The 72,089-nt window shown below is 36.3% G+C and overlaps 1 protein-coding gene across 1 annotated transcript; it reads right to left on the bottom strand.

Moving 5' to 3' along the window:
- Positions 1-16,488: 16,488 nt before the first annotated feature.
- Pum3 (pumilio RNA binding family member 3) lies at positions 16,489-53,301 on the bottom strand. Its single transcript, XM_076843441.2, has 18 exons — positions 53,266-53,301; positions 48,008-48,099; positions 46,766-46,981; positions 43,740-43,875; positions 43,068-43,143; positions 41,098-41,191; positions 40,788-40,854; positions 39,597-39,771; positions 38,131-38,234; positions 36,893-36,971; positions 34,859-34,957; positions 33,981-34,034; positions 30,667-30,747; positions 23,985-24,127; positions 23,143-23,365; positions 20,910-20,997; positions 19,983-20,073; positions 16,489-17,135 (listed from the first exon to the last, which is right to left on the bottom strand). The coding sequence occupies exons 2-18, from the start codon at positions 48,090-48,092 to the stop codon at positions 17,003-17,005; spliced, it is 1,944 nt and encodes a 647-aa protein (XP_076699556.2). The 5' UTR covers positions 48,093-48,099; positions 53,266-53,301; the 3' UTR covers positions 16,489-17,002.
- Positions 53,302-72,089: the final 18,788 nt, after the last annotated feature.

Genomic DNA, 72,089 nt, shown 5'->3' with positions numbered 1-72,089 from the left:
AGGAACAGTTGGAAATTAGGCTTGAATGATGTCAAAAAAACCCAGTTCCTCTCCCTGCCTTTACTATGTTCCTATTTTCTTCATGTTGGCTTCATTCTGTAGTAACTTTCATCACAGAAGCATTATAACTCTTCTGGAAAAAGGACCCCTCTTTCCCAATAGTTTAAGCAAAAGATCCAGTCACTTTGGTGAGGGGAAAAGAATGCTCTAACTATTCAATCCTGGATCACATTCCCACATCTGGATATAGAGACTCAGAGTAAGGAAGTGGTTGGCCAAGAAAAAAAATTATGATGCCATTATCAGAATGGGGGATGGATGCTAGGGGTCCAAAGACAACATGTGTCCACCAAGTGCATTTCCGTGATCTATGAAAACAATTGAGGAATTAGAATTCAGCTTGACAAGTATAATCTTAGGATAATTACATTAATGGACACAGAATACAAAATTAAGAAATGCAGCAGCTATGCTATAATCATTTTACCACTTCTGGAATACTGTATTCAGTTCTTGCCATTGTATTTTACAAGGGATATTAAATATCCAAGAGAAGGCTGATGAGGGTTTCCTAAAATCGTATTAGAAGATTTTGTGAAGAACAGTTGAAGAACTAAGAGAAAGTTTGTTTTGGAGAAACGAAGACCTAGAGGATATAGGATTTGTGTTTTCAATTACTGAAAGTGATCACTTCTAACAGAGATCCTCTGTGTGACTTTAGATGGGAGAGTCACAGGACCAACGGGCAGATTTAGGCTCAAGATAAGAAACTACCCTTTAATCATGAGGGCTACCCAACAATGGGATAGGTTGACTCTTTTTTAAAATTTTTTTATTTGGTACCAGGGATTGAACCCAGGGGCACTTAGACCTTTTTATTTTTTGAGATAGTGTCTTACTAGGTTGCTTAAGGCCTCACTATGTTGCTGAAACTGGCTTTGAACTTGCAATCCAACTGCCTTAGCTTCCCCAGCTACTGGCATTAGGAGCATGTGCCACCATGCCCAGTAGATGGGTTGACTCTTAAATCAGGGAACTCTCTGTCACCAAAAATGTTCAAATAAGGTTCGGATGTCAAAACTTCTGGAATGTTGGAAGAGTCTGCTTGGGATATTATATAGTGGAAGAGGATATTACATGAAAGTTACACTTCAAAGTCAAAGAATAAGGCAAAAATCACTTATGGCCAAAATTGCCTTGAAACTTACCTATTAAGTATGGTGTATGAATTGTGATTTGGGTCATGTGATATATATGTAAAAATATATAATTAACAATATAAAAATGAATGCAATCTTTTAAATATGAAAGGTTGCATGGGGTATGTACTGGTCCAAGTCTCCTATTTCACATTCACTTAAGAGCACACATTGACAGAGTGTAACAGGAGATACATTGTTGACAGCACCTCACTCTTTCCAAAGCACATTTAATTGAAAGATCTCATTAATAAAGAATTTAGCTAGCTTTTGTATGCGGTTCCTGGTAAACACTTGGATTTCCCAATCAATAGAAGTGTCTTTGTTAGTCATGAGCCACTTGGAGCACACGAATTTATGGGAAAAGATAAGGTGACTCTAGATGGGAGCTGGCTACCAGAAAGATCTCTGACATAAAAGGGATGGGATATTGGGCCTAACCTCCAGGAAAGTAGAGGCTGGGGACTGAATTCTGTCACATGGCCAATGATCCCATCAGTCCACCTACATATAAAAACCCCAGTAAGAAGCCTGCACCTTGAACTGAGTGGAACTTGCTAGTTGGTTAACCTATCAATGTGCTACATGATGAGGCACCTTGGCTCCACAGCAGGGTGGTATGAAGTCTATGTTTGGGACCCTCTCACTCGCTCCAGGTTTATTCCTTTGAGACAGTCAGGGACCACAGGGACAAAGGGTAGATACATCCCCAAGGCTTTAACTCATGACCTATTACCCATTAAAATACCACAAAAACCAATTATAGCAGGGATGTAGAGAGACTTCCTTTGATGAAAATCTCTGACTTCAATTGGATCTGCTGGTGCCTGATAGGTAACTAATAGGATAAAGGCTTGACATCTCTTGTCTTCATCTGCAACTGTCTCTTTTGCCTTAAACTTTGGGTCAGATTTCCATTCAACTCAGCATACAGGGATGCTAATCACTTACAGAATGTCTGTTAAAAACTGCTAGTATGAGGTTTATTAGCTTTTTTTTTTTTTTCCTGGTGCTGAGGCTTGATTTTTTATGTTACTGGGTAAAGGGGTGCTTTACCACTGAGCTATAACCCTAGTCCACTTTTTTTTTTTTTTTTTTGAGATAAGTTCTTGCTAAGTTGTTAAGGCTGATCTTCCTCCTGCCTCAGCCTCCTGAGTCCCTGGGATGCTTCTGTTTTACTAGTTCTAAATTTATCTAACAACACCCCCTCTCTTCAGACCCAGAAAAACCCCCAAACCCAGGTAAGAGTAACTATGGTATTTTCAAGATTTGCAGGAACTTTCAGCTTTTACAACATCCCTGTTCCAGATCTGCTGGAGCAACTCCTAAAAGTCAGTTTTACCTTTCACCTTTCAGGAACAGTAGAGCCTCACAAGCAGTTCACCCTATGATACTACAATTCTAAGCAGGAGCAGTCACCTCAGGAAACCAAACTGCAAACCATCCAGAATCAAGGGTCTGATAAAAACCCTGCAACTAAAAATGGGAGACTGTCCCCTCAAGCCATAGGACTTCTCAAGAGCCACCTGACAATATTAAAATTGAGATAATAATTACTCAGACCACAGGCCACACCAGCAACCTAATAAAAAAGCCTTGTCCCTTCCTTTATCTGGGGAACAACTTCATATCTCTTTCCCTAGTCTGTCTTCCTTCTCCTTGAGGTAACTCCTCCCCACCCCATCCCATTAAAGCTTTACCTGTGTTTTGTACTTTTTTTGGCTTGGTTTCATTTCTATTGCCACTAGTCAGAAGTCTCCAACTCTGGTATATGGTATCACTTTTTGTGGAAATCTCTGAAACTGTAGCCAGATTCAGATGTTGCTGTCATCTGAAGTCAGAGCAGTCTTGCTGTTAGTCATGACCTTGAGCCTGTGGGGTCTGACAATAACTTTGAGTGATTAGCATCAAATTTGTTTGATAATATACCAGTTGGTGTCAGAGCCACTCAAACTTGAAGAAATATGGGATACAACTGTATAGCATTTCCAAACTTCAGAATTTTTATTTTTTAAAGCAAAGAACTAGATAAAATTAATACTTATATCTTGGCATGTACAGAATTTATTACAGGAACTTAGGCTGCTTTTGCTAAATGCAATGATTTTTCACTTAGGCCTGCAGATATAAATGGGTAACTGAAACGGTACCCTGAAAGGGTGACTTCATCTCGAATTGTCTCCTTTATTACTTTAAACTTTGGGTCTGATCCTGCTCAGCTTTCCAGTAGACATGTTAACATCTACATTTAAGGAGTATTCATTTAAAAACTAGTAATACAAGGTTTATTAGCCCTGAATTTACATAACTTATGTCGTCCCCCTTCAATACTGAGAGATTTGCAGAGACATTTGACTCAGCTTTTATAGCATCCGGTTTTAGACTCCTGGAGTGGTACCTGGAGTCTTCAGGAGTTGTGCTACACCTTCCTATAAATCACCCCATGATGAAACTGTGCCCCAAAGCAGAAGTGGTCATTTCATGGGAACTGAATTTCCCCCTTCCAGGATCATGGTCTGACAAATATCCTGAGCAACAAGTGGAAATCACCCCCTCAAGCAATAAACACTTCTCTGGAGCTACCTTGTAGAATCAGAACTGAAATAATGATCAACTGAAAAAGCAGTCTGAGCAAGACTGCTTATTATGCCTACCTCTCACTCCTTGCCCCAGTTTTTTCTCTATTTAAACCTTAAAAACTCCTGTCAACACCTTGAAGTTTGGGCTGAGATGCTGGCTGCCAACTTTGTCTTCCCAGCATGGTCATATAGATTAAAGTTCTCTTCCTGTTTTGCAACATTACCTTTTCTGTTTGGTTTTTGGAGTGGCCACACGTGGTTTGTTGGGACAAGAGTCGGGCCTCTGACTTAAGACTCTGGTAACAAGGCTATCCATTGATTGTCTCCTTCGTTGTCTCACTTTATGAAATTTATGTTCAAAAGAAACAAAATGGAAATCCAGAATTTTTGAGCTCATGCAATTTCATATTACTAACTTATGTTACCATGGAATCCATCACTAACCAAGGCCTAGTGATGAAACAGCTTGTCCACAGGGAGGTTTGGCAGACTAGGGCAAGAAGGCAGAGCCCCTGACTAAATCAGAACATGGCCTAGGAGACACTGATAATCACAATAAGATGAGCATGCTTATGGCCTAGTGGCTTAAAAGTGGTCAAGATTTTTCCTTTCCTTTCTTTTTTTTCAGAGAAACATGAATCAAAAATATCCATTACCAATTCCATAGAAATGTCAGGAGAAGGGAATCTATTTGCAAGATATTTCAGGGCCACAGGGACAATGCATTATTTTCCTAGTTCCTTCAGAAACAGCCCGAACAGCAGCAGTATTCATCCCAAACACAACATCTATTCAAATCCTTCCTGGTACCCCCAGAGATGTTTCCCTGTTCCCTTGACACAGAAGGGCAGAGAATGAATTCTCAAAACAGAATTGGGAACAAAGGTGGAAGGTACAGGGACATTGTCAGCTGAGCATAAGAAAAGACCTTCAGAATGGATGGAGTGCCTTAGGAGACAGATCACTTCCTGTACCAGCAGGGACAAGTCAATCAGAGGATGTGCACATAGGCAAGGAGCAGAGATGCCAGATAACATCAAAGCCTCTGCAGTTGCGACAGTGTACATTCAAAGAAACTCACTGTACATTCAAAGAAAAGTCAGGGAAAATAATCCCACAAAAGGCTTTTCAGTTGTGTTCTTACTACTGATATTTTTTAACAATAAATCCCACAAGAGTACCTCCTGCATGATGTTATTTAGGACAGTTAAGGGAGAATCTGGAATTACTGCAATGCAGTTTAAATTCATTATCTAATGCTAATTAAAATGATCTGTTTCGCTGTCACCAAGGAGAATCTTGTTAGGGAAACTGATGAGCTGCATCGAGCTGAGCTATCCCTGGGCTGAGCACAGACACAGGCTCACAGCACCTCACATCCCGTGTCACTGATAATTACAGGTGAGGGAGAATTAACCTGGCAAAATACCCAGCCTCAGGCAGGTTGATAATCAGCTGGGCACCTGAAGAGCATTCCACTGGGCAGCAGACCTGCCTCTGACCCTCTGTCAGTCACTTTGGGGCAGCCACCTAACCTCTCTGGGTTGGGCTAAATCGGTCAACCTTAGATGCATCTTAGATTCATCAAGGGAACTTTTAACAATCCTGTGCCAGATCTGCAAAACATAACTGAGATAAAAATCTCTGGAGGCAATGTCCAGGTAGAAGTATTTCAGAGTTCTTCAGGTCATTCTAATATGCAGGGAGGGTTGTTCACTACTGCATTTAATGATCTCTAAGGACCTCCATTCTGTGTTCTTGTGCCCCTCCCCATTTCCAAACTGAAGGAAATCATTGGCTTACTTCTCTCTTACAGTCATTGGTTATGAGTATATTTGTATAGTAAGGGTGAGCCTACTATACATTCATTTGTTAAATGAATGGTGCAGAGGACTACAATTCAATATGCAATTCACCTTGGCTTTCTGCTTGACTTTGAGTACCATTTAACCACTTTGCTTTTTACCACTTACCAGAACAGGGAGAGTGAGTTATAAAACTTAAATAATGTATTAAATTCATCTTTTAATAACAGATTATCCCCAAATGGTAGTGACTTAAAGAAGACAGTTTATTTCTCTAAGGCATAAAACATCAACTTTCAAAATGTGGTCTTGGACCAGGACCATCCACATCTCCAGGAACCTTATAAAAAATGTAAAATCTTGGGCTGCAAAGCAGACCTACTGAATCAGAAACTTTGGGGGTACAGAAATCTGTTTTAACAAGTCCTTCAGATGATTTAAGAACCACTACCCTAAAAGAATTTGAAAACTAGATAGTCTAAGGTTGGTATAACAATTCCATGAAGTTAGGGACCCAGCTGTTGCTCACCACTTTCACCCCTAGAATACAAACCTATCCACAGGATCCAACAGCTGTTGGAGTTCCAACCATTACATTCAGGTTGAAAAGATGACGGAGAAAGAAAGGCATTCAGACTCCTTTAGCAGGACTTTCTGCAAAGCACAATACTTTCTCTTATATCTCACTAGCAAAAAGTATTATCTGTGAAGAAAGCTGAAAAAAATCAAGGTTCTGTTTCTGAGGTTTTGAGGTAGTAGTTTCTGCCTTAACATGACCCAACAATGATAATACAGAAAACTAACTTGTGAGTGCTTTTTATGTGTCTAGTACTGTGTTAAGTGCATGATGCAACACTATTTTGTTTCACCTTTCCAACTTTATGGGGGATTGATTCTCATTTTATAGATGAAAAATCTGGTACTTGAAGAAGTTGGTTAATGTGCCTAATGTCACCTAAATAGAAAGTGATGGAGCAGAATTTCAACACAGGCAGTTTATCTCCAGAGCATGCATTTCTTGGACTCTCTGATGAAAGTGTTGGTAGAGATGAACATTTTGCTAATGACTGATAGTTTATATCTGTCCTCATTAGCAAGAACAAAATTGGTTTCACCATCACTTGGTAAAGTTGAGCTTGCAAAACCACCTCCATTTCACTTCAAATGGCTAGATTATTCTGTATGTTTTTAAAGCTTTTTTTTTTCCTCCTTGTACTGAACACTGAACCAAGGGATGCTTTACACTAAGCTACACTTCTAGTCCTTTTTAAATTTGAGCCAGGGTTGCTAAGGCTGACCTCAAACTTATGACCCTCTGTCTCAGCTTCCTGAGTTGCTGCCAAGATGTGTTTTCAAATCACTAAACAGGTCTGCAGGGAGCCTACATATCAAGAAGCACAGGGTTAATGCAAGGAAAATCCAGGGTTTCTGGGGACTGAATTTTTAGAAAAATTTTCTTTAAAAAATATTAAATTATAAACACAAAATTAGAAAGTGGGCTTTGGAATGCCCAGTAAGGGAGGGGCTATGATGTTTAGGACTTGTTGGCATCATGGGAAATCTGCCTCCAGCCTAACATTTCCTTTCCAGTACTGTTTGCAGAAAGGAAAAGGACCAAGGACAGGATGCAGGTCACTGCAATCAGGCAATGGAGAACTGTTTCATCTAGGGACAACACTGGAGGTAATAGCGGTCAGTGGTTTCCTTACTTTCTTTCTTTCTTTCTTTTTTTTTTTTGAGAGAGAATTGTTTAATATTTATTTTTTAGTTTTCAGTGGACACAACATCTTTTTATTTTTATATGGGGTGCTGAAGATCGAACCCAGCGCCCCGCGCATGCCAGGTGAGCACACTACCGCTTGAGCCACATCCCCAGCCCCGTTTGTTGTTTTTAACAGCAGAACCCTGTTACAAAAGGAAGTCTCACTCTAAATCTGAACACAGTAAACAGATGTAACTGGGGACACTTCAGTTGGAGCCCAGGCGATGAATCAATACCTCCATCTGCTCTGCCCTAAGCAGCTCTTGTTGCACCTAGGGGAAAGCTGGGACTTCAAGTCTCTTACGTGAAGAACCACTTGAGATTTTCCAAGCTTTCCTTCTTATGGAGGATAGAGTAAAGACCGAGAAAGATTAAATATCTCGTCTTGGGTCACCATTGGCTTATTGGCTAGGTGATGACTAGAATAGATCTGTTCACTATATCAAAATTCCCAAGTAAGATTCATAAGCTTTTTATCAGGCTATCTCTCATTTTATCCCAAATGTAGTATCTATAGTATGACAGATTCAAATCATGGTATTACCTGCTGCTATGGGAAAAGTCAGAAAATCTCTCTCACCCTTGCAGTCCAGGTTGGAGAGGGGTATATACTCTTTCAGCTCTCATTAGCAGAGGCTACTGGCCTGAACTGCCCATCCTTTGTCTCCTTAGTTTATCCTGCACCACTGGCCAAATTCTTGGCATACCCAGAGGAAGGCAAGAGACAGAATGAAGATAGTGGGTGCATCTGTACCACTGAAGGGGTCATGAAGGTGAAATACATCCATCCCCCAATTCCCAGGACCCACTGGGGAAATCATGACAAAATCCACAGATGCCCAAATTCCTTACATAAAATGGAATAGTATATGCATATAACAAAGTGCATCCCCTGTTACACTTTAAATCACCTCTAGATTACTCATCTGATGCAAAGTAAATGTTATATAAATTCTTATATTGTACTATTCAGAGGAAAATGACAAGAAAAAAAATCTGTGTAATATTCAGTACAAACACTTGATTTTGAATCCCTGCGTAGTTGCATCTACAGAGTTGACTTTATATTTATAAATTATGCATACAGAAGTATGATATCTAATAAATTAAAAAAAGAAAACAGATTTAAAGAGATAGCACATGAAGGGCAGTTATTTTCTGCATTTGATTTTTATTGATGACTTAAACATGGGCTGCAAACTTATTCCTCTTCACTTGCTGAAATTTCATGTCTTTTACTATATTTCTGATCTTGGCAGAAATTTGCTTTAGGAAGCTTCTTGAGAAGCTTTTTAACTTGCTGCTCATTTTCACAGAAGTAGCACTACTTTTTGCCCACTTACAACTTGCAAAAAACTTTCCTATTGTGTTGTCTGCCTTTTCTTTCACAGCTTTTCTTGATTCAAGCAATTCCCAACAAAACTGTTTATGGGCAAAATTACTTGATGCTGTCTTCTAGTTAGAGGGGAAGTTCTTCCATCAGTCTCTCACTTTGCTTAATTATAAAATTTCACTAAAAATTCTCAATCTGGTAAGAGGCCTTAATGTTATGCAGTAACTAAAATTGTACATCTCAAAAGCTTTTTTGTTTTTAAGACAAATTAAACTTGAAAATGCAATCTGAACATAACAAAATAGCTTTCCACAGAATAGTAACATCATGATTGCAGGTGACAACAAAATAGCAACTGGAGTCTGCCTTTCCTACTAACGAAAGAGGCATCACCTAATGTTATCTGTTGAAGTGAACAAATCTCCTGGGTTTTATTGTACTAAAACTTTACAAAACATAATTATATCTAAAGTGCAATATAAAAACAAAAAACAAGTTTCCAATGTCAAAAGCACAAATATAAACTGAAAGATTTATGTAACTCATTAATGAGAACACAAAGAAGGTAAAGCTAGTTCAAAGGAAGATACAGCAGAGTGAAATTATACACACAAACACACACACACACACACATACATACACACATTCAATGAAAGATAGACTACAGGAGTAAGAGGTCAAACTTAGATCAACTCCAGGTAATATTCCACAGGACGATAAAACTTATGGACCCTCCCTGCAAAGAAAATTGTCCTGTGGCTCTGCAGATAGTGCTTTAGGATGTCTTTATATAGGGCAAATCTTTTTGTTTGGATTTTACATAATTTTACCTAGTAGTAGAGGTTTTTGCTTGTTGTTCTTTTTGTTGTTTACTCTATAAACCACAACCCTGAAATGTGAAAGCAAAACAAGTCAGGGAAGGGCTGGGGATGTGGCTAAAGCAGTAGCACGCTAGCCTGGCATGTGTGCAGTGCTGGGTTCGATCCTCAGCACCCCATACAAATAAAGATGTTATGTCCGCCAAAAACTAAAAAATAAATATTAAAAAATTCTCTCTTAAAAAAAAACAACAACAACAAAAAAAAAACAAGTCAGGGAACATCTGATCCATCTAGAGTCAAAAACCTATGAAGTTCTACAAGTTGCCTCACATGTACAATCTTATTTGATTCTAACCTCAGCCCTGAGACTTTCAGGTATTATCCCTACCTCCACAATTAGGAAACTGGAGTTTCTGAAGACTAGGACCTGCCCACATTCCTGGTCAGAACCTGGGCCAAGCTGCAAAGTCAGAACTTCTGAAAGCAAACCCTAGGGGTTTTTCACCTTGCTCTTAACCACTCGCACCGCAGGGAAACCCTGTGCAAATTAGGGAACATAGATGCTTTGCTTTGTAGATGAAGAAACTGAAAACCAAGATGACCTGCCTAGCAAGTTGGCAGAGCGCAAGTAATTTTCACATTCTCCAAGAGTCCAAGGCTATTTCACCTAAAAATAACCACCCAATTAGCCCATTCTCCTGGCACAGACTTAAATTAAATCTTTGGAGGCCACTTCAGTATACAACTGGAAGCCCCCCACTTCTTTGCTGTACATAACTTGTTGGACTAGGTAAGTGACCTCAATTTATCCCTTTCTCCTTCCTAAGGAAAAAACCTCCCTCTTTCAAGTCTAGCTCTCTGTTGTCTTCTCAAGCAAGCTGAGACTTCACAGGAAGGTTTTATGGCAGGGAGCAGCTAAAGGTGCTATTCCTGCCACAGTCACTTGCATTTTAGGAAACTATTTGGGCTCAAATATATTCACCCTCTGCTTCCTAACCTGTGGGCAGAAGTGATTACAAGGGGCCTGCAAACCTAGCTAAAAATGACAGCTTAGCTCATGTTTGACTGTGGTATGTGTAGGGGTGGGAGCCTTGAAAATATTCAATAGTAAAAACTTGAAGGATCGGAATTTTGATTTACAAGTTGTCATAGGGGCCTTGGGGGTAACCCCCAAATCTCCCATGGTTCTACTTATCCATAGGGAAGTCTGGCCCTGACTGTGCCAGGCCTAGCTTAGGTACTTACATACAAACTTGTTTAATCTACAAAGATGTGAAATATTATCTTCATCTTATAAATGAGGAAACTGAAGCAGAGAGGTTATGTAACTTGCCCACTGAAGCTGGCTATAGAGTGAGGCCTCAAACCATACTGTGTTCCATATTACCTCTCATTTTACCTGATATTCATCTTCCAAAGAAGTGTTATTCATGTGCAAATGTGTTGCAGAAGACAGTTCATCCTAACCTTGCTCACCTCTAAGGAGGGTTCAATAATAAAAACTCTAGAGGGGTGAAAAACAAAGCAGGCTTACACAGACCATGGAAAACACTTAAAGGAAGGAGAAAGCAGAATATTGTATTTTATCAACTGTAAATACACTTTTAACTCTAAGGTCCACAATTATTTTATGTATTACTAATGAAAAAAGTTGCCAATCAATGGTCATGTTAATATGCCACTGATGTCACATTAATATACCACTTGATTTATTAAAATGTGAAAAAAAATATGCAGAAACAAATTTGATGAAATGCAGAAACATGTAGGCAGGCTGCTCCAGACCAGGGTCTGAGGAGCTTAGGATTCTGGGAGAAGAAACATTTTTCACTATTTTTATCAAAGAAGTTCCAGAATTCTCAATGTTCTGGTTGGAGTTCCCCACAATATCCTGATTTGATGCTATTTATTTATCAGAGTACCATAAATTAACTATCACTGTAGCTATAGGAATGGTGTTGAGATTAGGAAGACCTGAGTCATGATTCATGGGCTAAGATAGGTCTCCCCCAAATAAAATGAATGTTGAAACGTGGGAGAACCACCCCCAGAGAGGTGCCAGCCAGAAAAAAAACATGTCTATTGGATTATTATTATCAGCAGAGTCAATTTGAACAGATCTATATTTAGAACTAGACTTAGATATTGAGGAATAGATAGGGCAGAAAAGTTGTTTTGGTAAGAAAAACCTACATCTCGTCTATTTCCTCAAAAATGCTTTCCTGCTGTTATACTGGTCTCTAAGATTCCCATTACTGCCTCCAGCTGAATGCAGCAACAAGGCAGTTACGTCTTCACTGCTAGATGTATCAATCTGAACATGAGTTTTAAATGCAAAAGAATTTCTATCTAACAGGAAAGTCTGTTTTCAAGCATCTGGAAGTCATTTAAATTTTTAAATACTCATTATGCCTAATTATAGTCATCAAGAGCACAAAGTCAGATGATTCTCATGACCTCACCAGACTCCTATCACCTTCCATTCAAATAGTTGTCACGTATCAGGCATTTATAAGAGCTAATCATTTCCTACCAAGTTATGATTAACTCCCTAAAAACAGGGAAGCTTGGGCCAAAATTCCTCCTTCCCACATTCTGCAGCTCTATCTGTCCACTTCCATTCAGCAAAGGCACGGTCCAAGCTTACAACTGGATTAAACATTTTTATAAATGAATGAAACATTTTCATTTTTATGAAAGACTCCAAACACCATTCTTTTATAGGGACAGAAGGAGAGGCATTAGCATTGTATTCCAAGGCACCATTTTGAGAACATGTACACAGCAGTGTCTGCACATTTTGGAATGCAGAGCAGCCATCTAGTTACTATTCACAAAAGACAGGTAAGTCAAAGAGCACACTGCACTTCCTGTTTGACCCTGTTCATCTGAAAATCTTAAAAATCAGAGAATAAAGTTTGGAGTTTTGGGGGTACCTCGGTGGTATTTCAAATTTAGAAAAAAATGAAGATAATTTTAAGCTTGTTTCCTTAAGTTAAGCAATATGAGAGGCGACAAACGACCTTAAGTGGTAGTATTTTATGTTTGTTTAGTTCATTAGTTTTGGTCTAGAAATAGCTTTTGTTAACTGGCTCCCTTCTAAGCGCAGCAGCTCTAAGAGCTTGTGTTCTCTTAACCATTATTCCAAATACACACACCTCCTAATCCTTACAAGATTTACTCATCTGCTAAATTAAGATGTAACTTTTCAAAACTGCCCTGAGAACAAAAACAGAAGTGCCATCTCCTATTTTAAAGCACCAATCCTTTGAGTTTGGATCATATCCTCCAAAGGGTCCTTATTCCAGTATGTGAATGTTTATTATGTTAGACCTACAGGGAAAATGGATATCCCTTCCTTCCTTCCTTCTAGACATCTGACCCTTGGAGTTGATGCAAAGTGAAGACTCTAATAAACTGTTTTCAAATTAAGAATATTCTCAAATCCAATAAGCTCTTCCTTGGAAAACAAGCCCCCCAAAAAAACCAGTTCTGTTGTTTCTAGTTTGTTAAAAGTCATTTTAAGACGGTTGCTTAAAAATGGAATATTGTTAAATTTATTTGTTCCTTCCAAAAGAATCAGACATAACTAAAAAAATTAAAATGATATAAACTCACAGGAACAAAGTAAATAGGAAAGAAGCTATCAGTAGGTGGGCAATGGCAACAGTTATCTGGAAGAACGGGAAACATTGGGAAAAGTGGCAGAATGGAAAGCTGAATAACCAGTGCATGCAGAGAAGCAACTCAATTCTCAGCATGATGCACCCGGAATCCCAGGTACAAGACGTGCCATGTCCTGGTGGAGGAATCTGGGGGGCTGGTCCAAACTTTGACCCTCCACACTGGCAGAATCTGGTGGCATATTTTGGGGAATTATGCTGATCCAACTGCACAAGACGAGAGGACTCCACGTATGAGACAATGTAAGAGAAACTATGAACTATAATGGAAGCAACTTGATTCATTAAAACTTGCACACTGAGTGCCAAGCAACTAGAACATGGGCTGCAGGTGGTTTGCTCTCAGGAGGGTACAAATACTGACATCTAGAGGACTACAGCAAAACAGCAGGATCCACAGCTAGAAACCCACACAGTACAGCCTACAGCAGAGAACAAGAAAAGCCTGCCTCCTTCCCATCAGTTTCAAGTGTCTACAACATATAAGAGCCAGAAACCTCTCCCGCAAAGCCTCAAATACCAAGACCAAAAAAAAAAAAAAAAAAAAAAAGAAAAGAGCAGACAACAGAAAAGGGGAAAAGCAAAGTAAAACAAAACAATCAGAAAATATGATATTCCTAGAGACATAAAGATACTGACTACATCCAAGAAACAAGACATTTTACTGGAAGGGCTGGCAGACAAAGGGGAAGAAATAAACACCTCACCCAGAAAGCAAAACAAAAAACCAAAGAAATAAAAAAATAGGAGTAAAGGAGGAAAATTGAAGCTTCAGACCACCATTCAAGATCCAAATACAGGAACTCCTAAAACAAAGACAAATGAAAACTAGGGAGAAAAGGTATGAAAAATCCAAGAAACAATACAAAATCATTTCCCAGGATAGAAGTGCTTGGCTTTTCTAATTAAAAATAGTTTACCAAGGGCCCAGCATGAAGAATGAAAAGCAGACATACATGATATACCACACAATCTTGAAATATAAGAAGGCTGATGATTTTAAAAATAATAGTGTAAATTTCAAGATTAGCCTATGCCTCCCCAAAAGGCCACATATGAAACTGATAACATGGTACTGCATTTCTGCACATTCTGTGTGCAGATTTGCACACACACAAAACCCAATGCTTCAAATTATTAAAAAAAAAATTAATTTAAAGCTAGAATTCTATACCCAGCTAAACTAGGTATCTGGGTATGAAAGAGTAGAACAGACCTTTAGACTTGGAAGGGCTTTACAATGTTACCTCACATGTATTTTTGCATTTGGAATGTATAAGAACCTGTGACCATTCAATTAAATGCGTTGAGCAAGAAAGAAAAATGCATGGCATCAAACAAACCAGAGAAAATGAAGGCAAGGAGCGGGAAGATGATGCTAGACATAGAGCCCATTCTTTAGGACATCCAGAAAGCTGGGGGCAGGGGCGGGGGACAGGTCTCCAACAGGAAGTGGAAATGTCAATTGACTGACATGCAGTATTCAGTTAGATCGCATGCTTTTAGACTTAAGTTTCTAAAGATCCAATTCACAATTACCTAGGTGAAAAATGGGGGTCTATTTTCTTATATAACCAGATCTTTGTCCAGCACAGCTTCAGTTGATTTATGTAGCAGTTAAATATCAAAGTTCTAGATTATTTCTAGCTCTTGCTCTGTTAGCTATCTTTTCTCTCAGTTGCAAGATGTTGCAATAGCTCAGGCACTGGTTGCACTGAAGGGACTCTTCCTGTGGGGCTAGGGTCTTAGAAACCTTTCCCAGGAACACCATCTCTTTCACAGTTAACTGGCTGAGCTCCTTCCTAAATCAATCACTGACTTAAGGAATGCAGCCCCAGGATTAGTTTACACCAGTGCTTTTCTGCACAAAACAAGGGAACAGGTGTATAGTTGGGCAAATTCTCACATTTATAACCCACTTGAGACACTAGTTGGGAAACATGGAACAAGATAGCTAATCCACATGGAAAGAAATAGAAACAAGGGCATCTCACTAGGCTAAAGAAGAGAGGAAAATGGCCATCCTGTAGTTGCTAATGGAGCCTATTAGGGAAGTTCAAGCAATTCTGGTTATTAAAAAAAAATTAAAAATTATGTAAATGAAAACAAATGAGACAATGATTTATTCTAGGAAAAATAAAATGGCAGAAGAAATGAAAGCTCACTGCTTGATTCAATATTTAACAATTTTTGTAGATGTAATATCATAAATCTTCTGACTGATGCAGTTCAATTGGGAAATGAGAGGGAAGGGGAGGATTAGTGGTGGTAAAGTTCTTAATCTGTATTTTTTTTATCATAGGAAGCCAGAAGACAACATCTAAAACTGAAAGATTTAAAATATACACTATAAAAATACAATATTTAGAAATGGCACAGCTAATAACAACTAGAAATCATTCTGGAGAGGATAAGACAGGGATATTGAGGAGGGGGCGGAATAGGTGGCTACTTTTTATGTTTTACAAAAGTACTTTTTAAATTATTTATGTTATTTTATATTTTTACTTTCAAAGATGAAAAAAAAATAGCCCTGCCCTCAGCCTCTGAATGGGCCCTTTATATGAACATAAATCACAATGTATTAGTAAAAGGCAAGCTATAATGTAGCCTTCTCCCTATTCACCTCCTCACACAATGCCCAATTCCCCCAGCTGCCCCACCCCATACCCTGAGACTCAGAAGGTGGTAGTCAGGAAGAAATTCTTGTGAAAAGTTATAGGTATCCGCTCTTCTGTTTTTTGAGAAGGGTTCACACACCCTGGCAGGAGAGAGGGTAATGAAGTCTAGGCAGCTTTATGTTAGGAGTACTAGTGGGACCCCATAGTCTGGACAGGAAAGCTGCACTCATTTCTCCAGCAGTGTAAATTGCAGTTGACAGGCATGACTGGGTGTCCTGTTTTATCAGACTACTTGAGACAGGATCAAGGCATGTACTGAAAGCAGCATGGCTACATGAGCCCCACTGACCTACCCGCCCTTCTAAGTTTTGCTGTTTAGAGCCAACTATAGTATTAACATTCAGACATGCTATTTGCACTCAGACTTCTACACTAGAACAAATTTGTATCTTTTTGCCTTTTACTGTATAGACTATTGACTATTTTAGTGCCAATCCAAAGATAGAATGTCTTATCACAAGGAGCTTATTTACTTATAAGACCCAAATCCAGAGACAGGGAAATATTCCCAGTGACCCTTACCTTAGTGATCCTCTAATTCATCTAGCACATTTCCTGTAATGAGCTTAATTTACCCAAGTAGCTTTCAAAGAAAGCTTAACATGGAACTCAATCCACAGAATAATTAGAATGCCCTCATTAAAGGGTCCCCCACAGCTTCCTACACTTCAGTTCAAAACCATTAATTTCCATCTAACTGATCCCACCAAAGACACTCTTGGCTCTTCTTTTCCATATTCTGGTTTGCTTTGGCACCAATGGTCCTCTCAAGTCTCAAATGCTCCAGGAAGCCTAAGTACATGCCCATTGAAGGTGTCTTCTCCCCTGAACCAACTCATTCAACCACACTTTATACATATTTGGTCCCACCATATAACCACATAGGATTTCTAAACTTTCTAAGTACTGCCACACATTGTGATCTGCTTACTACTCATGAGAGAGCTGCAATTTAAAAAATAAAGACCATTTTTAGAAATAATTTTATATAAACAGATTCTTATACAAAGAAGAAACAAATGTACAGAGCTCCCAAATTACAAAAAGGTGGACCCTTGCCATTCTTTTCTGTGCTGGGAAGAGAAGAGAGAATGGGAAAAAAATGATTCCATTGTTTTTTTTAAAACTCTTTCCACCTACTACGTAGTCAGTTTCTCAAGTAGAGTTTCTATTCCTTTGCTTTTACTTTTGTTTTTTTCCAACGTGGGAATCAGGCTTTTCAGCCAGGCTTTGACTTTGTTTGCAACTTCTTGGTCAGAACTCTGCAGAAGACTAAAGACAGAAGAAAAAATTAACAATAGTTACATTTCAAAAAAAACCCTAGATAATTTACAATACTACCAGTACCCATAGTATAAAATATTTCACTAATGTTGAGTTGAATCTTCTAACTATATACACTCTAAATTTTTTTTGTTCACCAGATGAATAGGGCCAGTAGTCTATATATTCTAAAACCATATAAGAATGTTTGATAATCTTATAGGTAGAGTCATTCAAGCAAATACTTAAATGACTCTGATTATCACAGGATTTAATTATAGCCTGCCTTAAATTATTCTACATGCTTTTTATCTTTTCTTTCCTATCTATATTATAAACTCAAGAGCAGAGTCCCTGTGTTTTCTTTCCTTTTTTTAATTTTATGGACAAGAAAAGATGAGTAGATTAAGTAACCCAATTGAATGGGTATACAGGAAGCTTAAGTGGGGTCATGAAAGGTAAGAGACAGTGAGCCTTCTCACGAGCTCTACAACATGCAGTTAAGGAGGAAGAGTTTCACTGCCTGAGTGTGAAATGCTATAACTACACAACCCAAAGCATGATATTTAAATTCTCTAGGATTCAGTTTCCTGATCTATAGAATGGGATTAACAACAGAACCCACCCTTTTCAGTTGGTTGGTTGTTTATGGTGTGGAAATAGAACCCAGGGTCTTGCACATGCTCAGCACACACTCTACCACTGTGTTACACTCCAAACCCCTATAGGGTTCTATTTTGAGTCTCAAATTATTTTGGCACTTAGCAAACAATAAATGTTATCCACTCAATAAAATAATCTGAAACCTTGTTTAAGTGCTCTGCCACCAAAGTGAATAGAGCTTGGAGACTAGTAGCAGTAGGCCCATTCTTTTTACTGGGGCCAAGTTATAGGCACCTCACCACAGAACACATGCCCGAGTTTTCTGTTCTTCCCCTGCTTCTTCAGGACCACATGTAAATGCTAGCCTCTGAAACATAGTCTAGAAGGAAATTACTTGGTATTTTCAAAAGTCCCAGAACCCAATAACTTTCATCATGTCAGCAAAGAGGAGGGTCAGTTATTAGCATTAAGCAGCATTCCACTGCTGCTGGGAGACAAGCAATAGCACTACTTGCCATCTGAAAAATTGAAAATGATGAAAAGTGAAGTACCCTTTTAATGGATTTGTGACTCATCTGGTGCTTTAATTTTATACATACTGGCTAAATAGTTACATAATGTACACCACTAATACAAGATAACATTTAACACAGTAAACATAATGATAGACATTTTATATGCATGGCTTTCATAACAGCTTTAGAATTATTAGTAATCTCATTTTCAATCAAGAAAAACCAAAAAAGCTCAATATTTTCCCCAAGGCTACCTATAATCTGGGTCTGGAGGCCAGGCAGCCTATCTAGAGCCAAAGCTCTTACATGATGGGAAGCTCAGCTTCTCTGAGTTATTGTTCTGCTAATATACAAGGCTGAGTCTCTCTTTCCACTCAAAATAAATCTTTTTCATTTGCTATAAAAAGGTACAGCACCAAAAAGACAAACATCAATAAACAACTATAACAACGAAACACATCAAGATTTCCAAATCACAAGTTTTAAGTAAAATATAAATAAGCAGGAGATTTTATCAAATAAATAAAACACTGCAATATTCAAAAAATAATAATTGTATTAATTAAGTTAACATAGTTCAACTTCAGTTTAGAACCTCAAGTCTTTCATGTCTTCCTGTACTAGTTCCAAATAGTACTCCACGATAAACCTGTAGTATTCTTATGTTTGAAATCTACTCAAGAGGAGTTCTAATAAGTACCTTTATAAATTAATTTCATAGTACCAATGAAATTTCTATTTAATTGAGAGTAATGAAAGAATGTGTCAGTAGGTGTTAACTTTCCAAATGTCTGGTAAAGAAATTAATAACAAAAAGTTCGTGTTTCAGCTAGTGAATTTTGACCGTTCAACATCAACTAGAAAATTAACTAACATTAATGAGAAATGAACAAAATGATCTACATGAAACACTCATGTACTTGGGGGTACTAATCAACCAGAGAGTATATGTACACAAGATCAAATTATATACTGAAGAAACATTTAACCTAACATCTATAAAAATATTGTTAAACTGCAAAGCGTGTACAAATGAATTATGGTAGGAGATTCAATCTAGGATTAGTATCTGTTTTCCAAAACCATGGCAGCACAGCAGGGGAAAAAATCAACAGTGACTGCCTCAAAGCAACACACAAATCTTATAAAACAAATGCTTTAAACAGAAGGTTTCATATGGGCACAAAAAGCCTGGAAATTCAATGACCTGTAAATTATAAACTAAGCAAAATCCAGGGAATAATACACAAGATTCATGCATCATCATTTTTCTCTCATTTTAAATTAGAAAAAAATTAGCATACAGATTTTAGAAACAAATGCTTTCCTAATCCATTTAGAATCACTAAAAACAAAGAAAATTACATGTAAAGTTAGGCATGACTTAAAAAAACAACAGGTTTGTCACTGCTTCCTAAGGGACACAAATTACTTACAAATTTTATATATATATATATAAAAATAATGTTTTGGTCAAAACCATCATATGATGCCTTGTGAGTGTCATCATTTTGTGATCTCTGATATCCAAAAGATGGCAGTAAAAGAAATCCTAAGGACAACTGAAAAAGCAACATTTGCTTTCTAATATTTGATCTACTTGTCTAGACTATGGACTAATTAGTAAAGACTAATGCCAGATTACTAGGAACAAGTATTAGAGCTGTGAGGTAAAGGGGAAGGAAGTGTACCTTTGTATGACTGGGTCCTGAGCACAGAAGAAACACGATATACCTACCTGGAAAGAATAATGGCACCTCGATTTATACTAGCCCAGGACTTCAGGTTCTTCATACCAACATGTTCTACCAGTGTTTTTGCAAAACATCCTATAAAGATATACTGAAACTTAGTGAACTTCACTTTTTTTAAGATTATAAGTTTTCATATTGGAAAAAAAAAGCAGTGAAAGATAGCTTCAAATTCTTATTCTTATAGGGGGAGTGAGAAGTGGCAGCCCTACTGCTATACTAGTTGCCTCACTAGCTAGAGACATGTAATTTTGTCTTAATTCATGACACCACCTTTTTCAGACAGTTCATAGGCGAAACTATTCATCTGGTAGGGAAAAAGTGGCTTAAATACCACATGGAATGTGAATACAGTAAAAAAGGTCAGGTTAAAGACAGGACTAAGAGGGGAATAGTATACAACATTTTAAATACAAGATGCTGTTCTCTTTATAGATGAGTTTCTACAGAGCAGCTATAAGGCTTATTTAAAAAGTGCCAAGGACTGGCTTGCCCTTTGGTCACACACATTCAATGCCAAATAAACAGGCTGCTGTCCAAAATTCTCTGATGAGGATAATATTCTTCAGCTTATTCTTTTCTCAAAACTAGAGATTAAAAACCAGGCCTTTTCATTGGGGGTAATGCTACACTATCTGCCAGGAACAGAATGGCATTCAGGGCAATGACCAAGTCTGGTTAAAAATCTAAAGTAGCAGAGGAGGGAAAAGAGAAAGCATGAGGGAGGGTGGGAATGAGGAGAAAAAAAAAAAAAACTGCAGGATTCTCGGACACAAGTTTTTATTCACAGACATCATTTCTAAACACTTGACAAACTTCACATGAACTTACTGGGTCAGTGTAAAGTTCAAGAATGTGAGGAATTATAGAAATTCCACGTAAGTCGCAAGAAAAGGACAAGTTGCATGGCTTACCTTCTTTTCCGTTTTCTTTCATCTTTTTATCTTGTTCTATTAACCATTTCAGAACTAGATGTCCTGCAGGATGTTCTGCAACATGAAGCTACAGGGGATCAAGAAGAGGCTAATTCAAACATCTGTTTTCACCCACACCTTGGCCCAAGATTCAACCTATATAACCACATGTAGGTAAGGATAAAGTCAAGTTTCAAGTTCCACAAGGCTTAAGAAGTCTTTATCTAGAATATTCTTATGGCTAGAGGCACCAGAGATAGGCTGAAATGAACTTGGTTATGCAAGAATGCAGCCCCTGCAGGGCAGGGCACATTTGGCTTCCTGAATTCAAGTCCAAACCACACCACCCACTACTACACTCATCTAAATTCATGTTCATCACCTTTCAGTGGCAATTCATAGTTCTGAGGTGAGAATAAACCTCTGAAACAGAATACCACAGCAGAAACACTGAAACCTAATTTTGAATGATGAATGGTGTTTAAATACAAGTGACTACAATGATCTGAGCAGGTCAAGAAAAACTGTTTTAGCTCAACTTGACTCCTTTTTAAGGGCCACACCAATCATTTCCATCTGGGGACTCTGTGTATGAAGTATGGGAAACAATGGCACAATCTCCTTACAGAGAAACTTTCGCTACACACTGCTCATTCCCACTTGGTAATATGAACTGCTTCAGGAGGGCAGAGGCCAAGGCTGCACTTCTCCTTCCCAATTCTATGCGTCAGAAGTATGCCATACACTAAATACATGGCATCGTTTTCATTCAGAACCAAATACATATTGGTACAAAACATTTCCAAATGCCAGGCTTTGGTCTAGATGATTAGAGGGAATTAAAGCTGAATACAATATAACTGCTGCTATGGAAAAGGATCTCAACTGTTCACTCAACAGCACCTCCCTTGTCAGCTTTCTTTCCTACTAACACGTCACCCAGCCACCCACCTTCTCTAAAGCTCCCTTTTTACTTTCAGGGGATACCTCCTGAATGGTCTGACGCAGTTCTGTTCATCCGAACTGTTTCTGCCAGAGATTGGCCCACAAGTGAATGTGATCTAGTTCTAGCTAATAAAATGTCAAGAAAGATTGGGAATTTGCCAGACCCAAGAGGAAGACTCATTGCTCTTGCTCTTTCCTTCCTGCTTGGGACCCTGATGTGTGGACTTGGGCTAAGGTTGTGAATGCTAGCAAATGCAATGCAAGAATAGCTGCAAAGATGTTAGAGTGAGCCAGGAGGGTGGACTCTGGCACTGTGAGACACTACTTTTATTAGGGTAATTAACTATCTAACTGCTAACAAGAGGCAACTTATCATTTAAGCCAAAACACTCCTTTCTAGAGCAACTACCCATAGTACTAGTTAAAAGTTCTTGGACATAGACTAAAATTCAGATGTTACATTTAGTTCCCATCACATCCTGAACATAATTCAATATGAGAATTGACTTTTACTACTTTAACACCTTGCTTATATGTCTCACCAATGGACACCAGGCTCTAAGGACAAAGACCTTGTCATTTCATCTTTGAATACCTTTTTAAGCATTTAGGACAGATTTATTCAAAGCAAAGAACTTAAGTAATCTATTTTTTTTTTTTTAATCTTAAAACTGTAATACTAGGGATAATAATGGAAGGCGACTGTGAGGATTGAGATCAAGGATTTGTAACTCTAGGCAACAGCAGAGGCCATTGCCTCAGAAAACAGGTTTACCATAAATATGTTAGAAGCTTTGGGAGCTTATAAATCAGCCCAACACATAGGCCCAGTATGTCCTGGCCTCTGCCTTCATCTTCCTCTGCTTGACAATTTCCATTCCCCACCTTACCTTCCTGTTTTTAAACTGCTGCACTTGTGCTCCCTCAGCCTGGAATCTTCTTTCTACTACTTCTTGATGAGCTTCAGTTCTCAGCTTAGCTTTTCCTACCTTCAGAAAACCTTCTTGGAGTAGGTGGCTCTTACAAAATTTCCTAAAACCTGTAGTTGTCCTTCACAGTTTTCACTTAGAATACTAAGATTTTGTTTTTATTCTGTAGCTATCATGAATCATTATACATTTCTAAGAAATACAAGTACTATAAAGGCAGGTCGTTTTGAATTCCCAATTTTCAAATGTACTGTCAGTGTGAGGAGGATTAATTGTTGTTAAAACTCTTTGTAGTGATGAACTGACTTGAGGTTTTATAGCCCCACAACTTTCATGCCTCTCTTACAATAGCACATTACCTCTCCGTCCTTGCCACCAGGATGTAGTTCTGCTGCCGCCAAGCTGGCGATGGCATTCAAGGCAGGCTGAACATCTCCAGTGGCAGATCCCAGAATATCGGACACCAACACACACGTAGACTTATCTAGCACCACCTCTTGGGCGTGTCCTTGAAGGTAGCTTAACAAAGCTGGAGAAATGGATTCTAAGAGCTCACGGCGGCGGATCTCTGTGTCTTTCTTACTATAGGAATATGTTGAGTGAAGTATTATGGTAAGAAAATTAGCAAAGGAAATAGTAATCTTATTATCACAAAATCCTTAGGCAATTATCATAGTCTGTGTCACAATCTATTGTAACTGTTGACAGTTCTACTGAGCATATAGACAACAGGTGATTTGAGGCTGGAAGCTTAGTTTATGCAATACAACAACAACAACAAAACACTCAAACAAAAGCCCAAACTCCCAGTCAACAATGGATTATTCCATAAGCTAACACATGCTTAAGACTACTGTATGGACTCTACTCCTTTCCTTGGGTACTCAAAACCAGAGTAACAGTAGTTCTGAAAATAAAGAAAACAAGAAACAAACCATGCACCTGAATACCCACTATGTGCCAGGGCTCAGAGGTGTTCTTTTGGCATGACACTTTTATTTCCTTGTCAAGTTAAGAACTTTAAGAATCTGTCAAAATTACAGGATTAAAACAAAATTCACCTTTTGGGTTTTTTTAAGAGAGAGAGTAAGAGATACGGTATGGATGTGTGACTATATATTTCTGGAAGCATAGACTACTCTGATTTCATGAACAGTCAAAGAAAGGAAAGAAGGACTCAAAGCATTCTACTAATTTTTACCTGTGTGCATTACCATCTCCTTTTTGCAGAACTTCAATGATTTCTGGTACTGTATGTGCAGGATCTCTTGGACTCAGTAAATACAAAAGGACCTTCCTTCCATATTTGTCATTTACTATGTTTGGCAAGGAACTGATAATTTCCTATAAAATTGTAAATTAAAAAAACCTTTATGTATATCTATAAATTATGATTGAGATTTGAATGGTGATGAAGAATAGACATATGACTATTTTCCTGTGTATTTAATCGAAAATGAGGAGTGAGTTCTGAACTGTCACATTAAAACACAAAGAGATTCACATTTGGAGCACAGAGTCAATTCTCTACTGTGACTAGTATCACTAAACAATCCATTTATATTAACTGACCAAGACCAAGGACTTAAAAACATATTTAAAGTAGTTATCTTCATTCATTATGACCAGTATTTCTTAGGCCTATTTCTAGGGACAGTTCTTGCTTGAGTCACTGAGTAGATGGTTAATTTGTAGCTACACTTAACCATAGCCTCAATGAAGAACATCCTTCTCAGAACTTCTCTGCTGAGACTATGTGAGGGAGATACAAAAACTGTAAAACAGAAAAAAAATGGATAAAAGCCTTTAAAGTTAGGTTGCTCATTCATGGTGAATGAAGGCTATTTAATTATTATAGTGAAAAACAAGAACAGAGTGGGAAGGGAAAGTAAATCCAGAAAGACTTCACTGAGTAGTTACAAATTACCCTGTATGGCATTTTCAGTCAATATACACAGGCACAGGAATTTCCTTTTCTAGTGGCTGCAATCGAAGTGACAAAAGCAATGTTGCCCCATCTCAACTGAGGGCCTACGCAAATCTGCTGATGTTTTCAAAGACAGAAAGTCACTGTTTAAAAATTCCTTTATTCTTGATAGAGAAAACACAAAGAGAGAACATCTGCTTTCCCCCACCCTTAACATTCTTGTTTCTTGTAATAAACTTTATATGCAAACACACGTTTCTCAGTACCAAAGATTCTTAGAAGTGGCTGAGGCCAAAGGAAGAATTCAGTTCCATTGACCATGTTTACAGATGAGGCACTCAGAAGGGAGAAATATGACTTGCCAGAGGCCACGTAGAATCATTATTAGGGCCCTAACCAGTCCTAATACCCTGACTCTAAATCTAGTCTCCTTCAAAGAAATCGTACAATCTTTTTTGAAGATGACTTATTTATAAAATCATATTCAGGTCTGCTCTTTTCCAATTTGTCTATTTATTATGATAAAACTACTAATTTTAGTGCAAGAAGGAAACTAAATTAAGTGAGTTATGAACCATGAGGCCAAAATACAGAAAAAGTCAAGATTCCATGGTTGATGATGAAACTCCAGATTTCCATGTACTACGTTCCTTTTTTAAAAAACCCCAAGCTTCCCTCATATTTTTGCATAAAAGTATGTTTCTGATAATTAGTAATAGTAGCTAACACTTGTTAAGTGCCACTAGGAGCCAGACACCGTTGAAAGCTGTACATCTATCACGTTAAATGACATTCACACCACAGTGCCTGTTTAACATGACTCCAATCCTAGCTCTCCTAACTACTTCTCAAGAAGTTTAAGGTCACATCATAATAATTCCTACATAAAACATACAAGTTTTCAGAATAGATTCAATAAATCTAACCACCTCAAAATGGATATATAATTTCAATCACCCTGAGAAAATGAACTTAAAATTTCCATAATGCAAGGGAAGATGAACCAAAAAAATTTCCAAACTTATTGTAGAATAGGGAGCTTTTTTATATGTGTTTTTGATGATGGCATTCAATGCCCCATACGGATGGGTAGGGGGGGACCTCTAGTATATCCTCAGGTATCTGTTTTAAACTTCCATCAACTCGGACAAGGAGACTCGTCTTTTAAAAATCTGCTCTTTAATCTGTCAATTCATTTCAAGATAGGAGTTGAGAATGATACAATGGTTGGGTCAATTTCCACAGTCTTAATAAAAACAACAACCCTTTGCTGTCCTTTAAAAATAACAGAAACCTCTAGAGTTAATACCTTTAAAACTTGGGTGACATAAGTGTCAAAAAAGCATGGGGATATACAGTAAACAACTATAATGGTTACTATTGGACTGACCTAATATATGTGCCTTGGGCAGAAATAGTTTTAGAACACAGAAGCTAGAACTTCAAGAAATGTATAAAATCCACGCAAAAATATATTCGAGGACTAGACTCTGAATTCACTGATCTTTACTGCCTTTTGGTTCGTAATTAAGAAATTTAGAATTTAAACTCATGTTTAATTAAAATCTTGAAAATATGTAATATTTATAACAAAATTTTGTGAAACTCAAAACATTTACTTAAATATGTAGTATTTAATTCTCCATTTTGCCTTCATGATACTTTTTCCTACCTCTGAAATTATACATATTTGAAAAATACAAAGAAAACAGTATGTGAGTGTTGCAAATCAGAGATTTCTAGATCATTGCCTGGAGAATACCCTTAACACAGATAAACAGGTAAGAGATGGCTATGGTACATAGCTGATTGTGTGCTTAATTTGATCTCTGGAGTCTTCAAGTCAAGTTGGAAGCCTTTGGCAAATCCTTTTACCTCCCTGCCCATTAATTCCCTTATCTGTAAAGGAAATGATCCACCTACCTGACCCATGGGCTATCACCATGAGCAAAACAGAAAACCCACCATTCAAGCTGCTGTAAAAAAATTATTTTCATATTTAAAACACACCACTGAATTTACAGCATCCCCAACTATGGAGATTAAATAAAGCTAGTGGAGTCAAAGGTTTTCACTCTCAAAGAGAAATGACAACAATGACAGTTTGATTTTCACTTTGGCTTAGCTTGTGCTTTATAAGAGTTAACTTCAGAGAAAATACAACAAGGACCATTTTTTGTAACTTATTTTTCTTATGCTTCAAAAACCAAAGAGCACAGGAAAGAACAAAAGACCTCCTTCCTGTTTCTTGAAGTTCTAGTTTCTCGTGTTCCAAAACTATTTCTACCCAAAGACACCTTTGGCCAAGTGTTAGGCCCCTGCCAGACTTCTTGGCACTCTTGTTTTGCCTATTCTCTTTTAAAGAGAAAGGGTAAAGGTCAAAATCAAAGATGCACACAGGAAGGAGAGTTAGAGCATACACATATTTTCTGTTAAGGACAAAAATGCAAAAAGACATAAATTACTGAGAAGCTGGTATATGTTTCTGTGTGGAGACAAATAGAAATGCAAGCTACATTATCCATAAGAAGCTAAAATCTAGCAGAAGCAAAAAAAGTTAATAGAATTCAAAATAAACTTAAATAATAAATACCAGTTGAAGTGTTGAGAAGGTTGTATTACCAGGGAGTCTAAGTGTTTTGTTACCAAAAAAATCGTGTTTTTATATCAAAGTTCATGGTTTGGCTACCCTCAAAACAATAACAACAACAACAAAAAAAACAACCAAAAAAACAGCAGGTCCTGTGTGATTGGGCATAGGGTTTCAGTCAGTTCTGAAACACAAAAAAGTCCCAGAGACTGGTTGTACGACCATTGGAGTATATTCTATACTACTTGACTGTATCCTTAAAATGCTTAGATGGCACATTTGTGTTATGTGTATTTTATCTTAATTACAAAGAAAACAAAAACAAAATTGGGATCACCTTAGAGCTCTCATTATCAGAGTGGTTGCCATCACTTTGGACAGGGCAGGTGATCTCCTCATTGCTCAGTCCCCTACCTTCTTTCTCATACTTGGTCTGCCTTATTCATTTATCAGTTTAGTCAATGGACATTTTTTTCTGTTGTGATCCCTGTATCAGATCACAATTAACTACTAAGTGAATAGGTAGAAAAACCAAAGAAAATAGTAGTTGACAGGATGGGCAGACCAGATCTGGCTGGGAGATCAAAGACTGATATCTAGTCTTAACAGAAAACAAGGATTGATTATCAGACTATGATTTTGATGTGACATTTCAGTAAATCCAGATACTCTAACTAGAATGCTTAGCAACACTAAGCTTTCTTGGCTATTTTTAAAAACACTGTACAATACAATATATAATGATTTTTTTTAGTGACTGGGTGGAAAATACTAAAACACTATCTGTAGTAAATTTGTCAACTCAGCAATTCTGGTAAGTAAATGCCTTCACAGACTTTTAATGTATGCAAGAAAATAGACGTGATTATTAATGGAATTATCTGCACTAGCAAAAATAAATAAGAATTTAAAAATAGTTTATTAAAAAGAAAAAACTAAACATCTATCACCAGAAAAAGAAAATTACCCATATATCCATGATTAATAGAATACTACCTGGCATTGAAAAATAAATTACCAAGGACAAAGGTGGGCAAATTCAGGTCTTGTTCAAATCCACCTTGCAGCCTATTCTGTATATCCTGCAAAGACTAGATTTTGCACCTTAAAGGGTTGTTAAAAAGGAAAACCAAATCAAACAAGAAAATGAGACAGATACCATATAAGACCCATAAAGCCTAAAATAATCGCTATCTGGCCATTTACAAAAAAGGCTTGATGAAACTCACAATAGTTAAGTTACAGCCATTAAACAGCAACTGGCTAGTGTACTTATTTCCTTTTCACAGAATATTGTTGTCACACCAGGTGTGACTTCAGGGTAAGTGGATCAAGTTTTAATAAATATGTATGTTTCAGAAGGCAAAGCAGGTAAGAATCAGTTTGTATTCATTTTGAAAAGTGGAAGGCTATCTGACCAGGCCGTGATTTCAACCTGACATTTCTGAAGTCTGAGTACTTTGAATAGAGTGCCTAACAACACTTGGCTTTCTTGGTTATTTTTAAAAAGCACTGCTTTCTGCAACAGGTTTTGTGATGATTGGTGGGGTGGGGAAATGCAAGAGCAATCAGCATTCCAGTTTTATCACCAGCTACACAGTTTAATGATACACAGAACCTGTTGAGCTTTTGTCAGTTAGAAGCAAGAGATCAGCAGTCAAGCCATGCAGGGAAAGCTGCCCTAAGAGGGACACTCATCAAGAATGTGGATTAAATAGTTGTGGGAATTGGACTGATAAGCACAAGGAATTAAAACTGTTTTAATAGCAACTTTGAGATTAATCTTTGGAAAAAAAAATTAAAGAGGTGATTCTGGGAAATTCTGAAGGAAGTCTGATTTCTCCTGAAATCCATTTGGAACAGATATGCAAATTTTAGTTGTGGTGAAAATATTAAACAAAAGCAAACTTTCAATAGCCCAGCCTGTTTCCATTTTTGTGAAACAACTTTATTCATTAGCCAATTCTATGGCCTCACATTTCTGTCACAGGAATGAAAAACAATCATTATTGATTGGAGTCAAAAGGGTAATAAAGCCACAAGGAACATGTCAAAATACTCAGTCTGTGACATGAAAGTCTTGCCAATTTGTTTCTTCCCACATCCTATCTCAAAGAAAGTCATCACCATCTTAAAATAGTCAAGAACAAAGTTGGAAAATGACAGCAAGGGCATGAGAAATTCACACTGGGACCTAGAGCTGGCATTTAAGAAAAAAAAAAAAAAAATCTCTTTCCTTTCCAGTGGCTGATACACTTTTTCTATTGCACCCAGTTCTACTGGTGCAAATGGGCTACTAAGAGAGGACACAGCACCACCACCTGACAACAGGTAAACTCTCTAGATAATCCATGTGCTTCTTCTCTTCTGCCAAGAGTACCATGTGTCCCCAGATTTCTCCAAGATCCCCATTTATGTGTACCAAACACAAAAGTATGTATAATTTTCAGATGAATAACCTGTGTCAATACAGACTATTTTATTTTTAAAACATTTCCAAGTCTGGTCAGTGCTACCAATGTTGTAATTTCTTATCGCTATCCTTGCAATCTCAATCATACCATACACTCAATATCAACTGCATTCCAAAAATAAAGGAAAAGATACAAGAGGATCATAGAAGCAGAAGTCAGAAAAAGAAGAGAGAAATAAAAATAGTTTAGAATTCAACTTTTACTTTTGGAAAAGAACAGTTTGGTTTTTCTTATGTGCATGTTAAAGTTTAGAGCTAACAAACTGTACTTGAGCATAATCACTTTATGGCCATTAAGCCAGATTAGAGGAATTGCTGAAATGTAAAAATGAAGTTAATATTTTAATTTTAGTCCTAAATTTTAATCTAATTATACAAAAGCTTTCATGAAAGTTTTAACAAGCACTAAGACTAAGTGAGCTTTATGAATTTTTCTTCTCTATCAATCCAGAACAGATGTATTAGTAAACTGGATAACTGCAGAGAGACAGTCCGTCCATAGGAAGAGAGTGTTAAATTGACAAATTACCTCCAAAACTAATTTCTGATCAAATCTAAGCACTGCTTTGCTGATTTTTCATTTTTTAATATCTAATATAGTCTTAAAATACAACAACGACAAAAAATCCTATGTTACCCTAATCCAAAACAAGTCAAGTCTTAACCACAGTCTTTTAAATATTTTAAACAATATTAATATCAAGTTACAAGATTATGACTCATATAGGAAAAGAGCAAATTTCCAAAATAAGACTTAGTTGAGACAACTAAAAAAATACTGGCAGAAGTACAGGTGAAAACTCTTTTTAACACTGCACGTGTGAAATCAAAGTTAAATACCCACAACTGGTATATCAATGCAACTTAAATCTCAGACCATCAGAATTACTTACCGAGATGATTATCTGCTTCACAAGCTTAGTATCATCAATACAATCAAATGCAGCCAGTAAAACCAAATGAGAGTATTGTCCCTGTAAAAATTGAAAGGTAGTAAAACTTAAAAAAAATGCAAGTTTTTTCCTCTTACTCCATCTATGGAGTCATTATATAAAGGCTACCAACAGGGACAATTTACCTAACACAACATGAATAAAAGCCATTCAAATGCACTTTCTTTCTTATCAGGACCTAGTTAATTACATTCTTAAGAAATGATTGATTAAAAAGAAAAAGAAAAAACAAACAGAAAAGCATATCCTTCATTTCCAAAGAGCCCCAGACTAACCAGGATATAATACCTGTCTAAATAGGTATCCTGTTAATGAATAGCTATCTGAAAATCAAGTAGTAAGATTAATACTATGTGTGTGTTGGGGGGGGGGGAGTTATCACACAGAGAATATTAAAATCACACACAAAAATACATAAGCTTACATGTAATTGCACACACACACACAATTCATAATACATGACAGAAAATTCTAGAAGGCAAAATACTCTAATGTAATAATCATCTCTGGGATAAAGGATTATAATCTTTTTAATCATGTATTCTCCAATTGTATTTAGATCACAAATTTTCTTAAAATAATCCTCCACAATTAGAATATAAGTAAAATACAAAACAAACTATAAAGGTACACTTACTTAATGATATGAGAATAAGACAAAACTTTTTGCTTTAAAAGAAGTATGGAAGCAAGACCCATGTAAATTCACAATTGTGGCTTTCACAACAATCTCCTCTTGAAATAATACAATTATTTCTGCAATGCTGATAGTCCTCCAAACATTTAAAGAACTCCTACTTTATGTATAAAACCAAAACAAAACACTGTTTTAAAAGCTTGTTGCATATTCTTGTTAGTAACACGGATGATGATATCAATGTTGTATGTCTGTTTTAATTAGGGAGAATCAATTTTTTATAATAGCCAGCACAGATTCATAGCAAGGTCTGAGGAACATGACATTGTTTTAATTAGAAACAATGAGGAATTTGCTAAATACACAGATGTAAAAACAAACTGGAGAAAAACACCAAAGATCTAACATATTTACGATCTAAAGGTCAACAATCAACTAAAACAGCAAAAAATGAAAGTCCTTTTACAGAATGGCTTAAAAAGTACAATAATGCCTTAATGGAATAATTAAGGTCAATAATTAAAACAACGAAACACCATTGTCCACTTATCCTATAGACAATGTTGAAAACCTCTGATAACAGACAAGTTGAGGTAAATCAGGCACACTTTTATGTTGGTAAGAATGCAAAGTGGCTCAACTTTGGAAAACAAAGGTAACAACTACAGATACACTATACTGAAATAAGATGGTCCCTAAGACAAATTAAGTGAAGGAAACAAGACATGGTACAAAATCATTAGTTTCAGTTTTCTGAAGTCATACACCCATAAGCTTGACCAAGAGTCCAATATTTCTGGGTAAATACAGAAGAAGTCTGTAGAGAATTGAATTTAAAAGGCAGACATACTATCTTTTGAAGGCAGAATTACATTGATCAATGATGATTTCTGTTCAAATTATATGATTAATACACATAGATGTTATATATATTAACAGTATAAGTGAGCAATAAGCAATTCCATAATCATATTTGGAGGTTTTAACATGTTTTGCTCAGTAGCTAAGAAAACTAAAAAACAAAATAGCAACCAGTAAAAAACACTGATTATTCTGAACAACACTATCACCCACCATGATCTAACAGTTATAGAATACGACAAACAACCTCAAAATAAATTCTTTTTAAGACACAATTAAACAAGTCTCAATGTATTTAAAGGATTAAAATAATAAAGAATATCAAGAAATCCTCAATATTTAGAAATTAAATTACATTTCTAAATAATGGATGGTTCAAATCCATGAGTTATATTATTAGCTCATATCATCATTTCAGAGGTTATTCTAAGAGATTAAAAGACATTGGATTATTAATTTCTATTATATCCCAATGTCATAGTAGGATTAGGTTCTCAAAAAACTTAATTGTTGCATTACCTAAAATAACCAAACTATAAAATTAAAACATTCTAATTAACTTGATTACTTAAAAATCTCTTACTACTACTAATACAGTTTAGAACTTTCTATTCATTCTATTTTTACTCAATTCTAATTTAAGTATTCAAATTAAAATGTCATACATGAAGATTAAATTACTTAATAATGACTGAGGAATCAGAAAATATTCTCATATTGCAGAAATAGCTCAAGAGAGCGAATACCATATAGAATGCCTTCTGAATGGTTTCAAACTTAACTTTTCTAATCTCCAACCCTATAGAAGACAATAGATAAGTACACAATCACCAAGCATTACCTTTATGTTTGAATTAGGATTTGTTATATTATAAAGTCAGCACACATTATAGTTCCCACTGGATTTTCATTGAAAAAAGTAGTTGGTCATGAAATATTTTTGATTCACCACTTAATTAGAATTTTACTGATGAATTAAGTCATTAAATATATAACTCAAAAATTAAAATTATATTTACTACCACATAATTCTAGTTATAGTGTCATTCTATAATAACAATGCAGAAAATATCTAAATATATGCAAACACTAGTTTTGAGGCAATTATTTTGTGTCCACTAATTTCATTAGAAGGTTGTCACTACATCTCCAGGGGATTCTAAGGAGCAAAACCACCATGGCTACACTGCAAATTTATTCTAAGAAAAAAGGAGATGATTTTAATTTTGGGGGTGGTAACAAATACTGATACTAAGTTTCTGAATGGCAACTGACATTATTTACCTTGAGAAAGATATAAACATAGATACCTTAATCAAGGCAGTAATTTTCACATTTTATTAACATGATTCAACAAATTCATTAATGAGACCTAGTAAATATCAAGTCTTAAAAAAATATCTAGTAAAAATGGGGACCTGACACAATACAATGTTAAATTTAAAAGAGGGCTGGGGGTTTAGGGACCTGGGAATGCAGTTCAGTGAAGAGCCCCTGCCTAAGCATGTTCAAGGTTCTAGGTTCAATCTCCTGTATTTCAACAACAAAACAAACAAAAAAAGAGGAGAGAGAGAAAAGAAACATGTGGTCCGAATTCTAATTTTTACAAATAATCATTTGAAAATATGCATACAAAAAGACTATAATAAAACAATTTTCTTGATAATTTTTTTAATTTTTCAATTTTTCTTTAAGACATAAATTCATTTTATTACTAAAAATAATTAAAAGAAACATGTACTTTTACTGTACTTACATTAGCCACCTTTTCAACATAAGTCTTCATTGTTTTCACAATCACTTTCCTGTCCTTAAAAAGGAAACATTGCCTCAATGAACCTTTAGTAATAGATTAAACCTATTTCATAGTTAAAATTTTTTATATATTAAGATTTCATTTGAGAGGAATACTTTTCTTTAGTGAAAATAATTATGCAAACAGAATGAAAAATTGCAACAATAATAATTCCTTTCAGAGTAAATCTTAGTCTTACAGTTGACAGTCCATTTAGACATAAAGAGGGAACCCAAAACATGTTAAGTTGCAAGCAACACAACCCTAATGAACCAGTTTTTACAGTAAGATCTGAGAGATCTCTTATCCAATGTCTGAAATATCTCTGCAAGAGTTGAGTATACAGATAGTACTCAATATGCATTTGTTGATAAAAATTAAATGTGCACTAATGAAGATAGAATAATATAATTATCTTCTGAAGGCATAAATAAGTCATTTCCATTAAAATTCTGTGATTAATATGGATCTTTATCTTTTTTCTCAAAGTACTTAACACTCCCAGTAAAAGTGTTTTAACACTCCCAAGTGGGACTGTTCACTATCTTATCTCCATCACATATAATCATTAAATGAGAAATAGAGTCTAACAGATACCCAAACCTCTTGTGTTTACTTGCTTGACAGACTCTTTCTTATCTTCAACAAAGCTCAAGGTTTCTACTAAAGCAGAGAAGAAATACTAGGCCTAAAGATGATAAATACCTGTGAAGCCTTGAGACACAACTTGATAATAAAATGCTTATGCATAACTAGGGAAAGACTAGAGGGGATTGACAATCAATGAATAAGCAAGTCCAGCCTGCAGGTAAGACATGGCCCCGACTGACAACACTTACCTTGGGTGTGCCGTGCCATAGACAGTGCATGGCGACTCGGGCACCATCATGTGTGTGTGCCAAGTATACCACTGCTTCGCGGATGGCTTCAATCAGTTCCTAGGGAACAAATGCTGTCAGGGCATTGGTTTATTTTTCCTTCTTTTTGCTGTTTTATCTGTCTACAGAACAGTCAGGCACAAAAAATAAAAGGAAGAGAGCACAGGTAGCAAACAATTTAATTTTTAATTCTGTAGACAATCAGACAAAAATACAACCTCATTCTAGAAACATCCTTTTCTATCAAAGCAGCAAATATTGCTGGCAAGCAATTTTTATTAAACAACATAACTGACTTTTACCAATGTCTATTTAAAAAAAATGTTACAGGTTATATGGGTAACATAATATATTGTAAATGATTTTCCAAGAAAAAAATGTCTAGAAGGTGGCAGTGATAAGGGAGTTTCAAACAGAACAATGAAAATAAATAAAATGCTCTTTCCTAAGAGACATGTATGTAATAAATAGAATCAAAATTCATTCTAACAAAGACATTTCCCTTTTTTTAGTTTATCACTAGATTATCTCCAGAAATCATACTGATTCTTTATCATAAACAAATAGCATTTCCCAAAGAAAAATTAATCTCTATATTATAAAAATTTAGGCTAGGTCTTCACCTATAAACAACACTTTTGTAGAAAAATCATTTAGTTTTTTTATGAGGTAGCTTAGCTTAATTTAATCTTTGGCATTCATTTTCAATGTATACAGTTTCTTATTCATATCTTCAAAGTCTAAGCACAAGTTGTAAATGAGATCTGGCAGCTAACAGCTGTAGGGCCTCATTTTAGCCTATTCCAACTTTAAACAAAATACAAAGCCTCAAGCCAGGAAATGGAAAGGTAGTTGCCTAATTTCATCAATAAGGAACAAGCAATTTCATCCTGTACTATCTTACAATCCTTTCCCGGGATAAACCTCTAGAACACAGATTTCATCCATCATACCTATCCAGTTGGAAAGTCATATATGTATTCCAGTTATGCTTCCAATATCCCCAATGATATATTTTTAAGTCTCTCATTTGAAAACTGCCCCCAGTGCCAGAAAAGATCCTTTATTCATTACTTTATATCCCGTTCCAATTTTTTTTGTTCCTAAAACACACTCAACACTAAAAAGATAAATACTTTCCAGCACTGAATATATTCACATGATCATTTTGCCAGATAGAACATTCAGTCCTATCTCAGGAAACACACAAGTGTGAGATACTGTGTTCTGTGGGAAACAGAAATCCCCCAAAGAGAAGATGCTGCTATGGTCACTTCACAATGAGCTTAGGAGAGTACCTATTGTTGAGAAATTATTTTGCATGCTAATTGAGAGGGTCAAAATTCCTATGACTATGTAATCTGGCATATTTGTTAAAATAAGCCAGATTCATTATTTTAGTTATCCCGTGTGACTGAAAATGAGGACAAAATGGACAATGAGCTCACTGAATGATGAGGCAAGCAAAGTTCAGGAAACTAAATGATGAATTCTCATTTGTATTCCCTTCACTAACTTGAAGGGCAGTGCAATTTACCTTCACTCTCTGTTCTTTCTCCTTCTATCATTTAAGGTCCAGGTTTTCATGGGCCATTTAGTTTTACATTAAGTATCTTCCACTAACCTTTTAATGTCAGCAAGTTTTTTTTTTTTTTTTTGGTACCGGCACAGTTGAGTTTAAAAACTACCTAAATGCAAAATATTCCTCCCAAGTTGCTTTATTTTTAGAAAAGCTGGAGGATATCCTCTGGTTTATAATTAAAATATAAAAATTCAATTGTATTAATAAAACTAGGGTCAATTCTATCATTTTTCTAGACAAAAAGTAAAACAAATTAGCAGGCTTATTCAAGGGAAGTTTAGTGAATCATCTATTCTAAATAAGAAAGCAACTCTAAAATTTCCAAAGGAGTGTGTATATCAAAGAAATGTGTTAAAATATCTACATGACTTTTTTTCTATACTTTGGTTTAAAAACAAAACCCAAGAACTTACTGATCTGAGTTTTGGGGGTGCGTAGGTAAAAAAATCCAAGAATACTTTATGAACCAATGAGTGCTTAATCACAGCTTCTCTGAAAACAGAAAACAAAAACAAAAACAAAAACAAAAAAAGCATCAGATCTGGCAAAAAGCCAAACAGAGACAGGCAATCTCGAAACTAAAATAATCTAAATAAGATGGTTTTACTAAATATGAAATTGATTGTATGTTTCAACAGTACTAAGATTTTTTTTTAAAATTATAATATTGACCTAAGTACAAATTTCTAGTGTTTTATCAACAAAGATTATATCATCGTTCAAAATTTGCTCTACCTTTGTAAATAACAACTCTATTTTCCTCCCTCAGTTCTGGAAACATGATTGGAAATCCACATTTAGACCTTTTTTTTTTTTTTTAAAGCTGTTTTCTTTCTGAAAGCACTCTTCAAAATAAATAAATACATTAGTTTCACAAAATATTAGCAGAACTGAAACCTGAATGAACCAAATAGTGAGAGAAATAGCAACAACCATATTTTATCAATGCCCCATAGTGTGACATTTGGTGAATTCAGGTAAAAGTGGAGGTTGATGTTCAGACACCAAAAACGTAAAGATCACATACTTTACCCAAACAGATAACAAACTATTCTGCTTTTATGGGCAAAGCACTGTTTTGAGTTCTTTGGAAATATTATCCCATTTAATCTTCATAAAATTTTATGACATGTATACTATTAGTATCCCAATTTGACCATATGGATACGCACAGAGAGGTTAAACTGTCTAAGGTTACAGTTAGTATTTGTGGGGGAGGGAACAGCAGGAGTCACTTATGCAGTCAAGTTTCACTCCCAACCATTGTGTTATGTTACCAATTCTAAGAAGGTCATGTGCATAGGCTTCTAAGTCTTAAAATCCAATTTAAATAACATTACGTTTGTGAAACTATTTAATATAACATACAATATTCCATAAAACAGTTTTTTGAGAATAAATGTTTTGTTGCTTAAACAAAGTTTATAAACCATTATTATGTTATCCTTTTACAGGACGTAATATCAGAAAAAATGATGCCCTTTCATACTAAGACAGGCTCCAAACAAAAGTTTTTACACTTGAATTTAGGACAGATTAATAACAGTAAAGGGAAAATACCCACCTTTTTTGGGGCAAGGGATATATAAAACTTTCCTCCTTCAAATATCTTTTTCAAAAGTATTAAGAAAATACAAAACATCTTTCTTACTTTTGGGCCATTGGAGTTAGAATCTGTTTCATTTCATCCATAATAAGCTCTAATTTTTCTGGCTGTACCTCCAATACTTTGTCCAGAGTTGGGTGATCTGCTGACTATAACAAAAGAAAAGTCAAACCCCTCTGAAATTAATAAGTTTCTTCATTTCAAACAAAAAAAACAATTATAGCTATTTTCAATAAATTTAAAGTAAATGTAAGGTGTTCCATATGTGCATAACTCAAGCTTTCCTGTATACACACTCATGGAATAATTCTTGATCTGATTCTGAGACTGTACAACTACCAATGTCTAGTCATCTTTGGTATCCATAAGGAATTGGTCCAGAAACCCCTGTGGACACAAAACACTGAGGATGCGCAAATCTCATGAAATGGCATAGTATTTGTTTATAACCCTCCCACACGTATGTATATGTAGTAACATTTTATATATAAATATATATATATATATAAATAAAAATACATATATATCCTTGAGGATCCCTATATACTTTAAATCATCTTCAGATTACTTATAATTCCTAATACAATGTAAAATGTAAATGCTGTATGAATGGTTGTTACAATTGTTTAGGGAATAATGACAAGGAAAATATCTATGTATATCTAGTACAGATGCATCATTTAAAAAATGTTTTCATTCTGCGACTGGTTCACTACTCGGATGCAGAACCCACAGATACAAAGAGTCACGTTAAACCATCAATCATACCAACCAGCCAACAGACACTTGCTAAGACCTAACGTGTCTAATCACAAGATCAAGTAGATCACAAATCTTGCTGTCCTGTGTTTTTTAGCAGCTGCATAGTCATACAGTGAGGTATTATGAAAGTAAAACAACAATAAGTTCAACTCAGGAACATAATTGCCTAATGCAGGGAAACCAGTAATCAATCCATATCCCTCAGATAAACATATATTAATGTCCCATGGTTTACAACAGACCTTCTAGCAGTCCTAGTCTTAGATTCAGTCTCTGCACTCTATCCAAAGTGGACTTTGTCTCTACTCCCCTCCTTCTCTAGACCATCTGGAGAAGGGTAATGCAACATCATGAAGAAAGGTGGGAGAAGGCAATAACAGGGAGTCCAATGCCCTTCAGCCAGAGCTGGATAGACAGTGGTTCTAAAGCTTTGCTTACTATTAAGAATCTTTGACCTCAGTCTGATTCAGAAATGAAAGTACTTAATTAAGCATTACACACAAAGCATTAGGAATAGAGCAACAAAACTAGTTTCATTTGAAGGAGATTTAAAGATAACATCTGGGAGAAAAAAATTTAAGTGTGATCACTTGCCCACTATATTGGAGACAAAATCATCTACAAGAAAAGAGACAGTCTATTAAAGGAGCATCCAAAGTAAAAATGCCTTCTGAAAACAAGGCACTAGAAGTTAAGGACAACACACAGAACAAATAAACACACAAGAAAAAGCCTTATGGAAACATCACCTTATAAAGCTGAAATGTATTTCCATAGAGTTCCTCGGTCAGCATGTTCCGCTGCTCCAAAATGGCTTTGTCATTGTATGCATACTCCACAATGGCAGATGCTTCTGCGTGACGCAGCATCTTTCTCACATGGCCTTTAAAACTTCTGATTATCTCAGCAATCTGCGGTTTACTCCTAAAAATCATGGGGGAAAAAATAATGTGTGTGTGTGTATATATGGGATAAAAGGAAAAAGCCAGATGACAATAAAATATAATTTACTTCTCCTGAGGCTGACTAATCACTCTATGTATGTGGGGGGGGGAGGGGGAGGGGGGGAGGGGGAGGGGGGATCTCATTAAAAATAAAGAAAAAGCTTATGAGCAGGAAAATCTAATTGCCTTGTATTTCAACTTCAGGCTTTTAAGTGATTCAGTAACCAGACTTTCTAGGACTGACACCTGGCTCAAAAGACCCTGAACAAATTCTTTAACCTCAGCCTTTCCATTCTTATAGGTGAAATGATGCTGCTGTAAGGATTAAATGAACTAAGAAGCATCAAGCCCTGTGAGCAGCACATTGTAAGTGCCCAATAAATGTCAGTTCCTATTAAATTGTTGAACTTGAAAAAAACTAGGGTAGGGGAAAAAAGAAACAGTAAGTCAAAGATGCAGAAAGATAGGAATAAAACATATTCTAGGATTCTCTTTTAAAAAACAGGACTTATCCTAATACAATTAAGCTGCTGATAATCAGTCAGGAATACATTTGTCATGTTACACCTTTTTTCTTGTTGGTTACCACATTCTGGGACATTATTACACCCAAAATGATTGGCCAAGACAAATACTAATTCCACCTAAATTTAGGAAATCCTATCTTGACATTTTCTAACCCACTTATCCTATTTCAAGAGTTTACTCATTGAGCTGCTCCAACTCTCTACTCTTTAAATACTGCTGATTAATTACAAGTTAATTATTCCATTTCTAATGGAGCTTCAAGACACAAAAATAGTCTCTTAAGAATAGGAACAGCAATACCAAAATCTCACATTAATTCCAAAAACTGTTTCTAAGGTGGTATACCTGTAAAACTTCAAAGGCATTTGTGGAGGGCTATTAATATGACCACAGACTTCATAAGTAACACTTGAGCACAGTAAAAAAAAAAATAAGAAAAAAATGTATTTTATAAATAACATAACTTACCCATACATAAGAAATTTCTTAACAATATTTCTGGAATATTTGGCTTTACTTAATTCAACCAAGTCACCTGAAAAACAAAATACCCTATAATGATTTGATATCCTCATTTCCGTTTTCCAAAAACAAGGGGAAAAGCTAAATAAATGCACAATTCTATGTCTACAAATGTTTGTCTCAGGCAAAGAACAAATAAAAACAACAATGATCCTATAGAGGGTACCTCCACAGAATTATTTTCTAGGAGTCTTAGATATTCCAAGAGAAAACAAGTGAGTTATTTACAATAACAACTTCAATATACAGCCAATACCTCGTAATTCTTCAAAGGCCTGTTTTCTCTGTTCTTCATTACCATGCTGAATGTAACACTGGATCACACGAGTTGAATCATGTGCAAAAGCAATCTGCAGGAAAAACAGTTGGAGTTTTTAGACTAATTCTCTCTGAAGAGTTGTATTTCTTTCTTATTATTTATTTTGTTGCTACCTCTTTGAAAATTCCTTGTTAGAAAAAAGTAGCATATTCACAGATTAAATCAAATTTTTGACTATTTGGGCGTAAAAATACTTATTTTAATTATGCAAAACATCATTTGAGGTTTTGTTGCCTATTGTACTTGATAAGTAAATAATGAAACTGAGGCAATGATAAATTAACCCATTTTGCAATATGCCTAGCATTATAATTAAATCTACACCAAATAAAAATCATCTAAGGATTATATAGATTATAGTTTTTGTTTTTCTGACAGTTACCTTCCCTAAAAGAGGGATATTCCAGTATTAAAAACTCTACTATTTTATGATTTTTACATAAGTGATCTAAGAATGTTTGGCTTTGGGAACCAAAAGTAGATATATAAGAACAATATAAAAGTGTTGCTAAATAAAAAGATGTAAAAATATTGCTACATATAGGCAATCACATTATAAAATTAATCCTATTTTCACATTCTCCGAACCATTCCTTCTTACAGGTTATTGGCGACATTAGATTGCCATTAAAGAATTCATTGATCAATTTTCCACAATAACATCCACAAAACACCAGTCACGCAAGACTGTTTTGAATATGCTACATTAGCAATCTATTTTCAAAGTGTTGTTTACTTTGTCTATCAAAATTTTTAATGTCAAAAAATTAAACAATGGAGATACATCTCCAACATAGACAAGAGATTTTAAAATTTCTTTAAGGTAGATTTTAGACATCTCTAATAAACCTTGTTTTTAAAAATAAAGTTGTTTACAATAAACCTTGTTTTTAAAAATAAAGTTGTTTACCTTACTATATATACTGAGTATCTACTATCTGACCTATACAATTGCTTTAATAATATTTTCTTATTTAGATCTCAAAGCAATTTAAGAATGAGCTGCTGTTCCTACTTTATAGATGAGAAAGGTAAGGTTACAAGAAGTTAAGGAACTTGCTACCCACCCCTGTGACCTTGGGGAAAAAACTAACTACTTTGAGACCCATATGTGTCAAATGTACAAAAGGAATAATGACTAAGTTAAATAAAACAATGTGTGCATGCATTAGCACAATTCCTCATAGTAAATAATAGATAAATAGGTTATTATTACTGTCCAAAGGTACAAATAGTTCAATGAACAGAGGTGGAATTTGAGCACCAGACTAACTCCCAAGTACATTACCATGCTACAATGACTTAAGGGTATTTGACAAAGAATTCTGAGTATAAAATATTTATAAACTAAGGATAAAAGACTACAGACAAAGCTGAGGGGCTGGCTATTCCATCCTATGGATCTTACAGAATTAATAAGAAAGAAACAGCTGAAGACTAGACATTTAAAAACATTTCCTCATGCTGTAATGTAGCATGTTAGACCTATGCATATGGGTTGGCAAAGATTATCCCTTCAGTCTCCCCTCAAATTATTGAAATATATTGCCTTATTACATAAAATTACCTTTGGGCTATGTGTATATAAAGTGTCTAATGAAACATAAACGAATTCTGTATTCAGACTTGGATTCCATCACCAAGATATCTTCTTATGTATATGCAAATTCCAAAATATGAAAAAAATTAATCCAAAATTATTCTGGTTCTAAGCATTTCAGATAAGAGCTATGCAACCTGTATTAATTCTTATTTAGCCAGTGTTATGAAAGACAGTTGAAATTTTTAGCCAAATAAACTGGAAACAATGAAAAGTTCCCCTGTAATGAATGGTTTTAACTGCCCTTCCCTAACAGTGAGACAACTCTGATGGCTTAAAATTGCATGCATGAGTACACACTACTTACAGTTTTAATTTTCCCTTGGATCAACTTCTGCAAGTCACTCATCAACTTCACTCTTTTTTCTTTGTCACAATCTTTTCTATAAATGAGAAGAGGGAGAACACACAGTTAAATGAAGAACTTATTTTAAACATATAGAATTAAACACCATACGAATATACATTCATCAGGTTTAACATAATTTTCTATTTGAAGGCAGCAAACCTCTGACATTAAAATTACCATTCCAGAGCAGTCAGACAAAAGTAATTTTCTCAGAGGCAGAAACTCATCTCACAAGGTATAATTTTATGGATCAATCTAAATCTTAACAACCAGAACTTTTAGAAGGGAAGAAAATAATAAAATAAGTCTATGATACCAAATACTTAAGAATCTCAAAACCTAGCCAATAAGAAAGTATCCTTCATTTCTCAGAAAACCAAGGAAAGATGTCAAATCTATTTTGACTCTCATATATTCCCATAAACGTATCTGACACTGTCCTAATGACTCCACACACTTCTGCATAAGCAGACACCCAAACACTGATGCCTCCCACTGGAATGTTACTAGTACTCCCAAATAACATAAGTGTTACCTCATTTATTTTAGGACATTTCTAATTATAAGGCATGCTGTTACTTCTCCATATAGTCTCAAAGGGACTAATGAGGATGCTATTAGGTACATTACCTTCTTAAGATCTCCCAAATCTGCTTTGCTCGAACAACAATATCATAGTTGGTTTTGTCACTGAGCTGCCTGCTCTGCTTCAGTTCTTTCTTCTTCTTTTTGAAGTCATCCCATTTAGGTTTCTTAGTTGCTGATTCTAGATGTCATAGAAATTATTTCCAATTACATTTAACATTCTGAGTACCATAAACAAATACAAATTAGATACAAAGGACAATCACTAATCAGGATGATACTCATTATGGAAGCTAGAAGGGGGGAAATATTTATTTATTTGTTTGTTTGTTTATTTATTTATTGCTGCATTTTTTGAGCAGTTTGTATATTTTAAATGTTTTAAAACCAATCATTTAATAGCTTTTTATTGATTCTTAATAGGGTACCTGGTAAGAAAAAAAAAGGATATTAAAAAGATTATAAAAACAATTGGTAAATTTTAGCATCTTTTTGACTGTAAAATAAAATTCTACTTTAAAACATTAATGTCATTGGACTTTATAATGAGAACACATTGTTTCCATGAAACAAAATTAGTTCAATAAAAACAATTAGTCCAAAATAAAACAGGAAAAAACCTAAAAAAATTCACTGTTCAAGGGCTGGGATGTAGATTAGTGGTAGAGTGCTTGCCTAGTGTATGTGAGGCTAAGTGTTCAATCCCCAGCGATACAAACAAACAACCTCTCTTCTGAGCACAATTGCTTATTAAGTCAACATAATTCTTAAAACACTACTGCCAGATGGGTACAATTATTATCCCCATACCCACTCTTCTGTGTTGGGGAAACAAAGGGTTTAGAAAGTTAATTATGTTATGTGTCCAAGGCCATTCAACCATAGTGGTAGAGACAGTATTCAAACCCAGAGACAACTCTTCACTGCCTTTTACTTATTACAATGCATAATCTAAATTTCTTTTTCTACAAACAGAATGATGCTATAAATGTCGAATTTAATTTTCTTTCTATGATGATTTTTCTTTGGTCTTCAAAATATGAGTATCTTATTAACTGAACCAAAAATTCAATAAGGCTAAACAAAAAAAATCTTAACAAAATGGGTATCATTTACATGAAAATCCTACAGGTAAGACTTTGGAAATTAGTTATTATAAATATCTTTCTCTGATATACTCATCACAAAAATCTGGAAAATAAAAAAAAAAAATCCCCAGCAATGCTAAAAATCCAGGTAAAACAACAGCTTATTCTTTCTTGCCCCTTTCCCATGTATGGTTTAAATAAATCTTTAAAAATTCAGAATCTTTCTGTTTTAACATTATACTCTCACACTTTTCAATGAAACTAAATATTCATCAAAAACCTAACTTTTAATGACTATATACAATTTACTACAATGTATTTAATTACTTCCTTTACTATATGTTTATTCTCTGTCTGGTAATGGAAGATAAGTGGCAATGGAAAACATATTTACAATTAATAGTAAGGCATCATGTACTACACAGTAGGATAATTACTGATAATTACAAATTTAATTTCACAAACATTTGGGTACTCTTGACATGCCATGTTGGGTTTTCAACAGATATACAAATTCTGAAAATGTCTAGTACCTCACATCTCTATTATTCATATAAAAATATGATAAAATAAAATCAAGAACTTCATTTTAAGACATTAAGAATATGTCTCTCAAACAGGGCCATAGCACAGCAAAATCTTAATCATAGAATGAATGTATATATGTTTCAAATGCAGGTATCAAGAACTTTATTAAGGAGAGGAAGATTTCAGACTTACTACCCAGGCTAGGAAAGAGAAGGAAAAAGGAAAAAGAAGATGGAACAGGAACTATGGGGAGTGGAGGAGATGCAAAGAAAGGTAAATAGAAAAGAAAGAGGCTGGAGTGGGAAAGGAACCTACAGGCCTGATGAGAAACAATGAAATGTCCTTCCACTTCTTTCTCACCTTCCTGTCTTAAGACAACTGTCTCTCTAATGAGCAGCCCTTGGGAATAAACAGCAAAGTTCAAAGATAGAGAACTAACCTGAAAAGGCACTAGTCTCAGCTCACAGAAAATAAGCAGTATTAGAATATATTTTGTGTTAGAGAAAAAAGACTCAAATGCACCAGAGAAATTCTCATAAAGGTGCAAAGAAGGTATACGTGTGTCTGTACATGTAACCAGCACAAGACAATGCACAATATGGGCATGTTGTACAACAAACAGTAAAGCCCTGGGTCAGAAATGATCCCTTGAAAATAGTGAGGAAAAAACTAGTAGTCTGTTTTAATGAGAAACAGAAGCCCTGTCAACACTTCTACAATGAACATCTCGTCCTAAACCAATTAAAATCATGTCAGGTGTGCACTACACCCTCTCTGAAGTTGCGACTAGACTTGGGCCAAATAATGGGTTGACTGTATTAGACTGGGCTAAGCTCTGTAAGGGCAGAGTCTATAAATCCCTTGTTCACCAAGGCCTTTTTGCCAAGGATGACACGTAGCTAGGACACAACTGGTTTTTAAAGACCAATTTTTTTGATTAGTTGGGAATTTTTACTGATGATGGTGATCATTCTGCCCCACCTCCTAGCACAAAGATAGAAAACTCAAATATTTGTTGAATGAACAAATGAATCAAAAAAATAATTTTGGCCTACAGAAAGGAATGTTTTATTTAAGGTTCCACTTAAGGAGCACGAAGCAAGGTCTCTAGAACTTGTCCAGAGTCCCTGTGCACAATGGTCCAGATGCTACTTCTGGCAAGGAAAGGCTCTGCAAAGATTATGCTAGATGCTGGGTGTGGTGATGCACGCCTACAATCCCTGCGACTTGGGAGGATGAGACTGGAGGATCACAAGTTTGAGCAAGTCTCAATAACCTATAGGGCCCTCAGCAACTTAGTGAGAACCTGTCTCAAAATAAAACTTAAAGGGCTGGGATGCAGCTCAGTGGTAAAGCATCCCTGGGTTAAATGCCGAGCACCAAAAAAAAAAAAAAAAAGAAAGAAAGAAAGAAAAAAAGAAAGTAAAAAGGACTGCTAGAGGAAATGGTGCTTACCATCACTTTTATTGTCTGGCTGGAATTTTCTCTTTTTGTTGAATTTATTTGCCTGCTGAAATTTGTTCTTCAGTCCTTTGTCCCCTTGTTGTTTATTCTTGAATTGTTTCACACCCTTTTTCCCAGGTTTTGTAGCACTTTTCTCAAAGTTCTTAGATGTGATTTTAGGTCCACTATCCTTAACTTTTTGGGGGAATGCCTTTGAAGAACTAGAATCTAGTGGTGACAACAAATAATTATTACCTTAATTATTCTGGGACAAGATTTCTTTTATCTACTGTATTTTATCTGCTACAAAGAATTATATGCTCTCTAATGGAACATAATCCTACTCACAAGTATACATTTATATACATTTACTCTTCTGAATAGAGTAGGATTTAAATAATCAAACCAAAATGTGAAAACCTCATTCTCTGATTATAAAAACCTAGGAAGTAGAGAAATGTACAATCAGAACCATCTATACTTCTACTACCGAGATAACCACTGCTGTTAGTTTATTATATTTCTTAGTGTTCATCTTTATAGATAATTTTCAATAGTACAATGACATAACAGGTATCTAAGAATAAAATTAACATGCTTGAAATTTAGAGAGCATATAAATAAAAAATTTAAAATGTCAATTTCTCAAAATTTCTAGTTTCCACTGAGGAAAATAATCTTAAAACCTATAATAAAATCATTCAATACAAACATGGAATCAACAAAGCCTGCAAATTAAGTACCAATAAAGTGAAATGCAAATAGCAACAGCTACGTCTTAAGACTATTACAAGGAAATAAAAGACTTCTCAGCAAACATTAAGTTCACAGCCCTTAACTTTTCTATTTCCCAATACTGACACCTGATGGAATAAGAAAGAAATCACAATTCACAATTCTGAAGCTTCAAGTATTTGGTTAGTCAACAGTACATATTAACCAACCTCAATTTACCAAACATTAAAATAAAATATATAGTGAACGAGTGTGCATAAAATGAAGCAACAGCAACAATAGCTGAGAGAAGGGGTCTTTCAAGAGTAAAGCACTCCTCAATTATTCTTGCAATTTTATAATTTCTAAATTTCATGAGAAACATGCTAACTCATAAACAATAACACCCATTTCTTCCTATTTCAATCCTAACTCTAGTATATGAATGCATATTGGAATCTGCTACATATCCTTCCATCCCCTCAATTATAATGGTCAAAACAACCACATGAGAAGGATGTTTTGGTACAGCTATCTTACCTCTGGTTTTATGAAATCTGTTTTTTCCTTGCAATGCCTTTGTACCCTTTCCTGTGAATTTTTTTTCCCTTTTAACTTCCATCATAGCAACTCTGGAAGACAAAAACCAGAATGAATCACTGAATTGCTTATAATCAAATAAAAGTCATTTAAGTAGTAATAGCCATATTTAGTCCTTGAGTTCAGATGTAGTATAAATATCACCCAGATAAAGCACAGGTACCCACACAAGTCTAGCAATTACGCAATCACTGTTTCCAAGACTTTAAAAATGACCAAAAGGCCAGGAGTAGTAGTGCATGCCTGTAATCCAAGTGACCCTGGAAGCTGAAGCAAGATAATCTCAAGTTTAAGGTCAGCCTGTGCAATTTAACAAGACCCAGAGCAACTTAAGACCCTGTATACAGTACCAAAACCAACCAACCAACCAACAAGATACCAACATAAAGACTAAAAATACACACCCTGGCTATTGTGTTATGTATCTGCAAGGAACATTTAGCAACAGCACTGGTTAAAAACAGAACATTAATATAACCTGCATTTTATAACCTGAGAAGACTTGTGATGAATTATTGGCAATATTACCATTTGATTTCTTAGTCTCTACCCTTAAGGAAAAAACAACAGGCTGTATTTTTCACATATCCAAATATAATAAAAGAAAATAAATGATTCTCTGAAAGATCTCTATGTTCCCAATGTAATTAAAATAAAGGTTACTGACCAATGTTTGAGATTGTTTTAGAGGCACCTAAGTAACTTACAGTGAACTCCAAAATAAGATTATGTTAAAATATTTATTAATGTTTCATTTAAAAGAATATGTCCAACAGATAACGTGAAGGAAATCTCATAGTGCTCAGGACAAGGTTCCTGCAATATCAAGAACTAAAATTTCTCAAGATACTGATAGTGTAAGAAAAACACATTCTGGATTGAAATATATTGGAGAAACATCAAGTCTGTAAGAAAAGGCTTTTCAGATTCTTTAATTTGGTAACATACTATCCATGTTCATGTAAAAGCTAAAGTATGTAGCATTTTCCAAATCTAGTTGAACCACTTTTTCTTGGAGCCATCTTAAGAGAACAGTAAGTTTCCAGGGAATGCTCTAGTTCCGAGAGAGGAGTAGAAGATGCTGTTCTAATCTAAATTTTACAAATAAGATTCTAAAAACATGGATGGCTCCTGATTTATAGAGCTTCCTCAGGGCATGTTGGACAGCAGGGTCACTATCACTTGGCTATCACCATCATACCCATACCAGCATTTCTTAGCTCTTAAGTGCATGTGGTTTTCCAAACATTACACATTTTCCCTGTGTATTGTTTTAATTTGTATTTTAAAATAATTTTAGTTTTACAAAGAGTTGAAAAGAGTTCCCACTTATCATTTGCCCAGCTTACCTTAAATTAACATTTTTTTACTGTGATGATTTATCAAAACTAAGAAATTAACATTAACACTACTAATTAAGCTAAACACTATTAATTATGTATTCCACCATTTTTCTGTAATATCCTGTTCCAGGATACACTAAATTTAGCCATAATGTCTCCTTTAGTATTTTGTAAAATATGCCTCATTTGAGTTTGACTGATGCTTTGTAATGATTAGGCCGAGTTTACTGATCCCCTCTCAACCTCCAGTATTGGGATTGAACCCAAAGCAAATGTTCTACCACTAAGATTCTTCCTCAACCCTTTTTTTGAAACAGTCTAAACCTGGACTTAAACCTGGTGATACTCCTGCCTCAGCCTCACAAAGAAGTACTCTCTTCATAGTACCATAACAAGAGGCACAAGACATCAATATGACTTATTAGTGATCATGTTAACCTTGACCACTTTGTCAAGTAGTGTTTGCCAAGTTTCTTTAAGGTTAAGTTACTATCTTTCACTTTCTTTACTCTATTAGAAGCCATTACATCTAGCTCAAACTTAAAGAGAAGGAAATTAAGCTCCAGTTCCGAGAGAGGAATAGCAAAGAATTTATAGACATATATATGTTCAACTACTATAGCAACTAATATTTGGGGCAAGATATTTGAAACTATATATCTGTGTCTTCTTAAAGTTTTGTCCACTAATTTTAGTTTTCCTCATTAATTCAAATTCTCCTAAAGAGAAGATTTGTCCTATCTTTTTCATCTTTTTATTTATTGATACGCAGGGGCACTTGACCACTGAACCACATCCCCAGCCCTATTTTGTATTTTATTTAGAAACAGAGTCTCACTGAGTTGCTTAGCAACTCACCTTGCTGAGGCTGGCTGAATTTGCCATCCTCCTGTCTCAGCCTCCCAAGCTGCTGGGATTATACATGCATGTACCACCACGCCCGGCTACTTATTTATTCGTATCAATATGGTCTCAGATGTTTATTCTATTCCTTAGGTATAACCCAATATCAACATTATTTTATTGCTCAAAAATAGCTGCAGCTTTGGCCAATGGGAAGTATTACAGGTTGCTTCTATCCTTCTGATATGGTCTGTCTTTCCTTTTCTTTTTAAGCCTGTCTTTATTTCCTGGCACTTGCTATAGACTCATATTTTCTTTGTCCTCCTTGAAAGTAGCCATTTCTCCATTGAATTCTGGTTCCTTTTATTATGAATGGTATTTAAAAACCAAGAACTACTTGCCGTTGCTGGGGTCATTTCTTCTAGGTCTTTTCAGCATACAAAGCTGGATAATAGATACGCATTTATTAACTCATGTATTCATATATACCTATATTTCTATATTTGTTAAAATAATGTAAAGTTCATACTAATGTTTCCAATTCTGGCCAAATACCAGAAGTTGTATTCTGGTACTCCCCTTTGTTCAATTTTAACTTCTTCCTCTAAGAAGTCGGCTTCCCGGGATCTAAAATTTATTTATAAATTTGTTCAACCCAAATATAAATGTAAAGTAGGTTCAATATTGCTAAATTGTATCCCATGAATTAAAAAAATATACTAATTATTGCACTGTTGATGTATAGTTCTTGTCTTTTCCTCATAAATACTGTTTTCTAAAGCCTTTAAATCACCCACCGTCTTCAGTGACATTATAGGTTTATAATAAAATTCATTTCTCATTATCTGCATTCCACCCCAGAAATGCCAGTTGATTTGTTAAACCCTCCAGATAGTCAAGTTCACTTTTTTTTTTAGTTGTTGATTAACACAATATCTTTATTTTTATGTGGTGCTGGGAACTAAACCCAGGGCCTCAAGCATGGAAGGTAAGCGCCCTACCACTGAGCTACAACACCAGCCCTCAAGTTCACTTTTTTAGTGTACACTTCTGGGGGTTTTAACAAATGGATAGAGCCATGCATCACAGTACTATACAGAACAGTTTCATTACTCTATAAAAGTGCCATGTACAGCCACTCTGTAATCAACACCTGCCCCCTTCCTTGGCTGTTACTAATTGGTCCTTCATCTGTTTTGTCTTTTCTAAAATGTCATACATATGAAATCAAATAATACGTAACCTCTTGGGTCTTGCTTCTTTCATTTAGCAAAATACATTTGAGAGTGTTGTACTTTATAACCAATCACATTCCAGTGTCTCTCATAAAAAATTGCGCTTCCCTCTATTATCCCATTTAGACTTTGTTCTCTCTTGCTTATATTGTTTTGCCCTTACATCCAATCTGTCGCATTCACTCTCTGCTTCTTGATTAACCTTCCACTAATACACTGATTTCATAACATTTCAATATTTGCATAGCTTGAAAATTTCCCACTGCTTACAAGGAAAAAAAGTCTCAAACTGGCATTCATAACTACTCAAAATTTGGTTCTAATTCACCCCAAATACTACACAAGAACCAAACTTATTCCCAATTCTTTTTCAGGATCTGAACTTAAATGGAATTCTTTCTATGAACAGAATCCCCTACCCATCCTACAAATCCAGCTTAAATGACATTTACTTATACATTCTTCATATGGTTTCCCCTCTTTCCTTTATCATTTTCCTTTTTATTCTATGGATATACATTTTATGGCCTTTTCAAAATTTAACACTTTAAATTTATTCATGGATGTTCTACTTCTCCTCTACAGAAACTTACTGAATACCTACAAACCACTGCTAAAAAGCTGTTGGGCTAAAAAAAAGTACTGGGACAGGGACCACAGTGTGATCTAATGGACAAAAAGCAAAAAACAAACACACAATGTATTTAAAAGTGCTGCAATATAATTATATACAAAGTGTTAAGGGAGCCAGTGGCTGAGAGCCCAATTCTGCCTTAGCCAAGTATCAGAGATTTCCAGGAGGTAGAGGGATATCTAACTAACTTTTCTTCACTGCCCTCAGCAGGCCCAGCAATGTATTTTGAAAGTGGTAAACATCTAATATCCAAACTCTACATATTGGCATTCCTCAAGTCTTTTGTCCTCGTGAACCCCACTATCTTCACACTTGACCCTAGATGATTTCATCCAATCCTTGATTTTAATGCTGAGGACTCACAATCCATTAGTAAGTTCTCTTAAATTCCCCGTTAAAATACCTTTAACTCCTGATTTCTCTCTGCTACCACTACTCTTAAATGCAGAACATCAAAAATGTCCTTAACGAACTTCCAAATTAAATACATTTTCTAACGAAAACCAAGGCTTGTCATGTTTCCCCCGCTTTTTTAAAGCTTTCAATGTTTTCTTCACACAAGGATACAAACAGTATAGAAACAAAAGCTTTGCAAATACTCATGCACCCTTCCTCTAACTTTATCTTGTTTCACTGTTCTAGCTCTCATTTAGGGACAGACCATAATTGTCTCTGCTTAAAGTACTCTAAGATCTAAGGGCTGTCTCCCGTCCTGCTTTAGTTCTCGGATTAAGGACAACTTCTTGAGACTCCCTTATCCCTCAGCGCCTACAACCGGCCACGGTACATTCAGGTTGTAACCTCAGCACCCAGCGCTAATCGAATGCAGAATGGATGTCTGTCAAACATGGTACGGAAGGCTGACGGAAAATATCACAGGCCACGACTTTAAATTAAAACTACTTCAGTCTAAATCAGCACTCAGGGTAACGTGGTGGGAAGACAGCTCGTAGCCCTGCCCTCCTCTCCAAGTTCTTCAATCCCCAAACTCCCAGCCTACAAAAGGATCACAGAAAACTGCTCAGCGGGCAAGAGGTCAGCAACCTGTACCCTCGCTAGGTGTCCAGGGACACCCTCCCGACTCCAGCGCGCAGCAAGTGAACCCCTAACCCTAAAAAGAACTCGGGAGTCGGCAACACTCACCGTGCACGTGGGGCTGAAGCAGCTCGCCTAGTCAATTTCCGACCGTCGTTTCCGGTTCCTCGGATTGTCCCGCCCCCTGGCCCGCTTTTTGTATTCTTCCGCTTTGGGCGCTGGGGTTAAGGGGTGGAGCTTAGCGGGAAACACGAAAATTCCGACTCTTTATTGGTCCATCTTCGTTACAGCTCATCTCCGGAAGCTAGGGCTGCGCCACACACGGGTTTTGGCCCTTGAAAGGATCCGTCCGGCGGAGGGCGCGTCAGTGGAGTCCGAAAGTGACGTTATTAACCCCGTCGAGTCCGTAACCCGGGAAGAATTGGGATTCTCTCGAGGGCTGACAGGTTGTTAAAGACGCGATCTGACACTGTTGAGAACAGGCGGTTCATGCTGTAGTCTGAACTAATCTTAAAATATCTAATCTTTAGAGTGTGTTGATTTACATCTTTTTTGAGTAGTTCAGCGCCGAGTATAGAAAAAATATCTATTTTAGGAGTTGGCTTTGAATTGTAACCCCCCCCCCCCTTTTTTTCCCCATTCTCTAGCTGTGTGACTCTGGGCGAATTATTAATTTTTTTGCTTGGTTTCCTAATCAATAAAATAGAAAGACGCTTAAGACAGTGAATGAACTTGAAAAGCTCTCTATAAATGCTTGCCATTTAAAAAATATTCTCGTGTCTGAATCCTGCATATCCCTTTTCTACTTCAAAAAACAGAATATTATCCCTATTTTACAGAAGAAGAAACGGACATAACAAACTTATTCGTATCAATTAACAGAACTTTATTTTCTTAACAGTTCTGAAGGCTAGGATTCTGAAATCAAGCTGTTGGCGAGGCCAGGTACCTTTGAAAGCATTAGGGGTGAATGCTTTCTTTCAGCTTCTGGTGTTTCCTTGGCTTGTAGTGGTATGACTCCCTCTCCCTCTGTCTTCAAATGGCCCGCTCTTCTGTGTACATGCCTTCTCTTTCTATTGTAAGAACACTTTCATTGGATTTAGGGCCTACCAGAATAATCCAGAATGAACTCACAGTCCTTAATTTCATATACAAATAAAAATAAATATAAATATAAAATATTTAATATAAAGATAAATATTTTTTTCCAAATAACTTTTACAGGTTCTTATGATTAAAACATGGACTTATCTTTTGGAGACCATGCAATTCACTACAAGTTCCAATGCTTCAATTCTGGAAAATTGAAGCATTGGAACTTGATCCCAAGTGTATAGAGCTCAAGATTTTGCTATCTTCCAATTCATTGTTTCTTGCCTTTCATTCAGCTTGAGACTGAATGAAAGCAGTCCCCAAGATTGCTTTCAAGGACAGGTGTCATGCTTATTTCCCAGGCACCTATCCTACTCCTTAGCAATAGATATTTAATAAGTACTTATTGTCTGCTTTGTTATAAGTATCTTTATATTTCACTTTAAGTCTCATCAAAAAATTTTTGAAGTAGGTCTTTTCTCATGAGAAAAGGGGAAACACTAGCATTGATCCTGTGAGCCTGACTAAACTGAACATGGCTACCTCTGGATTGTGTTTTCTAATCCATTAATTCTTTGGTAAGTGCTCAAGAGAAGAGAATATGGAACAAAACTGCAGGAGATCCACCAGCAGTACCTGTGGGTAAATAATGTAATAGTGTGGGATATTAAATACCTTGAAACTTCTGATAAGCAAATTCTGGTCTACAACATGTACACTGAGAAAAATAAGAAATCATATCCCATCTATGTATGACATATCAAAGTGCATAAATGCATTGTACTGCCATGTATAACTAATTAAAACAAATTAAAAATTTTAAAAATCAAAATACACCCTACATCATTATCCTGGGAAGGGGATACATTTGTGTCTTCTACTCTACAGAAAGTACCACCCTTAGCCTCATAGACACACCCAAGTGGCTCCCTTAAAAATAATACACCAAAAACATACTTTTTATTTGCCTTTCACCCGGGAAAAGAAAAAGTTATATACCCAAAGCCCTAGGTTGTTATTAATAACATTCTTACCAAGTCTTCTGTGCTGTCAAAAATTTGGTTTGGGTAAGATTGTTGTTAATTTGTTTGTTTGGAGTAAGCAGAAAGTGTCTTGCAGTGTTACAGAACAGCACAAAGAAGATGTATCCTGTAATTTTGATTTTAATCCAGTAGGCCCACCAATTATTCAAATATCTACTGATCTAAATGTAGACCACTACGTGAATTCCTAGAAGCATAAGATGCTCTTCTTGCATGTGGAATACAGTTAGATTTAGAGTAATTAGATTTATACACATCCAAGAAGTTAGTGACAGTACTAGTGCTGTGCAATTAAGAGCATTGGCAAGTGGATCTGACTTACAATTTTAAATTTGTGTGGTAACAGAAAATAGAGTTGACTTGTGTGGGCCTCAGTTTTTGCATATATAAAAATGGATATAATAGTGCTTATCTTTTGGGTTGTTGTGTGGCCCCAAAGTGATAATATACATGAGATTTTTAGTCAATAGTAAATGTTGAATGATTCATTGTAGAGAGAATCAAGATATATCCACTAGAAATGCTTTTGACTACAAATGGTAGAAAGTTCAGCTAATAGTGGCTAGAGCAATTACTTTCTTCACACAACAAAAATTCTGAAGGTAGTTGATCTAATTCAGTGACTCAATAATGTTATCAAAGTCCCAAGATCTTGCAGTTTCTATCTTCAACTACCATCCTCAACATGTTGACTTTTCATTATCACATCTGTTGGTTTCTGACTGCCAGATGTGCTCCTGAGTTTCAGGATTTATATCAGACATTGGGGCTAGGGAATGAGAAAAGGGATGAAATCTACTTTTTGTCCTCCAATATGGCTCTGTCCTCACTCCAGAAGGAAAAGACCCAGCAGGGATCTCCTTCTATTTCAGTGCCTAGAACTGGCTTACCTGGCCACTTCCAAGATAAAAAGACCATCAGATATAATATTAACCAAGAATTTGGATTACATTCTTTTTAGAGTACTCTGATAAAATTAAAGGTCATTTGGTAAATATTCTTCCATACAGCAGCAGAGATTTAATGTGTAGCTTAAGCAAACATGGTTTAAAAGTTAAAATAACTGTAATATCTAAGGTGATGGATCTCAATCTTGATAGCATCTCAAATCACCTGTAGATGCTTTTTATAAAGATATTAGTAATTCTCATTATTTTTACGATTGTAAAAATATTGGTATTGGTATTGAGAATTTGGGAAGTTCCCCAGGTCTTGCTAATATGCAGCCAAAATTAAGAGCTACTTGTTTAAAAAAATAGGGTTAAAGTTGTTGATTTGATTTTATAACTAACTTGGGAATTAAATATTGCAACCTCACAACCCCTCTTTTTATTGCAGTCACTAAAATTAAGAATTAAATGTATAATACACTTGTTTGTGTAAGTATAATGTCTTAGACATAATTGTATCTTTCTTGTTGCTTATAGTTTCCTATTGATGAAATACTATTAGATATTAAAAATTTGAAATATATGCTTCCAAATATATTCTGGAAGATGTTTGCTTCTTTTTTTCAATTCCTTAGAATTTTGTGCAATTTTCTATTTTTTGTAAAAACAAAATATGTTAATGTCAGCTCCCACATATTCCCCTCCCCACAATCAGTTCTAATTAGTGTATTTTTAACTAATTGAGGTTGTTTTTCTATTCCCAAATGCATAAGCACAGATAAAGGGCATGTTGTTGATATAAAGCATAAATAAGTTTTTGGCAAAGATTGGGTTTTATTTTCAGAATCTATTAGAATGATAAATCCATGGAAACAGAGCAGTTGCCAACAATTTTTCTCTTAGTAAAAAAGAACTGCTTCTGAATAGGGTACATTATGCTCTTTCAATACCATAAATTTGCTAAAAAATGCACTAATATAGTCTAAACATTAATTGAGCATTCGTAATGTTCTGGTTGCTGTCTAGTAAACACAAAATTAACCTCACCCTAATACTCTTTCTTTGGTGACTCGCTTGAGAGCAGCAGAAAAATTGTATGACCAGGATAAGAGTTTATCTGATTGTAGGTAACAGAGAAACAAAATAAAATTAGTTAATATCCCTTAAAGTTTACAAATTATCATTTATACATAGCACATTTATATCATACCGTGGTTTTGTACAGTCGTAGTCAAGTACAAGCTGTTTTTGTAATCTAGAACAAGAACAATTAACATGTTTACGGCTTACCTTTTTGTTTAAATTTTACTTTTAGGCTCAATATGAGCGATTTCCTTTGGAAAATAACAATTAGTTTTATCTTGTGATTTCCTTAATTTATGAACAATAAAGACTGCATAACTAAGGATATATTTTATTAGGCTAACAAATAAGAAACTTGTCTTTTCAAATATGAAAAGAATAATCAGTATTTTCTAATTATTCTTCCCATTTTGCTTTTAAGTAAACTATAGAAATTTTAATTTGGTCATTAGCATAATGACCTAACCCTACCTATTTACCTACTCAACTTACCTCTTCCTTTTTTAAAAAATATTTTTTTAGTTGTAGATGGACACAATACCTTTATTTTATTTGTTTATTTGTATGTGGTGCTGGGGATTGAACCCAATACACACATGGTAGGCAAGTGCTCTACCACTGGCCACAACCCTGACCCTACCTACTTCTTCCTTTTAAGATTAAGAAAAATATCAACTGACTTATCCAAACTCATTTTATCAGTTTGAGTTCTCCAGAAAGCAATTTCCAAGACAGAATTAAGAGGCCCAGAAATTCATTGTGAGAAAAACGAATGAAGGTCAAGTGGGTAGGGGAAAGGAGTCAGTGGGGAGAGTCTCAGACTGTGATATGCTTCTGATAACTGTGGAGGGAGAGATGGAAGGAAGATGTGGTAAAAAGTCTTCAGACTACAGTAAAACTCTCAGAAGGTCTTGGCTAGGCCAGCTTGGAACTCCAGAGTAAAGATTTCCTTTGAGAGGAGGATATTCAAACTGGCTAGGAATGACCTCCTTCTACTGCCCCTGCACAGTCATTGGAGGGGAGGAACCCAGGAAGGATATGGCTTCAGTACACTGCTGCCATGCAGCTGGAAGTCATGGCAGGTAGAAGCTGCCAGTCAGCTGTTCCTCTCACAGCAGATCTCTCTTGAAAGGAGATTGGAGCAGGTCACACCCAGGGCTGCCAGAGTCCACCCCTCCCATCTATGCTGGGCAAGCGAATTGAGGATGGCAAGTGGGACCATTCCCACATCTATCCCTCAGTTCCTAGAACCATGTGTGCTTATTAAGACACCTCTGATATTGATTTATTTATTCTTTTCTGGAAGATAGTACCCATTTTTGAAGACTATTATCTTCAAAATTCAGCTGTGTTTTCAGCAGGCCACTACAAGGCTCTACCAGGCCAGCTGCCTCTGGTGATGCAATATGTGGTATGACCTGTGAATCTTATGCCCATAGGACCACTCCTGCACCTTCTCTGCTGTGAGCACATCCCCTGTTTGGAAGTTTTATGTCTATGGATCAAGTATTTCATGAGCTTCTGTGTACTGATGCTGGTGGAGACTCTGTGGGTAGAAAAGGCAAGCCTATCCTTGCAGCACTTGGTTCCTGCAAGGAGAAACTGCTGTGTTTTCCAAAATGAAAGGAGTACAATGTCATTAACTTTCCACCAAGTGGCCTGTTGGTCTCTTTGGAAAATAGTTTCATATGAGGGGCTCAGCATTGTTTTCTGTGGTTGGAAGGTTCTACATTTAGAGGAAGCAGCAATTTTATTTGATATGTTAAAGTGAAAGTTTATGCTATTCATTCCCTGCTTGAACCATTGTGGTCACTACATTCATGTATCCATCATGCCCAACTCTGAAGACTGACTAACGCCAACTAGCTGACTTGTCTGCTTAATTATTCAATGTCTCCTCCTCAGCGAATGCTTCTCGATAGGTGTTAGCATGTGAAAATGTCTGTGTTTTGTGTCTACTCTCTTACGACTCCTAGAAGCTTTACTGAAGTGGCCCATCCCTGAATCTTTATAGAATTTGTCTCCTGCCCTCTGAAACACATGTTTCTTACCAAGGTCTCTTGCAGCCCAGCCATCTCTTTATTGATGTAACAGATCAATGTGATATGCTGTGGGGTGTCCAGATGGTCCACATTTCTTTGGACTATATTAAGACAGAGGGTGGGCGAACTAACATAGCCCTAGTGCAAAACTGTAAATGAATGTTGCTGTTCATTCCAAGGAATGTGAACTGTTTCTGATCTTATTTTTCATCTATTTTTTCATTCACTTTTACCATCTGTGATGGCAACTCGAGCATCTCACCCTTGCTCAACACTGGGGCACTGCTTTTATCAGACTTTGGAAGCCACATGACAATGTGTTTGCCCTATCCTTCAGGGACCTCCCTAGGGTGCTAAGTCCATGCCCTTAGAATGTAACCCCAAGTCAATGTATCCTTGAATGTTCACTTTTACCTGCCAGACCCTTGGTAGAGCACCCTTATAATCCAGTCCCTGGGTACCCTTCTACTTTTAAAAATGCAAGCTGGGCAATTCTTGAAAGTCCTTTGTGGTATAATATCTTTCTCCCTCATCAGTCCTAGCATGCCACTGAGATTTAATCCTAGTTACTGGCCTGGCAGCCAGGAAAGTTGATGGGGGCAACACCTGGTCAGGGGAGGGTTTTGCAATGCAGGGAGAAGCCTGTGCAACATCTTCCTATTTGGGGGTAGTCTAAATCTTGTAAAGGAGGGAGGAGAAAGTTCTGTGTGTTCAGGGCAGTCATTAGAGCCATATTCTCTCTGTTCCCTATTTCAGTCTCAAGTTTGCCCAACCAGGATGCTGATCTCAGTGCAACATATTACTTTGGCTTAGCATTCAACTGGAGATCCATGACTATAAATCTTGTGCTTGCTTCTCATGTTGTCCTTTACCCTCGAAAGAGTTAGGATCCCATTTCTAAACTATTAAAAATGCCTCTGGCTCTCCCATTAGACTTTAATCATAAACTTCATCCTGCTTCTCATTATCAGTGTGTAGAAAATCATTCACTTCCACTGCCCTTAAATACGTTGAATTCCTCACCCCATAACTTTTGCATACCTGAATTGTTACACTGGCAAGAGTGTTCCTTTACAGCAGTTCCTTTACAATGTTCCCCAGGCCATCAATGGTGAAAAATTTAGCAACAGGCAGCAACTTTGCGCTTTGGATCATGTGAGTCTCATGTACCCACACATGGATTATAGTCCCCCTTTCTAGGTGGTGGGGAATAATCTACTCTCAAAATCCCATCTTACTGCCAACTGTCTGATTGAAAAGTGGGCTACTGACCTAAGTAGCCATTTCTCAAAAGAAGATATACAAATAGTCAACATACGTATGTGAAAAATGCTCAACATCTCAATCAGGGAAAAGAAACCCCCCAATGGGGTAACATCTCATCCCAGTTAGAATGGCTATTATAAAAAAGATGAAAAATAACAACTGGTGGCACAGATGTGGGGTGAAGGGATCTCTAACACACCATTGGTGGGAATGCAAATTGGTGCAGTCATTATTGAAAACAGTATGGATTTTCCTGATAAAATTCAAAATAGAACTACTATATGATCCAGAAATCCCACTACTAGGTCTATGTCCAAAATTAATGAAATTAGTACACTGAAGAGACATCTGCACTTCCATGTGCATTGCAGCACTATTTACAATAGCCAAGATATGGAATCAGCCAAGGCATCCATCAATTTAATGCTGGGTAGAGAAAATGTATATATACACCATGGAATATTATTCAGCTATAAACATTCTGCCATTTGTAGCAACATGGAGGAGCCAAGGACATTATATCAAGGACATTACGTTAAGAAATGTCAGACACAGAAAGACAAATGCCACATGTTGATCTCATAGAAATAGATAGTAGAATAGTGGTTACCAAAGGCTGAGAAGGGTGAGGGGAGGAGGGAAAGAGAATGGAGGGTTAATGGGTACAGATTGCAGTTTCACAGGAAGAATGACTTTCAACACTATAACCAGTCAGGTAGCTAAGGTGGACAACAGTTAATTGTATATTTAAAATTGTTGGTAGAGAAGTTTCTGGGTATTCCAAACACATAAAAATAATAAATTGTTTGAGGTGATGGATATACCAATTACTCTGATCATTACACATTATGTACATGTATTGAAATGTTACAGTGTACAATTATGTGTCAATTAAAAATAAAAATATATTTTAAAGAAATAATAAAAAATCCCTCAAGGATAAACTATAGACATTCTAAAGAAATGTTGTCATTTTGTATATTGTTACTTCTTCATACTCAAAACTTGCACTTTGGTGATCCTGTATGCATTCCAAAATTGGCTCAAACTGTACATGAGAAATAGTTTTGGGTCACTTTGATTTGGGGGTCTTTCTTTAACTCTATAAGCATCAGATAAACCTGACATTGCCCAGGATATACTCTAGAATGATCCGAGAGAGTCCATGGGGGCAGGGCAGAGCTCACAGCAGTCCACCCAACAGGTGGAGCATGATCTTCTGAAGGCAGGATATATGAGCCTTTCAATCAACAGACATTTGATTTTCTACCCTGTGACTTAGCACCTTTTTAGACACCAAGGATGCTACAATCAACTGAAGAGACAATAATCTCTATCTCAAGGAGATTATATTCTAGCAGCAGGAAGAAGACAACAAAAAATAAGTAAAAAACATAATATGTTAGATGGTGTTAAATACTATAGAGAAAATTAAATTGGGAAGGAAGGGATGCAAAGTCTCTGGGTCTAAAATTGAGAGAGTGAGCCCCGTTGGTACCTAGAGAAGAAGTGTTTTAGGCAGCAGGAACAGGTGTAAATGTCCTGAGGCACAGGTGTGTCCCACTTGTTTGAAGAACATGAAGAAGGCCAATGTTGCTGTAGGAGGCAATGAGATTAAAGAGTTACCCATAGGCTTGATCATAGTGTCTTGTAGGATACTATGAAGAATTTCAATTTTACTCTGACAAGGAAGATATGAAATTTATGATCTGAGTGTGTTTTTACAGGATAATTCTGAGTGCCATGTGGAATGAAGTGAAGAGGGCAAGGTGGAAGAAGAGGGAAAGGAGGTCGTTTAAAAAATCTGAGAGAAAAAGCTTGCGGCTTGGATCTGGAGGAGGAAACAGAAGTTGTGAAAAATGGCCCAGAGGAGACAGAAAAGTAGTGGGACCCAGGGAAAGAACCAGCACCAGCGCTGACGGATCAAGGGCAAGTCGAACAAAATGTGAAAGAAAATCCATGATCAGTGTGTTAGGAGTTCCATAAGTTTACTGGGGTCAACTCCCCTTTAGGCCTCCAGTAGGCAGAGAGATGGACGCCCCACAGCCTTCCTATCTGTGTACACCTTGCCTTTGAAACTATTCAGGCACCATCACAAATCAAAATGCTCTTCTGAGGGAAGAGGGACCTTCCCCATTATAGAATTCTGTGATAATCAGAATTCAAATACTGCCAACCACTGCCCCCTGCTGAACATTTCTAAGAACGAATGATAATTTTTAAAAAATGTGTTTCCATAGAACCCAGCTTGAGCATTATCACGCAGTGAATTCGTGAAATATGGAAATTGACAAGACTGAGCACAAGCAGTAGGAAGAAATGGGGAAGAGCTCTTCACCAACCCTGGAAATGCCACTGTGATTTGCTGCGACTGTTTCTAATTGCATGACAAACAGAAGTATGTCCAGGAAGAGGACCATTGGCCACCAGATGGCAGTATTACCCCTGAAATGTCTGATAGTACTGAACCCCAGGATTCAAAGTGAGGCATAATTATCTTTTCTAAAGCCAGGTGCCTACAGCCGCAGAGGTAAGGGGTGAGTGTAGTTCTGTCTGTTCTCAGGATTCCCCCAAAAAAGGATGACTTGAAGGATTCTGTTCTTCCCACACCTCAGTAGTTCAGTGCAGGGGTTCTAAGGCCTGTGGCAGTCTGGTGAGGTCTCTGAAGTCCTTCTCACCCTTGTGTTCTTAAATGCATAAAATAGAACGCATTAAATTACAAAAAAAAGCCAAACATGCTGAAACCTGGTTGTTAGAATATTTAAGAAAATGTGAGATAACAGCAATATATGTGCATCTTTACTAAGGCAGTAATTAATAAAACCCAAGGGCAGGCCTCCTGTCCATTATAATTTTGAAATAACTCTGACAGGATTTCAAGATATCTACAATTGTTTATTATATCTGTGGTCTATGATTTTATTTGATAAACTGCTTCATTTTAGTTAGAGTTTAATAAAAATAAAGACATATTTTCCCCCCTTCTCTCTGCACTCTCTCTGTCTCTCTACTTCCTTCCCTTCCCTGTCCAGTTCATGGATTCGGTCTTTGGACCTCTTGAATATTCCAAGACCCTACGTTCAATGCCTTTTAATGGATCAGTTAAATAAAATGTGGCCTGAGAATGCCTGGACACAGGTCCTTACTTAACTGCAGCCCAACTTCTTCATATGTAAACTAAATGAAAGCCTAGGTGTGAGCATACTGGGTAATGTGTAGCTGAGCTTCAGCCAATAACACCCTCAAAGCTTCATTCAGCACAGGTAACCAACTGGTGGCCCTTGTTCAAATAAGGCAAAGGCAGTTTTATAGCGCTGCAAGCCTCCGGCAACCTCACTTCTGTTTCCTGTAGGTCATTTCCATTTTCTGTTGATGCCCTCTGACCATGTGGCACCCTGTAAGTCTTTAAACCTGTGCAAGTTGCCAGAGTTTCTGGGTTCTAGAATCATGAAGAAAAGCCACTTAAGACCTTTAAACTAGAATTGTTATAATTCTGTCTTTTGAGACATTTGTCATTCATTTTGCCAGTTGAAGGAAGCAAAGCCTCATTCAAGCTGGCCAGGTTGGAATGGCTTAATTAGAGGGATGTGACACATCCTTTCCCTCTCCATCCCTCTTGGGCCCCAGCCCCTCCTGTTCACAGCCACAGCTCCTCCTCTCCCCCTCTTCTGTTCTTGTCATGCCTCTGAAGTGCTAAGGTTTCCTTCCTACATTCTTTTCCTCGAGGCTCCCCTTTCTTCTTTTCTGACTGAAGCCAAAGCCACTTCCTGGAACCTCTTTGCTCCTCCATTTATGCTTTATCCAAAGTCACTCGGTCTCAGGAATACTGCCCAGTCATTTGCCCTTTGCTTCTCTTCTTTATTATCCCTCCAGAGGTGGAGGAAAAAGATGGAAGATGTGGTCATTGTTGAAAGCCAGCCAGCTCCAGTAGTTAGAGTCATAGAAAACATGGAGCTTCTGCATCTCTACATCAGATAAAATATCCTTCTTTGTCCCCCATTACTTTCTCTCCCCTGCTCTGCTTTATTCCTTTTTAGCTTTTTTCTTTATCTGACATTATTTACTTGTGTACTTACCTTGTTATTTTCTGTTTCCCTCACTAACACGCAAACTTCATAAAAGAGGGGTTTAGCTTTTTTAGCTTCAGTCTCCCTAGTGCCTAGCACAGAGTTGGGAATGTTGTAGGTGATGAATCAATACTTATTAAAGGAATGAAGCAGATTGAAAATGAACAGTAATGTCAATAATTCTCAAATTTCACATTTTCAGACTTTTTTCCCCCTATTGTCTTGCATTGACTCTAGAAGTACAAAATCACCATGGGTGGGTTTCATAGGGTGATTTCAATGGAGTATAATGTTAGTCTGTAAAGGTTATTTCTTAAAAGTTAGAAGAGTGAAAATAGAAAATGAGCTTTGGCAATTGTACAAATAATACAAGATGCATACATATTTTAATTTTCTGTAAATACAGTTTGCCTTTTTATGCAAACTAGATAACTTTTAATGAAAACAAATGTTTCCTTCTCTTTTTGAATTATTAAAATAACTGAATTTCATATTGTCTCTTTGAAAAATGCTTTTGTGGGTTATGAGTAAATTTCTATTAAATATTAAATAGAATAGATATACATACTTAGCTAAACTTACTAGAGAATGTGACAAATGATATATAAATATAAATATAGAATGGAGTGAGAGACCTAGATATAATTAACTAACTTTCCTTGGTAGGAATGAAAATTGGTATTTTTATTATTAATAATTTAATTTTTCATAAATTGTCTTACTTTCTTACAATGTACAAATGAGTAAGGATATTTAATTATTTTTCCTTTGTGCCTCATGGCCCAGGCAAATCAAGGTGTAGTTTACTGAAGAAACATGCAAATGAGATCACTGAACTGATGCTGGTGGGACTTCTGGTACCTACTGGGTACAAGGACACTGATATCAATAGAGGGAGCCATCGAGCAGCTAGCAAGGACAAATCCCAGCACAGTTACTGCATCCTGCCCCATTCTCTGCCCTCTAGAATTTACTGGACTAGTTTAGTATATCAAGACCCTGTGTGAGTCCTCTGAAAGATATTTGGGGACTTCACTAATGGTATGCTTTCTGACAACTGGATAGATGCAGGCTGTTTTAGTCAACTATTTTTCTAGTGGCAAAAAGACCAAACAAGAATAATTTTAGAGGAGTAAAAGTTAATTTGGGGGCTCACAGTTTTAGAGGTTTCAGACCCTGGATAGTAAACACCATTCCTAAGGGCTGGAAGTGAGGCAGAACATGATGGCAGAAGGGTGTGGCAGAGGAGAGAAGCTAGGGACTTGGTTCCAGGAAGCAGAGGGGGAGAGAGAGGCAGGAGCCTCAATGACCCATCTTCTCCAGCCACACCCTCCTTGCCTTCAATTACCACCCAGTTAATCCCTATCAGTGGATTACTTCACTGATTATGTTAAGGCTCTCATAGCCCAGTCATTTCACCTCTAAACCTTCTTACATTGTCTCACACATAAGCTTTTTGACAACACTTAAATTCTAACCATAACACAGCCTAAATACAAATTAGGTACATTCAGAGCACTTAAAAAATAAATACTGTCCTATCATCAGTTTACAAGCTACATCATACCATCTTTCTATGAGCAATCAGTCTTGATCACAGTGGAGTATGAACTTGTTTTCATTTAATGGGTTAATAAGAATGGGAAGGCTGATTTGGGCAACTTTGGGCTACTTTGAATAAAGAAGTATAATGTCTAGAATAAAAAGGATGGTTGGTTTACTCTTCCCTCTGAGCTAGGCAGGCTGCCTGGAAAATTGTGCTCAGTTTAGAATATCATGTTTTAAAAGTAGATACAGACAAACTGGACCACCATAGTCAGAGTGGCAAGGATGCTGAAGATGTGGGACATGATATGTATAGAAAGTACAAACAAGACCTGTGGTATTTAGGCTTGAGGAACAGGGGGAGGAAGGGGAAAAGTATGTTGCTCACATCTTGCAGTTGACAATCAGAAGACTGTGTGGTTTGACTGCAGGTAAATTGCATCTAGGAACCAAAAGCAAAAGGGAAACAAGTGGAATTAGGTTCAGCCTTCTGATCAGAGGGTTCAGTCACATGTTCAAAAGTAAAGAGGTGTTATTAGGAGGCAGTGAACTCTCATTCGCCCCAAGTGTTCAAGCATAGATAGCCACTAGCACCACTTTTCATGGATTTGGGAAAGAAAACTCAAGGACCAGATGAGTGGTAGATGAGGTAGAAATTTATCACATTGGTGAGAGTCTATTACACAATTTTTACTAAATCCTTAGAAAGATATAGGTAACATAATTTGTGAATCTAAGTTTAGTCAATTAAAAGGACTATTATTTATTCTGATACTATTTACTTCTTACCATTTACTATTTACTTCTTGCTATTTCTAAAATTTGAAATTAAAAAAACCAAAGTTCTGCTCAGTGATCTTTAAAGGTCTTTCTAATCTTGAGATGCTATGAGTCTAGAATCAAATTATTCAGCATAGTTATTTATGGTAGTATCCTAGAATGGGTTAGCACACGTGAGGCTCTTGTTTGCTTTGCCCACCCATAATACACTCACTATCAATTTCTGGCTTTTTGTCACACTTTCACCATTAAATATGTACCCTTAAACACTAAATTTTAGGTTTGTATGTATTTGGACTTCTTAAAAATGGAACCATAACTACACTGAAATTCCATCTCACTCTAGTAAGAATGACAATTATCAAGAATACAAATAATAAATGCTGGTGAGGATGTGGGGGGGAAATACACCCATACATTGTTGGTGGGACTGAAAACTAGTACAACTACTTTGAAAAGCTGTATGGAGATTCCTCAGGAAACTAAAGATGGAATCACTATATGATCCAGTTATCCCACTCCTTAGTATTTATTCAAAAGAACTAAAATCATCATACCTTAGCAATATAGCCACATCCATGTTTAAAGCAGCACAATTCACAACAGCTCAGTTATGGAACCAGCCCAAGTATTCTTCAGCAGTTATGAATGGATCAAGAAAATTTGGTATATTATACACAATGGAGTTTTACTCAACCACAAAAAAGAATTGAAATTATGGTATTTGCTGGTAAATATATGGAATTGGAGAACATGCTGCTAGGTGACATAAACCAGACTTAGAAAGACAAAGGTTGAATGTTTTCTGTCACATGTGGAAAATAACCTAAAATAAAGAAACGAAGAAGTGAAGATTATCCCATAAAAATAGAAGGGAGATCAATGGAGCAGAGGAAAGGGATTGAGGAATAGAGAGGAAGGACAGGAAAAGAGAGAAATGGTAGAATGAAATTGACCAAACTATCCTATGTACATGTATAAATATACCACAGTGAATTTCATCTTTGTGTCTATTGATATGCTTGTATGATTACGTCAAAATGAACCCCAATAATATGTATTACTATAATGCACTAATAAAAAAGAATCATGAAAAAATATGTCCTTTTGTATCTCTCCTCTTTCACTCAACATTTGAAAAAGAGAGGGGTCCAGATTGCTGTGTGCAGCTTCTAGTTTGTGGCCTAATTTAGGCAGAGTTTAGCATAATCTATCAATTTAACTTTGATGGACACATTTTCCAGTTAGCTATTTAAAAAATGCTGTCCTGAGCCGCCTATTTCCTGCCTCTTCATGTAGACTAGAGAAGAATTGATCTAAGTTGGATATTTAATGTGAAATACAACTTTTGTGAAAGTCAAATGTCTTTGCCACAAACAATTGCCACAACCATTATTGCCCAGTAGGGACCCATGATGAGATTCTTTCAACCTATTAATAAAACCAGGAAACCAATTATCTACAAGTATCAGGTATGTTATTTGAAGTATGAAGAGGTCATGTATCAATCTATCACATCTTCCCTCTGCTTCAGATTCATCTGCCCAAATTGGGACTCTTCTTTTTTTTAGTGTCCAGTAGTTTTATTTTTTTTCCCTTTAATTGCTCTTTGGAAATAAATTAGACACACACACACAAATGTGTTAAACATAAATTTGTGTTTTAATGTAGTTTAAATGAATAGCTTATGTGACCTCCTGTCTGTGGGTAACTACTGCCTATGTCAAGAAATACAGTATTTTCAGCACCTGAGAAGTCCTTATGGGTCCTTCCTGATCACGTACTTCCCTCCCCATTTTTATGCTCGTGGCTTTCTTGTTTTTCTTTACTTGTGTCATGTAAGTAGGCATCCCTCAACACTATACCTTAATTTTTGCCATTTTTAACAGGGATGAGGGGATTGAAGCCAGGGCCTGTGCGTACTAGGCAAGTAGATTGACCACTGAGTTAAATGTCCCTCATCCAGTTTCTGTCATTTCTGACCTTTATGACAATAAAATCACAGGGATCACTTTTTTTCTAACTTCTTTTGCTCAACATTTAAAAATTATGCACATTGTTGTATATAGCTGTTCGTTGATTTTTAGTGCTGTATGGGATGACATGATGTACATTTTCCATAATTTATTTCTCAATTTTTCCTCATTGATCATTTTTCCTAGTCTTTCACATTGTGAGAATGTTGTTCTGTACATCCTTCTCCATTCCTCCTTGTAAACCTAGTCTGATATTTTCTAGAAGAAAGATAGCTAAATCCAGAGGAACACATTTCTAAAACTTTACTGATGACATTATTTTCTGATATGCAAATACAAATTTATACCCCATCAGTGATCCGCGAGAGCTCGCATTTCGCCATTTTCTCAATGCCATCTGATATTCTTAGACATTTTAATTTAGCAAATCTAGAGAGTGGAGAGTGACATCTCCTTGTGGCTTTGGTTTTTTATTTCCCTCTACGTTAGTGAAAATGAGCACATTTTTATTTGTATTCCCTCATTGGTTAAGTGTTTAACTCTTTTGTATATGCTTTTTTTATTCATTTTTCTGCTGAACTGTAATCTTTTTATTTGTATACAGGCATTCTTCATATACTCTGAATAAAAGCCCTTTGTTAGTGTCATGTGCTACAATATTTTTCTCAATGGTTTGCATTTTCATTCCTTATTGGTGTCCTTTGATGAACAAAAGCTTTAATATTTTAAAAGTCTGTTCATTAGTGCTCTCTGTGATCTATTTAATATTTTTATACCTCAAGATTACAAAGATATGCCACTCTGTTGTCTTCTAAGTGATTCATTGTTTTGCTTTTCATATTTAAATCCTTAATCCTCTAAAATTGGTTTTTGAATAGGGTTCAAAGTAGGAATCAAGATGCACCCTTCTTTCCCTCCCTCCCACTGTTCCTTCCTTTTTTTTTCATTTAAGAATGAATATTCTTAAGTTGTTACAGCACTACTTATTTTAAAAAGCTATTCTTTCTCTATGACTTTGTAGTGATTCTTTAGTTATAAATTGTGTAGTCATTTGTGTGTGAAGCTACGTCTGGGGGTTCTGTTTTGTACCACTGGTCTATCTGTCCGTCCTTGCAGCACCTCTGTGCCTCAGTGTCTTCAGCAGTTTGATTAGTCTTGACATTGGAGAGAGCAAGTTCTACCATCGTTCTTCAGGAGTGTCCACACTGCTCTTTGCCCTTTGATTTTCTACCAAATCTTCAGTAATGAAAACACAGATCTACTTAGTTTCTTTTCTTTCTCTCCTTTGTCTTCCTACTAATTTTTTGCTCGTCAAAAGTCTTCATACAAACCTATTTTATAATAACAGATTTGCTTATGTAATTCCTCGTACTTTCAGGGTCTGACAAGTTGAATTTTCAAAAATTTACCCTTGAGTTTCTTTCATTAAAAAATAATCTTTCTACATAGCTAATTGATGGTAAAAGAATAGAGAATAACTATCCTCAATGTCATAGCATCTCATTTACAAATGAACTCAATGAATCATTCAAACTAACTTTACATTTTGTGTGGATTTAAATAAGATGACATAAAACAGCAGAGTGACAGACTGCCAACATGCCTTCATCTCTATCACACCAATATCAACTTCAGTTTCTTCGTTGAACCTAGTCATGACCTCCTTCTCTCCTCCCAACACTTCCTCCCTTCCCTTTTAACATTTGGTCTCTTTTCTCTATATAACCAGTGCTTTCGTATCTTTTCTTCTTCAGTTTTCTACCAAGCCTCTATTTCAAGTATCACACTAAAATCCGTATTGCTAACAAAGCCTGCAACTCTCCTAATTCATTTAAACCATCATCAACATTTATAAACCAGTATATATATGTATGCTACCTTTACATAAGAATATTGACATTACTTAGCATTAGGGAAAATGGGATAAATTTTGCAGAAGTCTGTGCAATTCTGAGTCAACTTGTAAGAATGCTATACTTCAACATATAACTTGAGCATCCCCAAGGAAATATTGATAGATAGAAGAAATTTAGAGATTAAGCATCTTATTCTTTCAAACAATGTCCCCAAAGACAAAAGTGGAATCTCTTAAGCATAAGAAATCCCACCAGCCCAAGTAGTAAAGCTTTAAATATAAATTATATTAATGTACCTAATCTTGAAAACATTCCTAGCAATAAGGAGGTAGGAGTGGGGAGGACCCACAGGGGAAGATGTGACTAATGATATATTGATGGTGTCTGAGTAGCGTGTAAGGCTAATAACCATGAATTCTCAGAGCTGCCTCCTTTTGATTAGAAGTACAGTTCTTTCTAAATTCCTCAGACCTACATTGTAGTTTCTAGTAATGAATTTATTCTTTCTGGGTACCTGGGTCAACCAGAACCTTTTCTTTCTAGCTCCTTCCCAACAAGGATCTAAGTAAAGTGACACAATTCCTGGAAAGAAGCCTAGGTGCCAGAAGATGATCTAGAGGAATCAGGGTTCTTCCTGGTACTACTAGAGTGGTACCACTCAGTGCCACATTTATTCCATGTATTATATTCTCTATTTTAAGAATTAGAGCTTGTATTTAGTTCTTTCTGTTAGTTTTTCTTTGCTGAGACAAAAAAAAAAAATTGGATGAGAACAATTTAGAGGAGAAAACGTTTATTTTGTCTCATGGTTTCAGAGATTCAGTCTATGGTCAGCCAACTCCATAGCTTTGGGCCTGAGGAGAGGCAGAATGTGACTGAAAAGTTTGGGGAAGGAAAGCTGCTCAGCTTATGACAGCCAGGAATCAGAGAGAGACTGAGAGAGCTCTGTGCCAGGGACAAAATGTAAATTCCAAAAGTATAACCCCAGGGACCTACTTCCTCCAGCCACAGCCTACCTGCCTACAGTCACAACCCTGTACAGTAGTCCTTTTAAATTATTACTCTGTCAAATGGATTAATCCACTGATCATGTTCCAACTCTTATAACCTAATCACACCACCTCTGAACATTCCTGTATTGTCTCACACATGACCTTTCAGGGGGTACCTCATATCTAAACCATGATGTTGTTTTTTTGATTTCTTGTTATTTGTTCATATACTTAACATATTCCCTTATCACAAGCTTTTTTTCATGTGTATTTTAAATTTTTGTTCCCACAATTCTGCTT

The sequence above is a fragment of the Callospermophilus lateralis genome, chromosome 2, assembly GCF_048772815.1.
Source record: "Callospermophilus lateralis isolate mCalLat2 chromosome 2, mCalLat2.hap1, whole genome shotgun sequence".
Classification (NCBI taxonomy): Eukaryota; Metazoa; Chordata; class Mammalia; order Rodentia; family Sciuridae; genus Callospermophilus; species Callospermophilus lateralis.
This window is presented reverse-complemented; position numbering and strand designations above follow the sequence as displayed.

What these genes read in the sequence shown, in the direction of transcription:
- Pum3 (XM_076843441.2), bottom strand. Translation starts at nt 48,092, where the DNA reads ATGATGGAAGTTAAAAGGGAAAAAAAATTCACAGGAAAGGGTACAAAG. An exon ending in CACCCCCAAAACTCAGATCA is followed by an intron (nt 34,958 to 36,892) that starts GTAAGTTCTTGG and finishes TTTGTTCCCTAG; the next exon opens with GAACTGATTGAAGCCATCCG. An exon ending in CTGGTGGCAAGGACGGAGAG is followed by an intron (nt 20,998 to 23,142) that starts GTAATGTGCTAT and finishes GATCCCCTGTAG; the next exon opens with CTTCATGTTGCAGAACATCC.